Raw genomic sequence first — 72,089 nt, 5'->3', positions numbered from 1 at the left:
TGAAACTAGCAGACTGAGAATCAGTTCGATTTTTCTGGATTTGTATTCGGTTTCGATTTGTTTAACCACTCAATCCAAATGTTCTGTATATACTCTATGAAAATCTTCCGTCCGCCTCGTCGAAAAGCTCACCAGAAAAACCGATAAATCTCCAGAAAAAAGAACGAACTTTGCCAAAAAATCAATACTGTAATTCCAAGAACACTGACATGATTCTTAAGAAACACAAATGTAAAAAAGAAATTAAACTGAAATGCAGATGCAGAGAAAGAAGAAATATTTAATTTATTATCTGCTACAAGATCTTTATTTGACTGTTGTTGGATTATAGTTGGTTCTTGGGCTGCAAAGACGATGAAATAAGGGAACTGCGAAGACAATAGGCACCCGGAAGTGAGGTGGATGGAAAAGATGATGCAACCGTAAGGGAATATGTGAAAACAATTGTATTTTTGTCTCAAGTAGACGGTGGTTCTAGGTGGAGAAGATGGCGTCAATGATGTTATGGATGTACAACCGAGTTAGATGCTTCCAATTTTCCTTGTAATGAAGAACGAAAATCAATCCAATTCCAGTTGGACGGAAAAATGGCGTTGCAGCAAAAGCAGCAACAAAAATATGGAAAAAGTGATAGCGGTGGCATCGGCGGGGTACGACAAGGCAAAATCGGCGGCTGCGGTGGGAGCTAACACGGCCCTTGAAATGGAGGCAAAATAGCAGAAATAATAATTCCGGGAGCAGGGCTTCCGGGAAAAATAGCAACGATATCAAAGAGCAAGAAGATAAAATTATATTAAGTTTTGAACAGAGTGTAGCATATGTTTGCCAGAAAATTCATGTCCTTTACAATGATAATAAAGCTCACTATTTATAGTTGCACTTAGGGAACAAGATCCTAGGATCAAGCCCCTCTTTAATATCAATTATGAGGGCCATTGAAGAATGTGTAGTGACATGCAGTGAATGCCATATTTCTTGTACGGACAGTATACTTAATGTTGTAGAATATTCATCATTAAATGCTAACGGGTGGCGGGTATTTATTCCATCTTTATGAGTATCATTCTCTCTGGTAATAGAGGGGATCGTTGCCTTTGACTTCGGCTATCTTCTGTTTTTGGCTCCACGTGTCACTTCCTCATGTGATCTTTTAATATAACATATTTTACCCTATACATATAGTCTCCCTACTTTCCGGTGGCATACTTTTATGTCACCGGGAATTTGGTAGAAACATTCTTTTTTTGGCGGGAAATTTACTGACCTCTTTGAAAAGTTTTTGACGGTTGATTAGACGCATGTCTCTCCATATTTAATGCTCCGTACACGCACCATCCTACGATTTAGCATAAATTTTACCGGCTATCGAGGTAATTATGACCACGAGTTTAGCCGCCTAAACCTTTACTTATATGCATCAACCTCTTTCATTCTCACTTCATAATACTCTGAATTTTCTAAGACCTTCTTCACTCAACTCATACTTCGACTTTAACCTTTATTTAGCTTCCTTCTTTGAGAGAACAATCATCCCCTCCCCGATAAAAACTGGCCTCTTCTTCAAGAAAACCTAGTTCTTCAAAGAACAAAGGCAAAGTTGATGATGCTGCTCCCTCTACGGTGAGTACCATCGTCCCAAAGAACCTGATTACCTCCAAATATTTTGAAGAGAAGTACCCTTCTGCTCACCCTCTTACATGGGTTGTTAGTGTATACCCTTCTCCTATCCATCCTTCCAGTATCCCTTCTATAAAGGAAGACTGACATTTTTAAGAATTGAACATTATCTCCCGCGACCTGGCAGAGCGGATAACATTACCCAAGAAGGGTTATACATATATTTATACGTATCCCTTTACTTTGGGAGCATTTTCTTTGAGTGGAGAGTTGGACTGTATCATTGTGGAGTTCTGCCTCTGCTATCAGGTGTGTTTGGCATAGGTAAGTCCTTCCTTGTAGAGGACAATTTCTTGTCTACATCGCGTGTGCCAGGAGATGGGAGAAGAGCTATCCTTAGCTCGAGTGAAGAACCTCTATTCCCCTAAAACCTTTCGTGGGGGAATGATTAACTTCAGCAAGCGTGGCCATCATGCATTGCTATCCAGCATGGATGATGATGATAATGACTGTGGGTAGATAGAACAGTTCATTTCAGTCGCCACCGGTGACATCATCTCGGCCTCTACTCCTGCTTTCCCGAAATTATGGAACCTCACTCGTAAGTCTATCATTTGTTTCTTCTTCTGTTAAAGATCATTCCTTATCATTATTGACTCTTCTTCATTTACCCTTCTTAGCGACTCGGTGGGTTCCCCCTAGGGTTGAGGGCTTGAACCAATGGGTTCAGAAAATTTTGGGCGTTACTACGCCCGAAACCCGCACTTAGAAAGAGTTTTCCCTGAAATACGGTTGGGAGGCCAAAAATCATGGTAAGTTGAACTCATTTTGTTTTTACCTTTTCTCATAAGAAATTTGTTTGACTCTTCTCTCCTATTGAATATAGGTCTACCCTAGGGCTCAGTTGTCATCCCCAAGGAAGATATTTTGGCTAATCCTGCTGATGCGGCGAGGTTGCTGCAGAAGGCCTTTTCGCAGACAGGCATCTCCGGGCCTACTTCTGGTGCGAGTGCTTCTTCTCGGAGTCCCTGGCCGGAGAACAAGCAACCAAGTAGAAGGCGTTCCTCCACAGCCGGGGGGAAGAATAAGAGGGCAAAGAACGCCGCCCCTGAGTCATCTCCGAAAGTTATGGTGACGAGACCCCCACCCGAGCTGACCATAGATACCGTGATGATTGACGATCATGGGGAAGCCAGCAAGGAGGGGGCTTCTCTACACAGAAGACGACGACTTTCCTTAGCTCAATAGACTGATCAATCTGTTGAGTTAGTTACACCAACCGAGGACGATGCCTCAACGCTCTGGGGGGAGTTTGAGATGGTGGAAAATGCCAACTCCCATTTTCGTATCCCAGTCATTGTGCCCGGTACTATGAGGCTGAGTATCAGGTCCCTGTCGTCTTCGGTTGGCAAGCAACCAATACCCAGCACCGCGCTTGTCGCATCCACTTCTCATCCTTAAACGCCATCGGCTTCATCTCCTTCTTCACCGACTCTTCCACCAGCAACTGCTACATCATCTCCACCGGCCGCATCTATCCGAGAAGAGGATGTTCCTCTCCCCCAGTCCCTAGTTCATGGGAATTCGGGGCAAAATTATGCCGCCCCCTCAGAAGATCCACAAAGGAGGAGTGTTACTCTATCGGTCTCTACCAGGTGCAATCTATTGTCCCAGCCAGTGGAATTTGCTAATTATCTGAAGCCTTTGGCTTCAGAAAATGATTGGGAAAAGATACAAGCTCTCTTAGGAGAGTGCTTGTTCAACAATGTTATGCACAACACCGCAGTGGTATACTCTTCACTTCCTTCGTTATCTCTTCTATCTTTGATTTAGTAGTATTTTGAGTTTGCCTTTTTTGTTTCACATTCCAATTTTCTTGCTTCCGAGGGCCTCTAAAGGTTGATTCGGGATAAGGAAGAACTTACCTCCGAGCGGGATCAACTTTTGGTAGAGCGGGACCAAACTGTTGAGGATGTTGTGTTGGAGGCTCATTTGTAGCAAAGCAAGCAAGAAGTAGAGACCCTTAGCCAAGAGATTGCCCCGCTAAGGGTTCAATTTGAAGAGGCTAGGGCCAAATGGACTGAAGTCCATAGTGTCGTTCTTGTTGCATCTAATCCCGAGGCTCCCTCCGCCGAAAGATTAAATAATTTGGAGGCAGCTTTGAACTCCAAAATTGAAGAACTTGCTGTTGCCTAGGTGAAATATGCCCAATTGGAGAAGAAGTATAAGAGGACCATTGAGATAATAGACTTTTCAGCTCTATTGTCCGTGATCTCGATGTTATCCTCCGATCCATTAGATCTGCACGGGAAAATCTTTTTGTTGTGGTTGACCAACATAAAGAAGAACTCAAGCACCGAGCGACTCCCCTCATTGTTGAAAAAACATATGTTATGTACAGTAAGAGGAGAAAAACCTTGGAAGAGGCTAAAGCGGGTGTCATCGACTTTGATGCCAAAATGCTAAAGCCCGTGAGCTGGAGTCAATTGCTAAAAGGGGTATTTGGACCAAGCCTGATGCTTCTGGTTCTTGTGGTTCCGATTCTGAATCCTCGGGAACTGAAGAGGAACCGGAAGGCGAAAATTGAAATTGACTTAGTCTCTACTTGAGAAGAGAGACTTAGTCTAGGAAAACTTGGCTAACAAGAAATTGGGTCAATCGAGAGATTGTTCAACCCAATTAAAGGGTTCAGCCTAGATATAGTAATAACCCGACTTGAGCTCTTATCAACCATTTTGTGTGATACCTATTTGGACTTGAGATAGCCAAATTGAGAGTTGATAGCTATAATACACCCCGATCAATAAAATAAGCATTAAGGTTTATATCCCAGTAGACGAACACCTATGCGATGGTCATAACCCTAGGCGTTTTACAAACTTGAAAACAACAAAAATAATTATCTTAGTTTTATTTCTTAACTTTGCAATCTTAGTTTTAAAAATAGAAATAGAAACAAAACCAATTTGTGGAAGTGTAAATTAAGTTAGTTCAAACTCACGTACTGGAATATATACTCCTAACTCCTATATAAACTCCTTGTGGATTCGATCCCGACTCGTTGTTGGGTTACTATTATTGCAATCGACCATTTCATATCCTTGTTTTGAGGTGTGATTTGGACGAGACCAATTTTTGGCACCGTTGGCGAGGAGTTAAAAATGGTGTTAGCTATATATTTGAGTGTGTTTTGGGAATATCTTCTTTTCCTTCCATGTTACTAACGTATTGAGAAATTGCATGTGCAACCATGGAAAACAACGAGCTCGAAAATATTGCTTTGGGAGATGTGGACGTTGAGGATGATCAAATGGATGAGGTTCCTCTTGAAACTTAATCCAATAGATGAGGCCGAGTGCCACAAGAAAATGTGCCCGCTCCACACCCACCTCCACTAAGAGAGGCTCCACACTGGGTTTTGCCGAATAAAGGATATGCAAGTGCAATAGTCCCTCCCCGTATTAGGGCAGGTAACTTTCAAATCACCAATGTGATACTCACCTTGCTTGAGCAACGAGGGTTATTCACCAGTGCTCCAGGTCAAAATGCATACAAACATTTGAAGGGGTTCGTGGATACGTGTTGGGGGAGTAAACAAACAAATGTCTCCAAGGATGCTTTGAGACTAAGGCTTTTTCCCTTCTCTCTACCAGGGAAAGCGTTAGATTGGTTGGAACGTTTGCCAAACCATTCCATTCATACTTGGGATGAATTGGCGGAGAAATTTATTTCTAAATACTTCTCTCCTGGGCACATGGCTATACTTCGGGATGAAATTCTAGCATTCAAGAAAGAGAACAATGAACCACTACACGGGATATGGAAACGGTATAGAACAATGGTAAAAGAGTGTCCCAACAATGATATGACAGAAAACATGATTCAACAAATTTTATATAGGGGGATCAATACAACCAACCAATGTGTAGTGAATCAACTTGCCGGTTGGAACTTCATGACTACACCTTATGTGGAGGCATGTGATATTTTGGATGAGATGGCGGATACCTCTTTGGCGTGGAAATCTCGGGCTAATGTTCCATAATATGATCCCAATGTGATTCACCTTCACAAATAATTGCATGACCACGGGCAAGCCATAGCCAAATTGACCACCACCATGAACCAATTGGAAAAGGCTCAACTTCAACAAGTGTAAAACCCGAGGCAAGTAAATGCAATGGAGGGAGTAAACATGATGGTGAACAAACGGAGAACAAAGGGTCCACAAGTGCAACAAAGAGTGGATAATTTTGTGCAAGAAGATAGTGGGTTTGATCAAGATAACTCTTATAATGACCAAGAAGAAGAGTTCCAATATGTGAACAACTTTCAAGGGCAAAAAAACAACTTCCATGGCCCAAGACAACAACAATGAAGACCTCAAAACAATCAAGGAAATTGGAATTCTCACAACCATGGTAATTGGAATGGTGGAAACAATCAAAGCAATTGGAATAACAACAATAATCAAGGAAATTATAGTGGTGGCAATAATCAAGAGAATTGGCATAACAACAATAACCAAGGCAATTGGGGAGGTCACAACCAAGGGAATCGTGGGTCGGGCTTTCAAAGGCCCCCGATGTATCAACAACCAAGCAACCTGCCTCCTTATCCTTCCCATGGTCCTAGTTCTTCCAACAATGAAATGGGACATATTGAGAACATGTTCAAGCAAATAATGGAGAAGAATGTCGATTGTGATGCCCAACTTTCCTCACACAACACATCGATCCGCAACTTAGAAGTGCAAATAGGGCAAATCTCTCAAGCTCTAAATTCTCATCCTATGGGGGAACTACCAAGTGACACGGTGGTGAACCCAAAATGTGGGAACAATATGGGCCATGCCATGGTCGTTACTACAAGAAGTGGAAAAGGTGAAAATACACCCACCTCAAGTCAAAAGCAACTTATGGATGATGAGCAAGTAGTACTAGAAGAAGAGATCCCGAGCAATGTGATACAATCAAATGATGAAGTTCATATTGATATTGATGACAATGTGGAAGAGACTCAAGAGGAAGTGAACCCGTCTAGGGATCATGTTATTGACATACCGGAACCGGTAGTGCAAAAGGCTAAGGCACCAGTGCCTAAGCCTCCTCCTCCATATCCTCAAAGGCTTGCCAACCAAAATGGCAATAATCAATTCAAAAAGTTCATTGACATAATGAAGAGTCTCTCAATCAATGTGTCATTAGTTAAAGCCTTGGAACAAATGCCCGGTTATGCAAAGTTTATGAAGAATTTGGTGACAAAGAAGCGGTCGATGAATTTTGAAACTATCAAAGTCACTCATCAAGTAAGTGTAATTGTGCATTCAATGGCTCCTAAATTGGAAGATCCCGGTGCTTTCACAATCCCTTGTACCATTGGAAGTGCCGAGTTTACTAAAGCTCTTTGTGATCTTGGGGCAAGTATCAATTTGATGCCCTATTTGGTTTTTAAGACTTTGGGAATTGGGCAACCAAGACCCACATCTATGAGATTACAAATGGTCGATCGTACCATGAAGAGACCGTTGGAATTGATTGAAGATGTATTGGTTCGTGTTGATAAGTTCCTTCTTCCGGTGAATTTTGTCATTCTTTATCGTGAAGTGGACAATGAAGTGCCGATTATTCTTGGAAGACCTTTTCTTGCTACAGGGAAGGCTCTTGTTGATGTGGAAGCCGGAGAACTCACTTTCCGGGTGGGTGATGAAAAGGTAGTATTCCACGTGTGCAAATCTATGAGGCAACCATATAGCAATGAAGTGTGTTCTTCCATGGAATTGGTGACCGATGTGATTGTTGATGACACAAGTGCCACGATTAATGTGGGTGATATGTTGGAGGCCATCTTACTCAACTTTGATCTTGAAAATAGGAAAACTCCTCCTACAAATCCTCCAATTGAAGAGCCTCTTACCTTGGAGTTGAAGCCATTGCCTCCACATCTTTGGTATGAATTTCTTGGCCCTTGTTCTGCTTTACCGTTTATTTTTTCCTCTTGTTTGACTAACGTGTAGGTTGACTCTACATTGGCGGTGCTCCACAAGAGGAAGAAAGCTATTGGATGGACTTTGGTGGATATTCAGGGAATAAGCCCCGCATTTTGCATGCACAAGATTAACTTGGAGGAAGATGCCAAACTATCTTTTGAACATCAAAGGAGACCCAATGAGGCTATGCAAGACGTGGTCAAAATGCGGATTATCAAGTGGTTGGATGCCGGGCTTATCTACCTTATTTTATATAGTTCGTGGATTTCTACGGTGCAATGTGTCCCAAAGAAGGGGGGCATGACAGTGGTAACCAATGACAAGAATGAGTTGATTCCCACAAGAATGGTGATCGGGTGGAGAGTGTATATGGACTATCGCAAGCTAAACAAAGTCACAAGAAAGGATCACTTTTCACTTTCCTTCCTTGACCAAATGCTTGATAGGTTGGCTGGTCGTGCTTTCTATTGCTTTCTGGATGGATATTCGGGCTACAACCAAATCCTTATTGCTCTGGAGTATCAAGAGAAAACAACTTTTACATGTCCTTATGGTACTTTCGCCTTCAAGCGGATGCCATTTGGTGTATGTAATGTACCGACGACTTTTTAAATGTGTATGATGGCGATCTTCACGGACATGGTAGAGGACTACCTTGAAGTTTTCATGGATGACTTCTCGGTGGTTGAGGATTCCTTTGATTATTGCTTTAAAAATTTGGATAGAGTATTGGCAAGGTGTGAAAAAATGAACTTGGTGCTAAATTGGGAGAAATGTCATTTCATGGTCAAGGAAGACATTGTCCTTGTCCACAAGATCTCAAGGAATGACATAGAAGTCGACAAAGAAAAGATTGAGGTGATTTCTAAACTTCCAACTCCGACTTCGGTGAAAGGCGTGCGGAGTTTTTTAGATCACGCGGGGTTTTACCGGCGCTTCATCAAGGATATTTCTAAAGTGGTGAACCCGTTGTGCAAGATCTTAGAGAAAGATGCAAAGTTTCACTTCAATGATGATTGTATGAGAGCCTTTGAATTGCTAAAGTTAAAGTTGACAACCACTCCCATTATCACCGTACCTAATTGGAGTATCCCTTTTGAGCTCATGTGTGATGCTAGTGACGTAGTGATTGGGGCTATTTTGGGGCAACGTATCAACATGATTTTTCATCCATCTACTATGCTAGTAATACCATTAATGGTGCCCAAGTCAACTACACCGTTACGGAGAAAGAGCTCCTGGCCATTGTGTTTGTAATTGAGAAGTTCCGCCCGTACTTGATGGGTGCAAAGTTATTGTTCATACGGATCATGTGGCACTTCGCTATCTTATGAGCAAGAAAGATTCAAAATCTCGGTTGATGAGATGAGTGCTATTGTTGCAAGAGATTGATATTGACATCCAAGATAAAAAAGGGAGTGAAAATAAAGTGGCGGACCACTTGTCTCGTTTGGATGAGGAGGGGAGGCCGCATGATGGCCTTGAAATCAATGACTCCTTCCCCGATGAGCAACTCTTGGCTATCTCAATGAAGGAGATGCCATGGTCCGCGGATCTAGCAAACTTCCTTGTGTGTGGAATTATCCGGGATGAGTTCTCTTCAAATCAAAGAAAGAAGCTCAAACGGGATTGTCAAGATTATTATTGGGATGAGCCATACCTTTTCCGGATTTGCACGGATGGGATAATTAGAAGATGTGTACCGAAAAAAGAGTAAAGTGATATTCTTGAGGTTTGCCATTCTTCGCCTTATGGTAGTCACCGTGGCGGAGCAATAACGGCGGCCAAAAAGCTAACTTGCGGTTTCTATTGGCACACTCTTTATAAATATGCAAGTGATGTGGTGAAAAGATGTGATGAATGTCAACGGGCCGGTGGAATCTCGAAGAAGAATGAAATGCCTCTCACTACCATTTTGGAGATTGATATCTTTGATGTGTGGGGTATTGACTTCATGGGTCCTTTTGTGAGTTCTTGTGGAAACACCTACATCTTGGCCGTGGTTGATTATGTGTCTAAATGGGTTGAGGCCATTTCTCTATCCAACAATGAAGCGAGAAGTGTGGTGGCATTCTTGAAGAAGAATATTTTCACAAGATTTGGTACTCTGCGGGCTATCATAAGCGATGAGGGGTCGCATTTTTGCAACAAGGCTTTTGACACTTTGCTTAGCAAGTATGGTGTCATGCATAAAGTTACAACTCCCTATTATCCATAAGCTAGCGGTCAAGTGGAAGTATCCAACCGGGAGATAAAGAGTAACTTGTCTAAAACAGTGAATGCTAACAGGACGGATTGGTCGAAGAAGCTTGATGATGCATTATGAGCTTATCAAACTGCTTTCAAAACTCCTATCGGAATGTCTCCATACCGGTTGGTATTCGGCAAATCTTGTCATCTTCCGGTGGAACTTGAGCACAAAGCCATGCGGGCTCTAAAGAAGTTGAATCTCGATTGGTATGCAGCCGCTAACTTGAGGGTTGCACATTTGAATGAACTGGATGAGTTCCGGTACCATGCCTACGCAAATTTGTCCTTGTACAAAGAGAATATGAAGTACCTTCATGAAAAATACATTCGGAACAAGAAGTTCAAGGTGGGCGATCTTGTGTTGTTATTCTACTCACGGTTGAGGATGTTTTCCGGAAAGCTGAAATCTAAATGGAGTGGTCTCTTTGAAATTTTGGGTGTGACACATTTTGGTGTATTGGACTTGAAGAACAATAAGTATTCCGAGTCAATGGTCACCGGATGAAGCACTATTTGGGAAAGGTTGATGATGGCCACGTTGTGGCGGTGATTCATTTCAAATGATGGTAATTTGCGTCGTGCCGCTATGTCAAATCAGGCGCTTCTTGGGAGACAACCCATGTTTCTTTTTCTTTTCTTTTCTTCTTTTGTAGATATGTGTTATTTTTATGCTAATTGCATTTGAAGTGTGTTGCAGGGATGAGTGTACTTTATAAAATTGTACAAAAATTGGCTAAGTATGGAATGAATTGCGGACCGCAACTGTATTGTGCGGACCGCATAATTTTGGTTGTTGCAGCAAAAGATACTTTGCTGCCGCATAAATACATTGCGGACCACACAAGTTGAAGGTGGTAAATATCAACTTTTTGAATTTGGTACGTTAGAGAAACGGTCGATCTGCGGCCGCGATACGAATTCTACGGTCCGTAATAAAAGCTGCGGCCGCACAACTAATTCTGCAGACCGCAAAATGCTAGGGCAACTGGGCCCTCAGGTAACAGAGCGTGGACTGCAATGGGAAATGTGAGGCCGCACTCAAGCCCTCTTACTTTGCCAGACCATGTTCACTATAAATAGCAAAAGTTGGGGCACTATTTTATTTTTCCCTCTCTGAGCTCACAAAGTGCACAAATTTGAAATTTCGTGTTAAATTAGCTGCTCAAAAGCTTAGCAACTATGATCACTCATCTCTTGCACAAATTCTTATCTGGTATGCATCATCATCTTGATTAATTAGTGAAATTTTGGACGATTTGTCTGATTGAATCCGTTTGAACAACCATGTGGGGGTAAATATGTAGTGGGTAGAATGGTAAATGCTCTAAGGGGAATGGGTAAGTTGATTTTCATGTTTAGATGTTGTTTCCATGTCAAAATTGTGCAAACATTTGAAGCCCTAGGTGAAAAATGACTGTTTGTTCATAGTTGTTAGAATCTGCGGCCGCACAAGAAATTGTGCAGTCCGTAGAAATTAAGATTATGACACTATATTAAGGCATGGTTCTGCGGCCGCAATGCAAAATGTACAGACCGCAGAAATCCCATTGTGTCCGCAGAACAGCTTAATCCCTATGATCAGAGAGTTGTCAATTTGGTGACTCCCAAGTGCAGCCGCAAAGCAAATTGTGCGGACAACAGAAAACTGAGTGCGGCCACAAAATGACCAATTCTCTATCATCAAAGAGCTGGCATTTTGATGGCATCTCAAGTGCAGCCACAAAGCAAATTGTGCAGACCGAATCCCAGTTCAGCGGCCGCACTGGAAAATTTTACGGTCTGCAATGCCCATTCTGCGGCCGCAATAACAATTTTGCGGACCACACTTCTCTACCCTGCAAGCATGTTTCTACAATGTTTTTCACTGCAATCTCTGTTGTGTCCTTGTATTCTTTATGTGTCTTAAATTGAGTTACAACTAACAATCACCTTTCCTTGGTACAGACCATGATTCGATCTAGAGGACGAGGTGACACATCAAAAGGAAGGGGTGACCCTTCCCGGGGACGAGGGAAGAGACCCTTTCCAAGTGCCCAATAGCTTGAAGTTAGAAAGAAGACAACAGATGGTAGAGGGAGAGGTATAGACCTTTCCGAGACCATTTCTTATGCCCTATCTCGGGAAGCATCAAAGGGCAACTCAGCCTCTGTACATGAGCATCCAACCGTCCAATCAAGTACACCAGGGAGATATCAGCTCATGGATGAGCCATCTTCATCACATAGCACCTCCGAGGGTTCGAAGAGTGCCAGTCAGGCTTCAGAGCCTTCCACTACACCTGCCTCCCAGGAACCAGAGACTTCAGTTCCGGACATCCCAGATGCCGAGAGGGAGATACTACAATTGCCGACCTTGAGTGGTCGAAGAAGAAAGGGGTGTGGGAGTACATGTTCGTAAGTTTGGCTGCTTTCTCTAGATTCCATGGGTGGTGGCCGGTGAGGTCGCTCACTCTTGAGCGACAGTTCCAATTGAAAGATCTAGAAAAGTACAACCCTGCAATCTTCAGGCAGTTCCGAGAGCGCAAGTGATGGATATGGTTCACCCAGAGCATGGTGGATGCAAAGGAATACCTTGTCCGGGAATTCTACGCCAATGTAGCGCATATTAAGAAAGGGACAAAGGTAACTAAAGTGAGGAACCTCAAGGTGCGCACACATTGAACACCTACTTGGGGTTTGATGATGTTGGGCCTACAGAGTATTTGGAGAAGTTGTCACTTGGGGATGCAGCTCGCCCGTGGCAAGCTGAAATTCTAGCAGCTCATGGGGCACCACCACCATGGATCACAACAGGGGTGGCTATTCATAGAAATACTTTGAGTTTTGAGGCAAAGAGGTGGCAAACCTTTGTATGCAGCCTACTAGACCCGTGCCAGAATGAGACAAATCTTCCGATCCCTCGGGCAGTTCTAGTCGCCTCCATCATGGCCGGGTACCCGATCAATGTGGCTGCCATGATGTTGGCCAACATCTCTGTGGTCGCCAAGCAAGCTGACACATCCTATCTGTATCCCAACACCATTACTGAGTATCTTACGGATGCGACGGTGGAGCCGAGAGATTTTGATATGAAGGTGCAGGTGAAGAAGCCCTTCTCATGGAACTCGTTGATGGATGCACAAAACCCTAAGAAAAGGGGTCAGTCATCTGCCACCACAGACCATTCTAGTGAGCCATCGATGGTAGCTGCAGAGGCAATTGACATTCCATCCACTTCAGTCGAGCCTTCAGCTAGTGCAGCAACTATGCCTCCACCTCCAGCCTCAGTACCTTCAGTCCTTATTATAGGTTTCACCTCGGCTTTGAGGCCGGTGTCGATACCTATTGTCCCACTCTCTACGCTGCGAGTCTCTCAGATATTGGCAAGCCTTAACAACTGGATGCAGATAGCTTCTACAAAGCTATATGACTTATCCAGTACTGTTGCAGCACAGTCCTCCATTCTGGCACCTCAGATGCCCCCAACAGTGGAAAAAATATTGAAAAAGCTCATGGAGAACCTAAACACGATTATGGCTACATTGGTGCAGCATGGGTCAGTGATAGAAGAACTGGGCAAGGAAGTGAAAAAGATGAGAAAGTCCCAGGCATCCAAGAAGTCAGTGGAAAAGCTCCGGAGACAGGTTACCAAGCTTGCGGCAGTCGGAGATATTCCATTTGATATGCTGATTGACCCACACCATCCAGGCCCATATCCTATAGCACCTATAGCACCAGTTGGCCAGTATGAGGAGCCAGACTCTGTTGCTGACACTGCTGAGGCAGTGCGTCAGATGTTCACCAACACAGTCACTCCTAGAGTTGAGGACGAGAGATCCAGTTGGAGCTATAGGGAGATTTCTTCACTCTTACCCTTCCTTTACTTTCATTTTGTTAAGCATTGAGGACAATGCTTATTTTTATTCGGGGGGAGGGGGGAGGGTGGAGTTCATTTGATATGACTTGATGATTCTGAGATAATTGATTTTTTATAACTGGCAGTATTCTCTTCTTTTTCCTTATTATATATATATTCTCTCTTCTCTTCTCTCATTATGTATATGTCTTCTCTCATTCTGTATATTCGTATTGATTTCAATATTTTTTGTTTGTAGCTTCTTCATGTTTGGCTCTCTTATTAGTTAGTATTTAATTTAGTAGCTTCTTTTCGATTTAGTAGCTTCTTTTTATATTTTAGTGGATAATAAGCCTTTGGTTTATTTAATGCCACGGTTCTTTCCAAAGGTAATTTTTTGTGAACCAGGTCACTCTTCCCAACGATGGATGGCGTGACAACCTTCTTAAGGGACTAAGGTTGTTTATTTTTGGTGTTTAGGCAATAATAGTAGTAGTAATGAATAAAAAGACCTAATTAAGTCATGCTCGAAGAGTCAAACATGCTTTACTTGGTACCAACACACTTAACTACGTGCTTATGGTTAGAAACAAGGTTTTTGAAAGAAATAACTCTAGTTAGTGACTTTGTGACTCTTGTGTTGACTTAGCCAATCATCGAGTAGTTTAGTCGAACCATAGTAATTTTCAATCTTGAATATGATCATTGTGGGCCCTCAACTCTATCCTCTTTAACAATCCAGTTGCATAAGGGGTGAGATGTTTTTGTTGCTTGTCCAAGTACCTGTACGAATGGTCTAGAACTTACCCCGAATGTGTTTCAAAGCGAAATTTTAAGTTTTGCTTGGCTTGAGAAGTGATTGTAGGCTTTCCTTGACCCGCTCAAATTTTTCCATTGCCTACCAATGTTATTATCCCTAGTCAATCTATTTGATCCTCGAGCCTATCTCATTTGATAACCATGTTACAGGCCTTTACCCGTTTTGTTGTGACCTTCTCTTGGCACCCGAGCTTTCCTTAACACTCTTGTGAAATAATTAGCTAAAAATATAAGTTTGGGGGAAATACAAGGAACTTGAAAGAGGTATCAAGGCACAAAAAGAGAAAAAAAAATGATGAGAAGGAAAGGAAAGAAAAGGAAAGAACAAAAAAAGAAAAATACAAAAAGAAAGTGAATAAGTGGAAAAATTGAAGGGATTCAAAGAAACGTAATGATACAAAGTATGGAGAAATCAAGGAGGAAGAAAATGAATGTCATGATTAAGAAAGAGTAATGTTAAATCTCTCTAGTTCCCCAAGGAAAAGAAAGTGCTTCAAGGAATTGGCAAAGCATAAGCCGAGAATAAAAAAATGGAGTGCTTAAGGAAAGGTGAACCCGCTCAACCATAGTGTATCCAACCTTGGTCCCAAAGTCTTCATTACATCCCGAAAAAGCCCTACGTGATTTCAAGCCGAGTGAGCTTATATTAGTGGCGATCTACATGGGGAAAGCCTATGGTAATTAAATCCGTACTTGCGACATTATCTTGAGAGAGATGAGTGAACCGTTCACAAATCTTTGGATTGAGTGCTAAAATTCTTAGGTGAGCTAGGAAAATGGAGAGTAGAGGAAGAGGAGTTTGGTATCCATAATGACCTACATGAAAGAGCGAGCTTCCTTGATGAATAAAGTCAACTCTTGATGCTCAAGTGTCACATTAGAACTACATATGCATAAAAGTTTTACTGGTCTCCTTGTTGATAATACATAAGTAGTGTGGGTAATCGTTGGTCCCAATTGATGTGTGAATGGATCACTTTTGATTGGCTGGAATGACCCTTAACTTGTGGAGGTGGGAACTATTTTATTTGCTTGAGGACAAGCAAAAACTTAAGTTTGGGGGAGTTGATAAGTGGGGATTTTAACTACTTATTAGTGCCTTTTAACTTTTGTTTTAGTCTAAAAGCATTTAATTGTGTTCCCAAAATAGATGAATTGTGCAAAATTTGCAGGAATGTTATAGGAAGGTATGAAAGTCGAGTATTAGGGTAGTAGAATAGGTAGTGTAGAGTGGTCATAACAGTAGTACTGATGCATTTATAACTAACCGTTGTTTTCTTTTATTGTTGATCGCCATACTGTCTTGTTGTTTTTATTCTGCTTTTATAAGGCTTTTTGGTATTGTCCCTTCTTGTCTATATTTTCATTATTGTGGTGCTTATGCTTTCCTGAGCCGAGGATCTATTAGAAACAACCTATATATTCTCACAAGGTAGGGGTAAGGTCTGCGTACACACTACCCTCCCCAGACCCCATGGTGTGGGATAATACTGGGTATGTTGTTGTTGTAGTCTCCATTTCAAAGCTAAGTATTATATTTTTATTTAATTTATCTATTATTTCAGGATCAAATTAATTTACTAGTTTAGAAATAACGTATAAATTCAACTGTACCGTTTTACGGGTAAACATAAATAATGATGTTTTATTAGAAACAATTTTTGCATATCATGATCATTTGATTCTTACCTTTGTCTTCTACTAATACATGTAACTATATCTCGCACTGTTAATATTAACCATTAAATTGAAATCAGATACCCAACATGATGCGTTTGGACAAAATTGGAGTTAAAGTTGAAAAAGTATTTGAAAAAATAGTAGAAGTTGCAAACAGTCATTCGAAGTTGAAATCACCTTCAACCCACTAGTTTCAACTTAAAATACTAATTATTATTATTAAGAAAGTGGTTTAAAATTCCAAACTTGTGAAACAAATTTTAACTTGCAAATAAAGGGTACAAGATTAAATGATTAATAAGAAGTTTTAGATGTGACACTTCCAATCAACCATCGGATGTACTTATAAATTAGGTGAATACCAGCAGCTTTTTCCGACTCTATTATCCTAGTTTAACTTGCCATTGATATGTCGAGAGAGAAACAAAAATTAATAAGTAAGAAGTTAAACAAAACAAACAGATGGATGAAACAATAAACATTGTGAAGGAAAAAATACTAGTTTAACTTGGCATTGATATGTAGAGAGAGAAATATAAACTTATAGTAAGTAAGAAGTTAAACAAAACAAACAGACGAATAAAGTAATGAACAGTGTGAAGGAAGCAATTCTATTTTATGTACGGTTAGATAATGACAGGTACTTGAACACTATTACTATAGAAAAAACAATTTTTATTTTCAGAACTATTTTACACATCTGAAAAATGTAAAAAGTAGATAAAATTATGTAAAAATCAGAGAAATAAGTGGAGTGGGCGTGGGTTGAAGCAGCTGGGTCACATGCAGGTTTGGACCACAGAAGAAAAAGACGAGAGACCCGTGCAATTTGGGTCACGTGATCGGTCCAAATTTATTCTCAGCACTGACTGACATTGCTTTCTCTTCTTTCCATGGTTTGACATTTTACCACTAGCCAAAGCCTCACTAATATGAAATACAGTGGAAGTTTTCTAAAACAATAATATACTTATTTTTTATAACAGCACTACATTATAATAATCAAAATATTTCAGAACAAAAGATATTCGGTATATTTCGTCCATTTGATCTAGATGTTGATCTACATATATACTGTGAGTTCATGGTAACTAGTTTGTTTTTTACTAGGTTTTTGTTATTTATTTTGTAGCCCTCATTAATTCGAATTTAAGCCGCGTAAGGCCCGTTAAAGTGGTTCCTTATATGTTTTAGATACGTTTAAAATAGAGGAATTTTCAAAAAAAAAAACCACTATTGTTTAATGGCTATTAACTTCCTATAGCTACCATATACATAATTACTTCCTATAACTACTATTTAGTTGTTACGGTAGTACATTTGCTATATTCGCGCTACTGTATTCATGAATACAGTAGCGGAATTCGCCTAAAAAATAGGAGAGTGCAACTGTTTAATAACGGAAAGAGAATCAATTAGCGTGTACACTCCTAATTTAACTCAACAAAATCAATTCTACTCAAATTTCGCTGCTACACAACTGTATTCGATGTATTCGCGCTACTGTATTCATGAATACAATAATAGGGGAGTACAACTGTGTGACTGTATTCGTGCAACTGTATTCATAAATACAGTAGCGGAATTCGCCTAAAAAATAGGCGAGCCCGACTGTTTAATAACGTAAAGAGGATCAATTAGCGTGTATCACTTCTAATTTAACTCAACAAATTCAATTCTACATAAATTTCGCTGCTACTATGCTGTATTCCATGTATTCGCGCGACTATATTTATAAATACAGTGAGGTAATCAAGAAATAGGATGTATATCGTTCTATTTAATTCGTCTGTATACATTGTATTCAATTCATAGATATTCATTATTCACTATTATGCATTGTATTCAATTCACCGTATTCAAACAACAAAAATCACAAAATACAGTGATATTCAGCTATATTAAAAAATACAGACCTTTGGAATACATAAATACAAGTGAAAAAATAATGTATTTATTCAAAAATACAATGCATTTGAGTGTTTTTGTACATAATACAATGTATTTGTATCATTGTATGTGACTAATATAGCAAAGAAGAGAAAAAAGTTCGTCGGAGATAGCTTTTTTTGGCCAAGCAAAAAATTATATACATTGTATTAAAACTAAAAATGGAGATGAACAAAAACCTGACCCTCAAATCTAAGAGGATGATGACGCCAACGATCAAAATTGAGTGCTTAAGTGGGTATATCTCGTGTAACCCTCTTCGTGGTTGGTGAATCAGCCATTGAAGACGAAGTTTCTTCCTCAAAACCTAACAATGGCGAAAATTAAAAAAAAGAGTGAAGAGAAAAAGAAGAATGACAGAGTAATTTGACGTGAACCGGCCAAAAACTTTACCAATTACCACGAACTTTTGGAGTAAAAACGTTGAGGATCAATTATGAGAAATTTGTTCCTACAATCTTGTTGAGAGAGAGAGAGAGAGAGAGATCGTTGAGAGAGAAAGAAGAAAAATCTTATTGTGATTTGAGAAAGAACGTGTGTTAACTGAAAGAACGAGAGAAAAAATACATAAATAGAATATTTTACGCCTGCATGGTAGCGTATACAATAAATACTTATTTTACTATAAAATATAAAAGGTAGCTATAGATAATAAAAGTTTAAAATAGTTTTGATTTATAATAAATAGGATGTAATAGTTTGCTATAGGAGGTTAAATTTTCTTTAAAATAGTATTTCAAATGTACCTCTGAAATTTTTTCGTACTTTAAGTTTATTAAAGATGAAGATTTTTGGTCTGTGACAAATATGTTTTCGTTAAGTTCAAAAGATCACTAGCTAATAGAATGGTCGTTATTGCTTTTGACATCCCATGGTATATGTGTTACCTAGTCACAAATATACAAATGAAACATAACCTCTATCCGAAGGAAAGAAAATGCATAAAAAGAGGAGTTGGAACATGATATAGATGTACCAAACACCCGATGTTTAAATCAAATTATATATATATATATATATATATATTAAGTGAGAGGTCAATATACAAATATCATTAGTCTATTGACTTCAGTAAAATTAATTATCGAGTACGGATAAATTTTGTCGTCACAAATAATATCAATGAAAGAGCAACAATCATGCACTCAATATATGTTTTTAAGGGCTAAAAATATTCCTTAGTAGTAGTATGTTTCTTACTTTGAACTCCTTTGGGCCTTGGCCCTGAAGACATACAGCTATTTAGGAAACTCAAATATAAAATCGTCCATCAAAACTAAGTAAACATTGCACGTGCCATCCTATTTGGCCATCCCCATTTAATCTATATTCATTTTTTAATTTTTTTTTAAACTTATACCCACTTTTTAAATAATTTCGAGCCTCTTTCTCCTCCTCCTTCTACTCCTTCATTTTCTCATCCCCTTCCTCCTCCTCCTCCTCCTTCTTATTCTTCTTCTTCTTCGGGTGACAATGATTTTATATGGTGGTTGTGAACATATTTTAATGTTGTTTATAATATTTTACAATAGCGAGCTGTTATGACGCTTTATTTTTTTACTATTGCTTAGGGTTTCTTCTTTTTCTTTTTCTTAATTGTAAAATGGGTTCATTGGATTAATTAGTGTTTTGACAAATTGATGATTGGGGTTTGTTCCTGATGATATTTGGAGGTTATATTTCAAATTTGAGCTCATTTGGAGTAGATTTAGGTATTAAATAGTATATTGAATTGTTATAATTCGAAGAACAATTTTCTGTTTCAGGGCAATTTGCACTTCAGACCTATTTGACCTTAAGTGCATAAAAACGTTGGTTGCACTTAAGACCTTTTGGCCTTAAGTGCATCTGAAGTGCAATTTTTCACTTCAGACTTATTGGCCTTAAGTGTAGCAAAACGTTTGTTGCACTTCACACCTTTTGGCCTTAAGTGCATCTGAAGTGTAATTTTTCACATCAGACTTATTGGCCTTAAGTGTAGCAAAACGTTTGTTGCACTTCAGACCTTTGGCCTTAAGTGCATCTGAAGTGCAATTTTTCACTTCAGACTTATTGGCCTTAAGTGCATGAAACCATTGGTTACACTTCAGACCTATTTGGCCTTAAGTGCATATGAATTGCAAATTTTCACTTCAAACTTATTGGCCTTAAGTGAATGAAAACGTTTGTTGCACTTCACACTTTTTGGCCTTAAGTGCATGAAACCATTGGTTATACTTCGGACCCATTTGGCCTTAAGTGCATCTGAAGTGCAAATTTTCACTTCAGACTTATTGGCCTTAAGTGAATGAAAACGTTTGTTGCACTTCAAACTTTTTGGCCTTAAATGCATCTGAAGTGCAAATTTTCACTTCAGACTTATTGGCCTTAAGTGCATATGAAGTGCAACTTTTCACTTCAGACTTATTAGCGTTAAGTGCATGAAATCATTTGTTGCATTTCAGACCTATTTGGCCTTAAGTGTATTTGAAGTGTAATTTTTTCACTTAAGGCTAATTGTTTTTTAACTTCAGGCCCGATAAGTTTGAATTTGATTGTAAAGTGGGTACGCTTGCAAACTTTTTTGCAAAGTGGGTATAGGTTCAATTGCGACCCCAAAATCAGGTATAGATGCAAAAGCCCCCAAAACTAATTGCATTCGCTAGCTTTTATATATATATATATATATATATATAGCCTTTTATTACTTTTAAAAAAAATATACATTTCTCATTTCAAAAATAACAGTAAGCACTCCACGTGAGATATTTGTCCAATCTATCACTTCAAATTATCTAGAACAAAATTTGATCAATCCGCACTGATTATTTCATAAAAATGTCCGAAACCAAACTAGGAAAATGTCATAAAATTTTCCTTGCCATGAAATACCAACACACTTGTACCTGCTGAGACATAACATACATAAGTAACTAAAGTATGCTTTCTCCACCAACAACTTAAATTTACAAATGAAACGATCACGTATTTCAGCATAGTATCAAAGCAAGCAAGAGTTGATATTCCATGTTTTGGTCCACGAGAAAAAAATCAAGACGACATGTATGAGGGCGTTTTAAGATATAAAAATGGAACAACATGATGCACAAAGCATTTCGCATTCACACATAATCCAGAAAAAGGCCACACCCCAGGGGATGCGATGTAAGCAGTCTGCCTTAACACAAGCATTAGTGACTGTTTTCACAACTCAAACCCGTGATCTATAAAGATATAATAATATAATTAACTACTTAAACGTGTGATATCTGTAACAGTTTAAGATTTTAAATGAGATAATCGTATACTTTTAGCAGTACCTCATGGTGTTCATGTTAGGGAGTTGTTTCCATTCATCCAATACAGGATCATAAACCTCGGACATATAGACCAAATGTCAATACGAACATTGTACTTAAGCACTGAAGGAACAACTTCTATATCGATTTCTTGAACATAATCGTTAGTTTCAACCCCTTCAACATCCTTGTAACATTGTCGACCTCCAATTACATAAATTGACTCCTCAATAACAATCATCGCGAAACCCTTCAGCACATGATTCTCCAAAAGGCCTGGAATCGACGTGGCTCGACTCCATGAGTTTGTTGAAGGGTAGTAAAACGAAATCCAATTCGATAAGTTAACGTTAGGGGTTACAAATTTTGCCACAAAAAGAGACGTAAACGCGATAACAATTAGCATCATTTGTTTGGGATTGATGAGGATTTTGTGAATGAGAAGAAATGGAACTCATAATGTTGTTCTTGATTTGCTGTTAGTAAAGAAATATTGGACTAGTGGAGAGAGTGTGTCATGAATTGGAATATATAGGTAGGGAAATTAAATGGAGAGTACTAAGATTTTTTTGGGGGGATTATTTCTATGAGTTTCTTGTTACTATGGTTTGAATATTAAGTTTGTTTTTTGTTTGTTTCATTATACTCATAGTTCAAGATTTTTTTGGTGAATCACGAGGAAAGTTTACAATTGAACTTGGAGTTGGTTGGAAATGAAGTACGCTGCTTTGATCACAGTCGAAAAGCTAGTGTAGTTGCAAGGTTTTCAATTAGACCAATACCTTGAGAGTTTTCTTCTATTTGTTTCCAACCCGATAATTGGTATATACATTGGAGCCCTATCAATCGGATTCGCGCCAGGCAAAGCCCATTAAAAGGAAAGTATCTCCTCTAGAGAAATTTTTCCCATATAGGATTAAAACCCGAAACATCTGGTTAAAAGATGCATATATCCTATCCATCCTATTACAATTCTTGCTGGTAATAGTCGTTTCGTTACCAGGATGTGATAGATAAGGATAATTCATGAGTTGAGATATCTTATGGAATTAGTTATCCCAACTTCTATAAGAAATAGCTAATCCCACTAGTTTAGTACAAAATGGTTCCCGGACTAATTAATACTCATAACAAAATTAGGGATAAAATAATCCTGTATTTTATCTCAAGATTGGCATTCCTTATCCCGCCAACCAAACGACTAAGAGTTCACACACTGAAGGTACATTTTTTCGTGTCTGTTTCTGCATCACATTACTAGTTCAATGGAAAAAAGGGAGAAAAGAAAGAACCAAATTGTTTAATGAAATAATTTTGTGGTTGGATAAATCAGAACTGGGTTGCATAAAACTGCTGCCAAACCCATTCACAAGAATTGGGCTGTCCAGAAAAGAAGTCGACGTGACATTGTTTAAAAGCCCAAATGTAAACTCATTTCTCAACTTTGCTGCAACTCAAAACCTTATGTTTTCAGAATTATACAGTAAATTCAAAATTTAGTTAACAGGGAACAGTGCTAACTCTAATATTAATCGACTACTTCTTACTAATATGGAAATTAAATTTGGTGCTCATCAAACATAATGGTAATGGCAGGATGTACTTTTCATGATTATTTATCATTATTTAGGTAAAATCAAAACAAAAATATGTAAATTATAAGATACTCTTTTCATCTTGGAACACGGTTCAAAGCCTTTGACGCTACTCCATTTGTGTACGATTTTCACAAAATAAATTATTTAAACCGCTAGTCCTTACTCCTTAGTATTTCTTTCATTGCACTAATGTAATACATCAATTAATTGTTGACATAGTAAATGTTGTGCTCAATCTAATATAAAATAGAATTAAACGAGTTCTAGTTTGGGACTGCTAATGGAGTAGTATATATATATGTGTAATTGTATATTGATGATCTTTTTTCTGATAGAAATAACAGAGTCTATGACTGCTGGCCAGAGTTCCTTTGTTTCTACATATTACTTTGCACTTTTGTCATATTCCCTTGGACGGAGCTAGGGAGCGGAACGGGGGTTCAAAAAACACTAATTATGTATATGTTGTAAACTAATAGTCCACTAAACTGTATAGAGAACTCAATTCCCACAGAACACACACACATAACAGTAAGTAAATGACACATCAGAGTTTTACGTAGAAAACTTCAAGGTCACAGGATTAAAAACCACAACCTACAATCGTAGGATTTCAACTTCACTAACTGAGCAAACTTCATATTACAACCTATTATAATCTAGGAATTAACCTCTTAATCCCTCACCTATTTGTAATAGGATCTGGTCCTTCATTCTGTTTTTGCTTTGTTTTTCAAGCCTTGGAGCCATTTGAAAGTCGGCAACACACTTGAGAGAGAGACTTGATAATTTAGGTTTTTTAAGAGAGACTTGTGTTTTCCCTCGCCTCATCCGGTACAAGGCATGCTCCATAAAGTGACTGTTGCACTGTTGCGTGTGCAGAGATACAGTGCAGCGACTTTAACAGCTGTAGAGAGTTGACTTGTACTGTCACCGGAGGAACTGATAGCCATCTGTTCCCTCTGCCATTTCTTTGACTCAAGTTGTTGAAACTTGTGGCAGACATGAAACTTGTTGTTCTTGTACACTTTGAGGATGTGTAACAGGTTTCCAATCTGATTCTCATATGAAGTTTGTTAGATCATCAAAATACGGGGAAAGATTTCAAAATTTCCATGATTCAATTCTTTTAAGAGCTAGTAGAACTATAGAAGTGCTTTCTAATAGAAGCACAATAACTTCCTCTCGTTTTCCCATAAGGGACCTTTATTTCCTATTTATAAGGGTCGTGAGATCAAAACCCATTCACACCAAAAACCCAACATATATATTAGGTGGTGAATCCTTTAGCCCTTCGACAGTGCTTGCTCCCTTTAGTTCAACATCAAGGGGCATCCTTTTATCCTTAAAATCGAGAAGACGAAAAAGATTATTCCACCTGTGTGGTTGCACACCACATTATATAAAACCTTATCAAATATACTAGTATGAAAATTTTGGCTCTATAATGCTAGCTGTCTTAATCTATCTAAATCAAGAAAGTTGTTTGTTGGTAATAGTCGTAGTTTAATTTTCAAGTATCAATGATTGGATCTCCTGTGAAAAACGAGTTGCACGAAGCAAGAAAAAAACGTTCAAATTAAAGTTTTAAAGTAATAATTCTATTAAATTCATAAAAGAATTGGTAAGATATGTGTTAGCAAATTGTCCACGCTTTCGTATTTCTTGCATGGCTATAGGCTTTCTACGTGTAATATCTTCTTAAACATTAAGACAGTGTCGTCTTAATAATTCACTTGAACATTGACGTTTCCTTATGCTTGTTTATTTTTATTCTCTTCTAGTTATTCACTCTCTCTCTCTCTCTCTCTCTCTCCATATTTTTGTCATAAAGAATTTTGCACAATCATATCAAATAATAATTTAGTAAGAGGTAGGATTTGAAGTTTATGAATTTTGAATTTGTCATTGAAACCATAGTTCGTCTTAGTTATTGGGTTCACAATTAAATATTTATGTATATTTTATGAATTTTCTAATACAAGGTTTAAGCAAAAGTTATTGGCTTCATCTGAACCCGTAGCTAATGTTCTCCCTTCGCCCCTGCAAGTAAGAGTAATGGTAGAATGGTAAGTACTCCTTTATATTTAATCAGGGGCGGCTCAACACTATTGGAGGCCTAAAGCCAAACTAGCAGAAGAAGCCTTTAACCTTTTTTTCTTAAAAAAAAAAAAAACTTTCTTATATATAATTTATTTGAGATCTAATTTTCCAGTTTTTTGAGATGCAAAATTATAAATAATTATTTTATAATCAATTTCTTCTAATAATTATTTTTCAATTGATAATATAGATAATCCATTCAACCTCTCTTACGCCATGGTTGATTTTAAATAAGATTTTATTAATTTTAATTTTAAAAAAATTCTTTCAAATTTCTAGTTTGTGGTTGAGGGCGGGCAGAGGCAACTGTTACAGGAACTTTTATCATTATTCTATAAGCAATATAAGTATTTGAAAAAGAATCAAGTGTTTTTATGTGATTGAGTATGTCGATTAGAGTATTATCATCTCTTCTTTTTTGGGATTGTATCAAAGATTTAATTTTTTTTTCTTTAAGTTTTGAATAACCGGATTCATACTTTCTATTTGACATATTTTAATTTTAATAAATACTAAAAGGATAATATATGCATACGTATTGAAAATATTAGTAAAAACAAACGTTAGACGAAAACTATTACTAGTAAGTTGGAATAGAAAAACTTGATTCATTAATTTGATGTGAAAATAAATATTTGTTGCTTTCAATATACTTCTCGTATATAGACTTTAGTTGGATAGATGAAAAATACATAACAATAGAATCTCTTGGAGGTTCAAAGGAAAAATATAATAGTAGTAATGTTTGTTGCAACCGTGAAAGATCAAAAAAAGAAAATTGAATATTGTGGAAACTAAGAGAGGAAGTGGAAAGATTTACATAATATTTAATAAAAAAAAGACTAAAAAAAGGAACAATCAATTGATTCTTTTCATAAAATTTGTATTTACCCGTTAGGGACACATTTTTAAGGAATAGAGATATTTTTCCTTTTCGGTTTTTACCAAGATATGTAATAGGGGTAAAAATATTTAATTTAAAAAAATTATAGGGTAAAAAGTGGAGCCCCTAAAGTTGGGGCCTAAAGCTTGGGCTTTAGTGACTTTACCCAAAAGTCGGCCATGTATTTAACGACAGATTTCAGTTTCGAACCTTTAATATGAAGTTGTCTTTGTTAAATAGTGTTTTAACCCAATAGACTTCTCGTCATGAATTCGAATTTAGTCGAATCTCAAATACAATCACCAAGTGAGAAGCCCCCAAAAACAGTTGACAGCCAGCAGTAAAGAATTAAAGTATTTGAATCCATAATGTCTTTGTTTCAGTGCATTAAAATCTTATCAGCACTGCCATTCACCGCATGACTTTTTCATACTCGTATACAATGTACTGGTCCAACAGCTTTTAATTGTTCTGTCGCCTTCATATGGTTCAAGGACAAAATAAAAATATCATCTCTCTATTTGGATCAAGCTAGATTCAAGCCGGGGAAATCGTTAAATCGATAACGATTTGCATGTGGTGCCATTTGATCCTATTAATTTCTTGTTGTTAGTGATTGTTACTTTATTTTCACTGTTTTTTGAGCCGAGGGTCTATCCGAAATAACCTCTCTAGGGTGTCCCTATCTTGGATGATGTTCTCTTTGAGTAAGGACTCATTCTCCTTATCAATTATACAACCTTTTCAATCAGGAGATATTAAATACAGCAAGTTAAGCTTATCTCCTTCACGTGCATCACACATGCTCGAATCTGCCCGTTTTTATGAGCCCGAGGGATGGACCTGGTTCATTTCTGAGCTTCCTTTGTCAATCTTCAAAACTAACCTTCACTTGGGCCAACACATTCACTACAAATTATAGCAAGAGGTACAAACTTAGTATAGTCAATGTACAAGAAGTCCAAATTTATTCAACTGTATCTGTTAAGATAGCTAGTCTGGTAGGGTTTTTGTCTAAGATATCTAGTGACAGTGTTGTGTCTTACTATTTCGTTTTTCATAGTGTGAGGCCTATTTACTAGCTATCGCTTTTGTTTTGCATCTATCTTTTGGATTTCATGTTGTTTCTATTTTTCCTATGATTTTTGTGGTGGTACTGATATTGTTCCCTTTTGTCTTTTTATCTTCTTGAATCGGATATCTCGTGCGTGAAGGATTGCTCATGCTTTCCAAACGTCATGCATTTTTTAGGCCATTAGTCAACGATTCCATGGACAGCAAAATAAAGGTGTGGAAAACTCATTTTTATAGAATTCAAAATTTTGAGACCATTGAATTTAAATCATGAGTATATATAGATAACCATTTATAGGGTAAGTGATGGAAATTACAGCGCAGCAAGTGCCAGCTTTCTTTCACAATGAAAAGATGTCCAATTATATTGACTAGGGGTGGGCATAGTTTGGGCAAACTCGAATTTCAAACCGAAATCCAAATTTTTTGGATTTTTGATTTGGATTTTCGGATTACGGATTAAATTTTATACTTAATTTATAAAAGTTCTGGATTTCGGATTGGATGTTGGATATGGCACTTTGGATTTTTGGATATCTGAAAATCCAAAATGTTTATACTTTATATTTGGTCCATTATTCATATGTCAATAGTAATAAACCCAATACCTTACTCATTAGACATTATCTCATATATTCAATACCAATTACTAAGTTAATATCAGAATACTTTCTATTTGGATATGATTTTGCTATTTCTACTTCTTATCGGCCTTATTAACGTCTATGTTGATAGTACAAGAGGAGAAGGGGAGGGGATGAATTGTAACCGATTTTAAAACTTAGTTGACTAAGAGAGGAATTAGTCGACCAAACTTTACAGTAGGTTCGATTTCAGCAGAAGTAAATTATGCAGAATAAAAAAGTAAGGGAGGCAGATCAATTTGTGGTACCTACATCCAGTTCCCTTGGGTCACAAGGGTTCTCTTAGATCTTCAATAAGTCTTTACAACAGTAGTGGTTTTAGTACGTTCACCACCAACGATATTCAGCAACAATGTTTGTCTAACTTACACAACTCTTGTTTTATTTTCTAACTCTTCCTATCTTTTGTGATATTTGTAAACTCAAGAATACAGTGTTTGTACTAAGAAAGAGAAAGGTATAGAAACAGATGTTAAGTTGCGTAAGCTTCCTTGTCCTTCCACTTCTTCTTTAATAGTGCTCGATGAGGCTTTTGATTTCATTTTTCTGGGATTGCGAAAGATCACTGATTGAAGGTCTTTTCCTTGTGAGGCATAGTCTTCTAAGAGTAGGTGTTACAACCCATATTTTCGCACGTACGAGTACGTCGTGAGTCAATTGATGTAAGTTCAGAACTGAAATCATATTTGAAAAGTTTACAAAGTAAGCTAATCATATTACCTCGGAGGTTATAAATATTGAAGATCATGAACAACAAGTACAAAGATGGTTGGAAGGTTCAGAAGCAAAAGGAATTAAAAAAAATTAATATTTCGTCGAAAGTTGACAAATTGGGAATGTTATAACATGTACTTTTGGAGTGAGACCAGGGTGTTTAAATGATAAGGAGGTTATGTTATGAGTTATGTTAGTCGTATGATAGTCATGTGTTATTTTTGAAGTCAAGCGAGTGGTGGAACAAAAGTCTATAAAAGTCATCACAAGTTACGTTCATAAGTTTTATTGAAACTTTGTGTCAAATGTAACTGCCATTTTCTCCCAATATACGTAGAGTTATGGGGTGTTCCACCCATAGAATTAAAGATATATGAGTCTATTTTCCAACGCATTAAACCGTTTATCAATATGATATCGGAGTAGAGAGATATGGGTATTTTTCCGAGACTGCGCAGACTGTCACCTACTTGCTTAAACGAGAATCCAAAACTAGGCCTGTTCGGGTCGTCCAAAAATGGGCTTGTTCGGGTTGTTCAAAGTGGCCTTTTTAAAGGCTTATCTCCTTCATATATTAGGATGATAATAGGGTAAAATAACCAGACTTAATCTCTGCAAAACTCCTCCCAAAAATTTCTCCCAAACCCCAATTGATTTTCTCTCCCTTTCAAGTTCTAATTGGAGGTAAAGCCTAGAGTTTGAAGAACCAAGATAGGAGCCGAGTTATCCAACAAATAAGGTAAGTTTACTGCTCTCTTTCATCCATTTTTTTTTCTACTGTATATGCATAGTAAGTCGTTCTATATTTATAAGAACTCACGGGACGGTGATCGGAAGTCGTGAGTTTGAGCTATTCACTTGTAGCGGACTGTTTTGTGGATTGTTTTGTGGACTGTTTTGTGGTGCTGTTGGGCTGCATATTTTACTACTGTTTTGTGGAGTTTTGGAGGAGTAAGGGTGTGGAGAAACACCACATAAATGCAGGATGTTGGGCTGGTCGTTCGTCGTAACATTTTTGGGTTGTTGACACTACTACGGTGGTTGTTTTGTATATGAAGAGATTGGGGTGTGTTAGGTTATTTTATAGTATTATGTGGTATGCATAAGGTTAGAAAATAATGTATATATGTTGTTATTGTTATTTTTGGTGTTGCTGGTGTTATCTTGAATTTGGAGGAAGTAAGAATTATAGGGGAGATGCTGTCCGTTTTAATAAAAAATAAGCTTGTCGTTCGTTGTGCGTTAGTTGTACCTTTCGTAACTTAATGATAGTATTATTATCGTTGTTGTAGATTAAGGTGAGAAGAGGCGAGTTCAAGTTGGTGATTGAAAAGATTATGATAAGGTATGTTAAGGCTAAACCTTTCTTCATTTTGGCATAATCCCGTAACTACATGAGTTTGATAACGAGGCATAAAGAGAAGTTCGTATTTCTGAATTTATTCACATTATCCTAGTCTCAGAAGTTATAGTATTCTCCCTTATCGGGACTTCATATTCAGTTTAGTATTGTCTTCTTTCAGCCAAGAGAGCAGAGAGAGAGAGAGAGAGAGTGTGTGTGTGTGTGTGTGTGTGTGTATATATATATATATATACATATTTTATTGAGTATTTCCTTCTTCCATTCAAGAGAGTAGAGAGTTTATATATACAGTATTAAAGTATTTTCATTACCATCGAGCTATAATCGATGGGCAGGCCCCTATTGGGCAACCTCTGATTAGATGGTAAGTTATATACCGATCCTACTGTGGCCGAGTGCCTATGTGTGAGCCCAGTTGGTCGAGATACAGAGCCTAGTATGGCCGAGCGCCTATGAGCGAGCCTACTACGGTAGGGCAGTTACACATACCGAGCCTTATAAGGCCGGACAACTATTTTACATACTATATGGAGAGAGTTGAGTCAGTATCAACAGGTAAGCATATTTTCAGATTATTTTTGACTCCCAGTTATATTCAGTTATTATATCATCAGTTCAGTTTCAACTTTCAGTTATTTTGTTGTCCTACATACTCAGTATATTATTTGTACTGACGTCCTTTTGCTGGGACGTTGCATTTCATGCCTGCAGGTCCTGATAGACAGCTGGATAGACCTTCCCAGTAGATAGAGCCAAATATCAGCTTGGTTGGTAAGCTCCACTTCCCCGGAGTTACCAGGTCTAGACCTTGGAGTCCGTTTTATATATATATATATATATACAGGTTTGATGGGTAGGTCGAGGCTATATATATATATATATATATATATATATATATATATATATATATATATATATATATATATATATATATATATATATATATATATATATATATATATATATATATATATATATATATATATATATATATATATATATATATATATATATATATATATATATATATATATATATATATATATATATATATATATATATATATATATATATATATATATATATATATATATATATATATATATGATTCAGAATATGGCCTCATCAGCCTAGGTTTAGGTTTACCCCTCTAGAGTTCATAGTTACAGAGTGGTACGCTCGGGTCGAGTACGGCACCAGGTGCCTCCACGCCTCTTCAAGTTTGGGGCGTGACAAACTTGGTATCAAAGCAGTTCTATCCTAGGGAGTCTATAAGCCGTGTCTAGTATAGTCTTGTTTATGGGTGTGTTGTGCACCACACTTATAAGCAGGAGGCTACAAGGCATTTAGGAGTCTGTTACCCTTCGTTCAAATACAAATCATGCTATAAAGCTGAGTTGTAAGAGTTCGAGCCAAAGATTATGCTTGCTAATGATATAGCGATGCTTTCAATTAGAAAAATTATAGGTAGCTAAAGGGCTAATACAACAGCATGTAAAATTAGTAGAGAGAGAATTCTTGACTACGTGGCCCTGTTTGAGACCCTATTAGATCATGCTTACCATATGTACAAATTTTCCATTTACCCTAAGACGGGAATATCTAACATACCCCGTGAATAGCAGGCCATGGGAGTATTAGAAGGTAAAAGTATAAGTTTCAACAGATAACAGAAGCAAGGTGAATAAGGGTACGAGGTACCTAGTTAATGAAGACTGTCCGAATTTCCACGTCAGGCAGAGAAATAAAAGGATTCTAAGTTACCTTCAACAGAAATAGAGGTATGTACAATTGACCACACCCATCTCAGTTATGCCCTATGGGAGCTAACATATATAGTTTAAGAGAAGGATGGGATATCAAGATCCAGCTTGGGTTAGAGTAACCCGAAATGGTGGATTGAGCCAGGGGAACTAAAAGTGAAATAATTTTTTGTTGAAGTTTTCAGAATAATGCGATAAACAAAAGTATCAGCAGGAGAATAAGAAGAGAGTAAATAAAGTATTATGAGTAAGATGTGATAAATTGGTGATAACAGTAAATCAAAATATGATATGATGACAAAGTCTATAGTCAAGTGAAGGAAAAAACAAGAGGTGACAGGTCTTGAGACAATAAAAGAGTAAAAGCCAACAGTCATATCCTCATTTCGAGAAATGAGTTGGTGCGTCCAACGTGATTACCAAAACAAAAACATTTAGACTGCTGGAGTAATAGAAATCAGCATGGGCTAGTGAACAAGATAAACTGAACATCAATTAGGGATCGAATGTGGTGATGATAGTCGACATCAAGAGAATTTCAAAGATCGCATTCCAGTAATAATACAATCGACAACAGAAGAATAACCTTTAAAGGTCATTCAGGAAGATGCTTCCCTAAAGCAAGCAAGGTGAGTAAAGTAAAGCTTAAGGGACTATGTGTGCCAGTTACACTAAGTGTCACCCTCGCAAGTGAGGAATTTCGTTATCCTTGGTACAGAAGGATTACCGTGAGGAGAGTAAGGATCATCGATAATGTGAAAAGATGCCAAAGATGAAGAGGGTAAAACATCTATACGTAGATCATCATAGCACTAAATCTTAGTGCTCCCCTAAAGGGGGAATATGGTGCGACGTGGCATTAGGTCAGAATTAAGTGGTTCTAGTAACTATGGAAATTGTAAAGGAAGAATGTGATAAGAATGAAAAATTTACGAGAGTGCAGTGATTCAAAGCCTACAGATATGCTACGATTCCAGAACATTATGCAAACACGATGTCAAGGAAAGGAAGTAAGGGTCCCTGCCCAAAATGTTATTGATAGACGAGGAGTCAATGCGAGACGTAAGTTAAAAAAAAAAGGAAATAACCCAAGAAAGATTGTGCAGAATATTGATATGAGAATAGGCCAACGAGTAGTCAGTAGTTGATTCAAGAGAATCCTAGTTATGGCTACACAAGAAGATACAGACAAATCAACAGATCGTGCAAGATAAAAAAAATAGTGAACCCCAACATGAAGCATTCAGTCTCGCAGATATGATATTGTAACCTTGAGAAATACTCAGATAGGAGTCAGGGTAGTTAAAAGTATTGTATGTTGAGTATTACAGAAATAAAAGAGAATGCCGCTGGGAAGATAGTAAAAATATCAAGTTCAGAAGCAACCCTACAAGCACAAGAATGTGGAGATAAGTAACTACGGCCATTAAATAGGAAAGGAAGAACATCAAAAATTCCGTCAAGCATACAATGTAATAAGCTCATAGTTTTACAAGAGTCAGAGGATCCTCCCTAAGTACTACAACGAAAGACTAGCTGGGAAAATAAGGAAGAAGGCTTCAACATAAGCATAGTGACCTAAAGAAGAAATGATCTTGTAACAACAGTCTCACTATAATATTGTATACACTCTATAAGAAAGTGGCATCTATCGTGGCTAATGAACGGGAAGTAAAAATCAAAAATAATATTTGAGATCATATGAGTTGCACAAAATTTCAATAGGTGTGGGAACTAGGATAAGCCAAGTATTCATGCAATAAGTAGCAGAACGACCAGGAGAAGTAATTGCGCACTTTTAAAGAAAACTGAGAAGGCACAAAAAGAATTATTCAATCAATGACCCAGAGTTAGTTACATTATGACCGCACTTAACATTTCAGAGTATTATCCATGCAATATATATGTTGACATTCCTACAGCTATAGGAGACACCGGTATAAAGTTAAAAGAAAGAATTGAGCCCAGGTCATAGACAAAGGATTGAATTGTTAGAAGATGGTATGGATATTCCATAGCGTCCATGAAGGGATAAAGAAATAACTAATACCATGAGCCGCAAATCGGAAGATAGCTTAAGCCTATATAAAGTCTGATCAGAAGGAAGAGGAAACTAAAAAGTTACATCAACTAAGTAAATCAGTAGTCTGATTATTGGACCCAGAAAATTATAGAAATCATGATTGAGAACATAATGAAATCACTCTTAATATCGAGGTGCAAGAGAGATAGTACAACAACCATATACTATAACGGCTCTACGATAAAGCCATTTAGAAGAGTACCGGCCTCATAAACAGTCACTATGAAGCTCTCACCAGATTGTGTATGCACCTGAGGTGCAAGTGTTATAATAGAGCTTCAAGTCGTGGATGTGAATTATACCTGTGTTAAAGTGAGGTCATGAAAGAGATAGAAGATGTGATGCGAGATTTTAAGGTAAGTAAGGTAAAGGTGAACAACGTATGGGATACTCAAATGCAGAAGGTTGTGAATTGCCCATACTTCGGACAGAAAGCCAGAAATGCTGAGACTCAGTATCCAAGATTAATAACGGCATCATCAGTGGCATATTTTCCGACCTATGGTTTCTATGTATCAAGAGGTCTAATTAAAAGAATAAAGAAGAGTTAGAAACGATGTGATATCTTGCTTGATGTTCCAGGATGACATAAGGAAATCTACTATGCAAGTAAGTTGAAGGAAGGTTGCGAGTAATATAATAGATATGTGTAAGTCGCAAGCTAGATTATGGTAAAGCGACAAGGTTTTAGGAAGATAGGAGTAAGGATAAGAAAGGGAAAGTGAGAAGGTAACGAAAATGGATAAGTCCTCGGGATTAAGCCAGTGAAAACAAGAAAGATGATGGTTTCTCTAAGTTATAGAAAGCTCAGTATAGGCTGAATAAACTCAAAGGAGTCTAAGACTAGCAGCATTTAGAAAAGATGTAATGTTGCCCTGGTAGTAGAATGAGGGTGTGATTGTGACAGATAAAGGATGGCGTTTGGGCCTTCGATTGAGTAATGATTTGGTTTCATGAATTGTACCGGATTAAAATACCCCTCATAAGGTGAATCACATTGGGATGCTATGAAATACGGTTATGAAAGCATGGTATCGCCCTAGGTGGATCAGTCTGATCATCTCAGAAGTTCCCCGATGAGACGTGAGCCCTAGTGATTACATAAAAGGTCAAGTTATCAATGGTAAATTACAGATCAATATTGAGGTGAGTCAACAATGGATGGATAAAAGCTACAAAGTATGAGATGATATTAGGCCGTCATTCTTAAGATAAACAGTAATGAGAAAGAACTAAAGGACTTAGATTTATACATATAGGATAAGCAGCGAAAGGGTAACCTGGAGTTGGGTAGCAAACCTCGGTAATAATAAACTGAAGTAAGTGTGATGGTGTAGTATAACCTACCTAGATATAGTAAAGCCATAAGGATATATTTAGAAGGCTACGAAACAAGATATCGCAACAGTCATAAGTTTGACAAAGTAGCGAGCGAAGAACTTCACTACACCTATATACACCGGGAGGAACAACTTGTCATAGTTCTATATATGTTCCCAAAGTGAGGCATAGAGATTGGCTAAAAGTTGGAGGAAAAGGAACATAAGAGTCGCATAGGCACACATACAAGGACAAAGTCGTACATGCTGCATGACAGAAGGTCGCAATAATTACGAGGTTGGAAGGATTCAAACCAAAAGTCATGGTGTAAGAAAGAGGCCTAAAGGGGGGAATGCCCTGGTCTATAGATTTATTCATAGAACAGTTGCCTAGATGGAAAGGCCAGCAAAAAAGAAATTATAAGAGCTATAGTTTATGAGACTGATAAGTGCACCAGTCAACATTCGAGGACGAATGTTCCAAAGGGGGGAATGATGTTACAACCCATGTTTTCGTACGTACGAGTACATCGTAAGTCAATTGATGTAAGCTCAGAAATGAAATCATATTTGAAAAGTTTACAAAGTAAGTTAATCATATTACCTTGGAGGTTACAAATATTGAAGATCATGAACAACAAGTACAAACATGGTTGGAAGGTTCAGAAGCTAAAGGAATTGAAAAAAAATAATGTTTCGTCGAAAGTCGACAAATTGGGAATATTATAACATGTACTTTTGGAGTGAGACCAGGGTGTTTAAATTGATAAGGAGGTTATGTTATGAGTTATGTTAGTCGTATGATAGTCGTGTGTTATTTTTGAAGTCAAGCGAATGGTGGAACAAAAGTCTATAAAAGTCATCACAAGTTACGTTCATAAGTTTTACTGAAACTTTGTGTCAAATGTAACTGCCATTTTCTCCCAATATACGTAGATTTATGAGGTGTTCCACCCATTGAATTAAAGATCTATGAGTCTATTTTTCAACGCATTAAACTGTTTGTCAATACGATATCGGAGTAGAGAGATATGGGTATTTTTCCGAGACTGTGCAGATTGTCACCTACTTGCTTAAACGAGAATCCAAAACTGGGCCTGTTCGGGTCGTCCAAAAATGGGCCAGTTCGGGTCGTTCAAAGAGGCCTTTTTAAAGGCCTATCCCCTTCATATATTAGGATGATAATAGGGTAAAATAACCAGACTTAATCTCTGCAAAACTCCTCCCAAAAATTTCCCCTAAACCCCAATTGATTTTCTCTCCCTTTCAAGTTCTAATTGGAGGTAAAGCCTAGAGTTTGAAGAACCAAGATAGGAGCCGAGTTATCCAACAAATAAGGTAAGTTTACTGGTCTCTTTCATCCATTTTTTCTGCTGTAGATGCATAGTAAGTCATTCTATATTTGTAAGAACTCAATGGACGGTGATCGGAAGTCGTGAGTTCGAGTTATTCACTTGTAGCGGACTATTTTGTGGATTGTTTTGTGGACTGTTTTCTGGTGACGTTGGGCTGCTTGTTTTACTACTATTTTTTGGAGTTTTGGAGGAGGAAGGGTGTGGATAAACACCACATAAATGCAGGATGTTGAGCTGGTCATTTGTCATAACATTTTCGGGTTGTTGACACTACTACGGTGGTCGTTTTGTGTATGAAGAAATTGGGGTGTGTTGGGCTGTTTTGTAGTATTGTGTAGTGTGCATAAGGTTGGAAAATAATGTATATATGTTGTTATTATTGTTTTTGGTATTGTTGGTGTTATCTTGAATTTGGAGGAAGTAAGAATTATAGGGGAGATGCTGTCCGTTTTAATACAAAATAAGTTTGTCGTTCGTTGTGCGTTAGTTGTACCTTTCATAATTTAATGATAGTATTATTATCGTTGTTGTAGATTAAGGTGAGAAGAGGCGAGTTCATGTTGGTGATTGGAAAGATTGTGATAAGGTATGTTAAGGCTAAACCTTTCTTCATTTTGGCATGATCCCGTAACTACATGAGTTTGATAACGAGGCATAAAGAGAAGTTCGTATTCCTGAATTTATTCACATTATCCTAATCTCAGAAGTTACAGTATTCTCCCTTATCGGGACTTCATATTCGGTTTAGTATTATCTTCTTTCAGCCAAGAGAGCAGAGAGAGTGTGTGTGTGTGTGTGTGTGTGTATATATATATATATATATATATATATATATATATATATTACAGTATTTTCACCACCATCGAGCTATAATCGGTGGGCAGGCCCCTATTAGGCAACCTCTAATCAGATAGTAAGTTATATACCGAGCCTATTGTGGTTGAGCGCCTATGAGCGAGCCGAGAATGGCTGAGATACAGAGCCTAGTATGGCCGAGCGCCTATGAGCGAGCCTACTACAGCAGGGCAGTTACACATACCGAGCCTTATAGGGCCGGACAGCTATTTTACATACTATATGGAGAGAGTTGAGTCAGTATCAGCAGGTAAGCATATCTTCAGATTATTTTTGACTCTCAGTCACATTCAGTTATTATATCATCAGTTCAGTTTCAGCTTTCAGTTATTTTGTTGCCTTACATACTCAGTACATTATTTGTACTGACGTCCCTTTGCTGGGGACGCTGCATTTCATGCCTGCAAGTCCTGATAAACGGCTGGATAGACCTTCCAGTAGACAGAGCCAAATATCAGCTTGGTTGGTAAGCTCCACTTCCCCGGAGTTACCAGGTCTAGACCTTGGAGTCCGTTTTATATATATACAGGTTTGATGGGTAGGTCGAGGCCCTGTCCCGACCATGATACAGTTCAACTATCTCTAGAGGCTTGTAGACAAGTCCTGTATAGTTTGTATATCAGTAGATATTCATGGCGGCCTCGTCAGCCTGCACATTTATATATAGATATATATATTTAAATATATATGAGTTTTTGGGTATGTTTACCCCTCAGATGAGAGAGACGATATTTTCAGATGATTCAGAATATGGCCTCATCGGCCTAGGTTGAGGTTTACCCCTCTAGAGTTTACAATTATAGAGTGGTACGTTCGGGCCAAGTATGGTATCGGGTGCCGGCCATGCCCCTTCAGGTTTGGAGCGTGACAGTAGAACTCAAGGGTAGCCTCATGAATCTAGCTTGAGAGGTCTAGCCAGATTCATTCTCAGTTTGAATTTTGGCTCCTTCATCTTTCCAATTAACTTCTCTTAAGAACTTTTGCAGATTTCCCTTGATTGTCTCTCTTTCCTTCCTTGTATGCTCGAGAATCTTTTGCTTGTTTGATTGATTTTCTTTCCTTTCTTGTTGCTTGTTTGATTGATTTTCTTTCCTTCCTTGTTGCTTGTTTGATTGATTCTTTTTCCATCTTGGTATCCATGGAGTTTGAATAACATAGTCGTTCGCTCCATTTGATATGCTTAGATGATTTTCTTTTCTTTCTTGTATTCATCAGAGCCGTTGCGAATCGCACATAAAGTGGAATGGCATTAGTCAATGCGCTTTTGATTATTGATCATTATTAAAATCCTAAACCTAACAATCTCTCCCTTTTTTATGATGATAATAATCCAAAAGAGTTTTGACTAATTTAGAGGATACTTTGATAGCTAATAATAATAACAGTTAAAGCATGGATAATTATATACATCTAACAGTTATGTCAGGAAAAAATTGGCATAGTCGACTGTTTGCCCATCCAAACACAACGAAAAAAGAAGCTTTATCAAACAACACAAACAATAACAAAGAAAAAATTGTTTAAACAGCCCGGACAATCAATTTCTCCCCAGGAAATACTTCAAAGTGTTAATCCCTTTGGTGCAGAAACTATCATAGGGGGCATCAATCTCCTTGGTAACTTTGGTTGACTTCTCGGTGATATCCTGCATAGCCCTGATCCCCTGCCTCTTTGTGGCTTGAAGGGTGATCCTTAACCTGGCCACATCTGCTCCAGTTTCCTTGTTACTTCCCTAATCTTGTCCACATGTTCCTGCATATAATTTAGTAATTCCTTGATACCTACAATATTTTGTTGCATCAGTAGCAACTGATTTGAGGAAAAGGATTTGCTTGATTCAGATTTATCCCTCCAGTGCCCTATTGAGGAGTGGATTCTGATGCTTTGTCCTTCTTGAACCAAGTTCTCTCAACCAGAGTGAACCTCATCATAGCAAAGGCAGTCTTGTCATATGTGTTGGAGATGGTTTTAGGGATATAAGGAGACAAATCCACTTTCGTAACTTGAAAGATGTGAGAGATTACTAAACCATAAGGCAAGTTGTTAGCAGAAGAAGAGACATTTGTGATGCTTTCAAGCATGTACTGACGCACCCACGCAAACCAGTTAATAGCCTTTCCATTCACAAGACAGTACAGGACAAACTCAAATCTCTGATAGACAAGGTGCTAAGAGAACCAGTACGGGGTAATAGGGTGGTAGAAATAATATGGGCTAGTACACGGTGCTCAAATTTCAAATTTTTGGGACCAATATCAGGGAGGGGGGAGGGGGTTTCAAACAAAATACTTTTTGCTTCTTCAAATGAGACTTCAAAACTATCAGGCCAAGAATGTTTCACAAAGAAATTATACCCAACAAACTTAGTTTCAAAGATCTTTTCAAACTGATAAGAGTCAAGAATAATGCGAGTTCCCAAAACCATGGATTCTAAGTCATCTTTGCCATTCACAAAAGGATTAGCATAAAACATATGTACATGCTCTTTATAGACAGTGTCACCAACAATTGTAAATAGGGAGAGAAGTTTTTGAGTTTCAAACATAGATATAACATCACAGTGAGAGTTTTTCATAGATTTCAAACTTACAATGTGACCATAGGCAATCGACTTCTCTTTGTAGGCGACAAATTTTGTTTTCTCTTCGGGACCATAGAAGTTCATCTTGTCTTCAGGCCCAAATTCTATGCTCTCTATTTTTCCTCTCTTTTGAGATGACTGTTTGGGGATGGACTCCATTGGACGTTTTTCAGCCCTCTTTTGATCAATGAGGATTTCTTCCTGAGAATCACTGGACTCATCCACGAACTGTTGATGATGTGTACTCTCTGACGACTCAACATCCACCGAATCATCAGTTTGAGTGTTTTTCTTAAAGCGATGGCTTCTTCTAGGCATGAAGAAAGATGGAGAAGGTTTGGTTTTGGCCATGAGCAAGAGATAGCAGAGAGAATCTTTCTTTGTGATAGTGGGAGATATGAATGAGAATAGGGGTTAAAAAGAGGGTGAGTGATGATGAATGGACACCTCGATTCTGGAGAGGCATGTGAAAGGCAACTGAAAAGTTGCCTTCTGCAAGCTCACAATCAGTGAGATAATTAATGCACATTCAGAGTAATCAAACACACGTAGAGATATTTTAGGCAAAAATCACGAACAACACTTATAGAATATTTTTTAAAATAGGAAAACTTAGAGAAATTAAATGGGAATCAAGCAAATACCAATTTTGTCACGATGAAAACAAAATCTCCCTTCAAGTAGTGGTTTTGTAAAAATATCAGCCAACTGATTTTTGGTATTAATAAATTCTAACACAATATCACCTTTTGCAACATGACCACGGATAAAATGATGCTTAATCTCAATGTGCTTAGCCCTAGAATGATGCACATAATTTTTTAAAAAGAGAATAGCACTAGTATTGTCACACATAATTGGAACGCAATTAAGACGTAAATCATAGTCTAACAGTTGATGCATTTTCCATAGGACTTGTGTGCAGCAGTTGCATACAGCCAGATATTCTGCTTCAGTGGTAGATAAGGCAACACAACTTTGTTTCTTGTTGTGCCAAGATATAAGAGATTTTCCAAGTAATTGGCACGTTCTACTTGTGTTTTTCCTGTCAATTTTATCACCTGCAAAATCTGCATCTCAAAAACCTTTAAGATCAAAGACATTTAAGCTTCCGTACCATAGTCCATAGTCGACTGTCCCTATCAGATATTTGATAGTACGTTTAATAGCAGTCAAGTAGGATTCTTTGGGAGCTGACTGATATCTTGCACATTTGCAAATACTAAACATAATATCATGTCGACCAGTTGTAAGATAGAGTAGAGATCCAATCATACCTCGATATATTGTTTCATCAACACTTTTACCATCATTATCTTCATCAAGGGTGGTTGATGGACTCATATAAGTCCCTATGGCCTTAGCATTAGACAAGCCAAACTTCTTGATAAGCTCTTTTGTATACTTTGTCTAACTAATGAAAGTCCTTTTCTGTAATTGCTTGATTTGTAGCCCAAGGAAGAAAGTTAATTGTCTCATCATACTCATTTCAAATTCTCTTTTCATGATGTTTGAAAATTATTGCATAACACTGGGTTAGTACTTCCAAAAATAATATCATCCACATAGATTTGCACAACTAAATTACCTTCAACTGATCGCTTGATAAAGAGAGTAGTATCAATATTACCTCTATCAAACCCATGTTTGACTAGAAATGAACTTAGCCTTTTATACCAAGCTCTAGGAGCTTGCTTTAACCCATACAAGGCTTTGGATAACTTGTAGACATGATTTGGAAAGGATTCAATTACAAATCATGGGGGTTGCTTAACGAACACTTTCTCAGAGATGAAACCGTTTAAGAACGCGCTTTTCACGTCTATCTGGAACAGTCTAAAACATTTATGAGCAGCATAAGCTAATAAAATATGAATAGATTCTAACCTGCCAACAGGAGCGAAGATTTCCTCGTAGTCAATTCCTTCTTATTGTGAATAACCTTGAACAACCAGTCTAGTTTTATTTCATACCACCTGTCCAGATTCATTCAACTAATTTCTATAAACCCATTTTGTTCCAACAATGAGTGAATTCGGAGGTTTAGGGATGAGTTCCCATACTTTGTTCTTCTTAAATTATTTCTTATTCAACTTTTGTCCCCAAGGGCCGCATGGTTCGAACTGAGATGTGAGGGCTATATTTGATGTCTGCTTTACTGATCTTCTTGCTTTCATGCCTTCCCGAGGATTTCTAATGATGTACCTATGTGGATATCCTGGCTCATTTTTCCATTCATTTGGAACTACTGGTGCTGGCTTCAATCGACTGATCCTACTGATTAGTCACCTCATCACAAGTGTTCTCACCTGTATTTACAGACTTTGGAACTATGAAAATTTCCTCATCTTCAGGTAGTTTTTCATTCCTTAAGCGAGGGTTAGTGTCCACAAATAAAACATGTATGGATTCTTCAATAGATAAAGTACGTTTATTAAAAACTCTATATGCTCTACTTGAGGGAGAGTATCCAAGAAAAATACCTTTATCGCTTTTTGGGTCAAACTTACCAAGGTTGTCTTTTCTATTATTGTGGATAAAACATTTGCAGCCAAAATGATGGAAATAATTGATGATGGGTCTTTTACCTTTTCACAGTTCATATGGAGTCTTTTTTAGAATAGATCTTTTCAGGCATCTGTTAATAATGTGACATGCGGTGCTTAGAGCTTCTGCCCAGAAGTGGTGTGGGAGGAAATTTTTCATAATCATAGTTCTTGCCATATCTTGCAAAGTTCTATTTTAGCATTCTACCACTCTATTTTGTTGAGGTGATCTAGGGGACGAGAAATTGTGAGAAATCCCTTGATCATTGTAGAAATTTTTGAATGCTTTGCTTTCAAATTCTCCTCCATGATCACTTCTTATGGCAGAGATGTTGTATCCCTTTTCCCGCTGTACTTTTTTGCAGAAGACTTCAAAATTCCTCAATGCATCATCTTTACTCAGAAAAATAACCTAGATAAATCGAGAAAAATCATCTACTATAACAAAAGCATATTTTCTACCACCAATACTAGCAGTTCTAGTTGGACCAAAAAGGTCCATAAGCAAAAGTTGAAGAGGTTTTGTAGTAGAGACTATCTTTTTAACTTTAAAAAAGGACCTGGTTTGTTTTCCTAATTGATATACATCACAGATTTGATCTTTTGAAAAATCTAGTTTTGGAAGATCAATGACAAGATCACGTTTGGAAAGTTTTTGAATAGTATGCATGCTAGCATGACAAAGTTTTCTATGCCACACTCAGGGATCATCAATCATAGAAACTAGACAGATTTGATTTTCTAGACTGTCTATGCTACTGAGAGTGTAGACATTCCTATCTCTATTTTCAGATAGAATGATTTTACCTGATTCGTCTTCGATAAACAAACCATGCTTTTTAAAATGAAACTCATAGTCATTGTCACATAATTGACTGATACTGAGTAGATTATGCCCAAGTTCATCTACCAGGTATACCTCGTCTACATCACATGATGAGTTGAGAGGGACTCTTCCAACGCCAATTGCATTTCCTTTTGTTTTGTCTCCAAAAGTAACTGATCCACTATCTAGCTTAGTGACAGTTTTGAATAATTGTTTGTCACCTGTCATGTGTTTGGAACACGCGCTATCAAGATACCATTTCCCTTTTCGATTCTTCTTGTGGTGTTCCTGCAAAAACAAGTTACTTATTTTTAGGTACCCAAGCTTGCTTTGGTCTTGGAAGGTTAGTATTCTGAGTATTAGCCTGATAAAGGCCTTGGGTCGCCAAACCCATCCTCTGTTGTTCTTAAACCTGCAATGGTTAGATGTATGACCAGGTTTTCAACAATAAAAGCAAGAGGGGTTATTAGAACTGTTAGAGACTTTTTCTCTGCTATTTCTAAACTTGCAATGGTTAGAGTTGTGGCCATCTTTGCCACAATGAGTGCATGCAGAGTGATTTCTTGTCCTAGATGTGAAATTGCGAAAAGTTGACTGGTTTGATTTGACATAATTGTGACAGGTGGATTTACGCAATCCATTCAGTTGAAGTTGAAATTCACTAACTTCATCTTGAAACATGTCTCTTTCTATTGCACATACTTCTAATTTCAGTGCTCAGTCTTTCTTTTCTCTTTGGATCTTTCGAAGTTCATTTAAAACTTTTTCAATGTCTGTAAGAGCAATATCAATAAATTCTTGAAATTCATTACATTTAGGACATGTAGGTAAACGTATCTCACTTGTTACTTTGCTTGCCATGAGACCAAGCTCACCTGAATCTTCATCACTATCTTCTTTCATGGACATAAAGCACATGTTGGCAATTTCCTTATGACCGGATTCTTCTTCATCACTCCATGCTCCAAAAGATTTCTTTTTCTGGAAATTTATGCTTAGTTTTTTTTCCAGCTCAGGGCATTCAACTTGAATGTGTCCATGTTTTCCACATTCATAGCATCTTCCATCATTTTTTTCATTCTCATTACTCATTTTCCCCTTTCTGAAATTTGGTTTACCTCTTCTGTTGTTTCTATTTTTCCTCATCACGTTTGTTACAACTTTAGAGATCATAGCTATATCCTCATCTTGTTCTCCTCCTTTTTTTTCTTCTTCTTCATTTTCTGATTCAGCCACTATTGCTTTAAATACAATTGTCTTCTTTTTTTCTTGCTGTACTTGTATGTTTAAATGTGTTTTCTCAAAGGCAATTAGATCACCTTTGAGTTCATCATATGACATCTTGTCAAGATCCTGACATTCTAGAGAAATTGCTTTGGGTTGCCAAATAGTGGGAAAACTTCTTAGAATTTTTCTGACATGTTCTCCACTTTTAATGGTCTACCAAAGGATTTTAAGTCTCCAAGGATTTTTCTGAACCGGGAGAATATTTCTTCCACTGATTTTCCATCTTTCTTTTGAAATAATTCATATTCACGAACTAGAAGATTGATCCTTGTTTCTTTTACTTTGTATGTTCCTTCATATGTTACTTCTAACTTGTCCCACATTTCTTTTGCAGTTTCATAACTTGATATCTTTTCATGCTCTTCTCTGCTTATGGCATTATACTGGAGATATTTTGCCTTGGCATTCACTTGGATAACAACTGCTTGTTCTTCAGTGTACTCATCTAAGTCGAGAGGATCAGATGATACTATGATCTCACTGTCTTTGTCCTTCTTTGGCGGAATAAGAAAATTTCCCTTGTTGATCACATGCCACACTTTAATATCATATCACATAGTGTATGTTTCCATACGTACTTTTCAGTGGGAGAAGTGTTGTCCATTGAAGTAATGAGGTCGTACCTGAGAGGTTCCTTCTTTGAATAGTGCTCCAACGACTGTGTTTGATGCCATGATCTTTTCCTCACTTGCTGCTAGGCAATACTTGTGAGTCCTTGCTCTGATACCAATTAAAAGTACAAGAGTGGGGGTGAATTGTAACCGATTTTAAAACTTAGTTGACTAAGAGAGGAACTAGTCGACTAAACTTTACAGTAGGTTTGATTTCAGCAGAAGTAAATTATGCAGAATAAAGAAGGGAGGCACAGGAATTTTATACTGGTTCAGTACCGGTGTAGTACCTACATCCAGTTATCTTGGGTCATAAGCGTTCTCTTAGATCTTCAATAAGCCTTTATAAGAATAGTGGTTTTAGTACGTTCACCACCAACGATATTCAGCAACAATATTTGTCTAACTTTGACATAACTCTTGTTTTATTTTCTAACTCTTCCTATCTTTTGTGACACTTGTAAACTCAAGAATACAGTATTTGTACTAAAAACTAGAAAGGTATAGAAACAGATGTTAAATTGCATAAGCTTCCTTGTTCTTCCACTTCTTCTTTAAAGTGCTCGATGAGGCTTCTGATTTCTCTTTTCTGGGATTGCGAAAGATCATTGATTGGAGGTCTTTTCCTTGTGAGGCATAGTCTTCTAAGAGTAGGACCAAAGGGTAGCCTCATGAATATAGCTTGAGAGATATGGCCAGATTCATTCTCAGTTTTAAGTTTGGCTCCTTCATCTTTCCAATTAACTTCTCTTAAGAACTTCCGCAGATTTTCTTTGATTGGCTCTCTTTCCTTCCTTGTATGCTCGAGAATCGTTTGCTTGTTTGATTGATTGATTTTCTTCCTTGTTGCTTGTTTGATTGATTTTTTTTCCATCTTGGTATCCATGGAGTTTGAATAACATAGCTGTTGGCTGCCTCTGATATGCTTAGATGATTTTCTTTCCTTTCTTGCATCATTAGAGCAGGTACGTATCTGCACACAAAGTGGAATGGCTTAGTCAAGGCGCTTTTGATTATTGATCATTATTAAAATTCTAAACCTAACATATGTTGCATTTTCTTGAGATGATTTCATTACTTGAATATTTTATTTGGATGATTGCGGTGAGAATGAGGGACTTTTTAGGTAATTTAACAGGAACACTTCATTTAGATGTTTATTTTTGTAAGAAAAAAATATCTCAACTTATAGGCTCAAAACCGAAAATTTGAAATATCCAAATCGATTAATCCGAAACCGTACTTAAAAAATCTAATCCAATCCGAGCTTATTTTGATTGTCACTTCTTCCATCTGAAAATCAAAAATCCAAACCGAAATTTTCATATTGAATCCGAAGTGTCCGAACGCCCACTCCTAATATTGATATCTCTTGTTTTTCTCTTAATAACATATTCTTATTTGTAATAAAGCATCACATCGTACTCTGATGAAGTTGCAATAGTATACTTCTAATGATAGTTTTTTAATAAAGCACATATCTTACTCTAATCAAGTTGCAATATTATATTTCCAATGATAATTTTTAAAAAACAAAATATTGCTATATGTATCACGTTCAATACAAACATTTTTATAAACCATAGGCTGTACTATAAACCCTTTTAATGGTACAAACATTGAGAATTCTCAATAGAACTTGGTTGCTAGTACATCTAGGAGTTTTAAACTGGCTCAATGCTGCTCCATTTCCTATGAAATATTCCAAAATCTTCTTAAAAGTACCTCTCTCCACAATGCAAAGTTCCAATGGTCCAATTGAATTTGTTTTTCTTGATACAACATATCCATGATCCACAAAAGAAGCATCCATTTCCCTACAACATTCTCCTAAAACTTTTTCTTCAACTTCTCCTTTGATTTCCCAATAGATCACATAATGGCCTGGTCTTTTTGCTACATTTGCATGACTTGTGAAATCAACTAGCTCAGCTCTTGATTTACTTAGGATCTGTGAACCTCTCTCCACCACTAACTGGAGGTCTTTCTCGGTGTTCTTATCGATATTTACTGTCAGTATCAGCTTTCTCCTACATATGAAGTTGAGTCTAGGGGTCTTCCCGTGAAAACCGGCCACTTCTACTACATCCCCTAGTCTATACCGATAAAGACCTGCAAATAGCAGTTTAATTAGTTAAAAATAAAAAAAATTAATTTATATACACTAACAATTGAAATAAGTTATACAAAATCAGTGTATTTTAATATGTTGCAAAAAGTTGTCTGCCCTATTTTTTTTTTTTACTAATTTCATTTACCGTGAACGATTACATGTAATTAATCTTTTGATGACCCGATAAAAGTTCTTCCACTCTAGTAATCTATAGAAATTAAAAACTCAAAAGGTAAACACTTCAAGTAGACAAAAAAAGAAAAATAAAAACGAACTTCTAAGTTCTAACACAAAATATGCCACCTAACTAAGATATTTCATTGTAAAGTCTAAACTTAATTTGGGAGAGCATGACTCTTAATATGGATGCCATGGTCCCCAAGATATTTGGTATCCATTCTTGAGAAGAAAAAAAAAAGGAATTTCTCTTAGTAGAATTTACTTCCAATTTGTTTTTTCTTTTTTATAAAATAAAACGATTTTGCAGCGTGAAAAGGACTAGATAATCCCTTGTTCTTGGAATTGCAGACACTCCATGTTTATATTTAACTGGATGATAGGCTTGCTGTCGAAATTCAGTACAAATAATTGATGCATAGTGCTTGATGTAGTCTAGTATAGAGTCAATGACCAGCGTTATAAACGGAGGCGGAGACACAATTTGAAGTTTATGGGTTTACAATTAAATATTATATATATTTAATGATTTTTTTAACCCAACTACTGATTCTAAGCAAAAATTATTGGGTTCCTTCGAACCCGTAACTATGCCCTAGCTCCACCCTTGGTTATAAAAGATTTTTTGACTATTAGGTCCCTTGAAATATTATTACAGATAAATATCCTTGATAAGATTAATAAGTAACCTAGCTAGAAACTAAAGTAGATAGTAACCACTACAACATATTAGACTAAGTTAAAATATTTATGTTTTGTAACTTAAATCCTATATTATTAAAATAAAATTTAGTTTATATACACAGATGGTATAATAAGATTTACACTATCAAATCACTTTAAAAAAAAAAAAATCGATCCGCAATAAATTCCTAAGTGGGCACTTAACAAAAGGCAGGTAGACATAGAGATATTTACATGACATTGACATGGAAAAAGGAGCACTATAAAATTTGAGTTATTTTATTACCTGTAAAAGTGGTGAGGACAATCTCATATTCTTGTCCAATCTTGACTTGAGATAAGGGAACTGGCTCATCTTCTATAAAGTCATCAGTGGCTAGATTGGTATCTTGGCTATTATTGTAATTTTGTGACTTGGTTCTATGTAGTGGTATGAATTCAAAGTAAGCAAAAGTGGGTATTACTGCAAAAGTAACTTTCTCTGGTGGATATGAAGGTTCCACATTCACTCCAATCCAACTCTCTGTAGACCCATAATCAGCACTCACCAAAGGCAATTCTCCAGCATAATGCCTCAGTTTTGTTAAATATGGTTGCATTGAGCCAGTCATTATTGAGTAAACATACTTAGCATTTGGCCATAATCTTGGAATTATGCTAAGCCAATCTTCCCTTTCTACTTCCTCACAAATTGATTCAATTCTTGAAGCCAACTCTGGATTTGGCAAAGTAATACCTGTTGAAGACATAATCAAGTAATTAAAAACGTACTTTCTCTAACTTAAAATTTGGACGAGATGGTAATACACTTCAAAATGGTATCAGAACAGATAAAGGTATTAAGTTGAAATCTCACTGTCACTCATTTATTATAAAAAATTTCACATGCTAGGCCCAAGAAAAAATACTCAAGTTTGCACATGAAAAGACGTATTGAAGATATAATGAAGTAATTAAAAGTTGTGCTACTCGGATTATCCAAAGGTATAATGAAGTAATTAAAAGTTATTAAAAAAGTACTCTCTCTAACACCTTAAATTTTAGACAAGATGGCAACACACTTTAATATGGTATTAGAAGAGATAAAGGTATTGAGTTCACGTCTCATTGCCACATGTTTATTAAAAAGAATTTTTACGTTCTAGGCCCAAGAGAAAAGAGTCGGGCTTGTACGTGAGGAGATGTGCTGAAAACATAATGAAGTAATTAAAAGCTATGTTGCTCGGATCATCCAAAAACGTCTTCGCATGCATGTTGGAACTTTTGAAGGATCCGACACACATCCAATGACATTTTTGGAGGATCCGATATACACCGAATAATATTTTTGGAAGATTCGAACAACATAGATTAAAAGTGTACTCTTTCTAACAGCTTAAGCTTACCTAAGACGGCGTTTCGGACTTTAGTTATGTTGATTCTTGAACTAAGAGTGCCTTCCCTAATATCATGACATAATTCTTTCCACAGCTCTTCAAATGATCTGAATGCTTGAACAATGCTATATGCAAAAGTTGAGGTCACAAATTCCACTTCCTCAGAAAAATACAAGCCAAGAAGGAGGTGACAATATGTAGATTGTTTATAATCTCCACTTGAAATGACTTCCTCAGGGCTGCAAGTAAAAGACTTTGTGTCTTGCTGTTTAATCTTGAATTCCTTACTAGCATAATAATGAGTTGTAGCTGTTCCTGCTATTAGTCCCCCTTTTGTTTTATATTGTTTGCTGCTGTATATGAATTCAAGAACTTTTCCTCCTCCTCTTATTGAATAAATCCTGTTTATTACGCCACCATGCAAACAGAGGAAACTAGTAAGATTTACAGATTCTAATGAAAATACTCAAAAATAGACAAAGGCAGCCCGGTGTATGTTCACGTAGGGTTTGGAAAAGGGTCGCATCCCAAGGGGTGTAACATAGGCAGCCTACACGGATGCAAGTATCAGTGGCTTGATTTCACGGCTCAGACCCGTGACCTATAGGTCACACGGAAATAACTTAACCGTTGCTCCAAGACTCCCCTTATACACCAATATAGAGAAACTTTGAATACTTTCAAGATTTCAGCCATACCTTGATCTGTAAGCTGCTGCTAACTTGAAAATTTGGAGAGTAGTTTGGGAGCTATGGTGAGTAAAAGGCACAAACTTTTGTCTTCCCTCTGTGGTGCCAGAACTAAATGCAACAAAATAAGAAAACATTAGCAACAATAACTATACCTCAATTTTATACAAGTTAGGTCGAATGCATAAATTATCACTCACTATGTCGTTCCATTTAAGCTCATCTCAATCCAATAGTATTATATAGTAATTTGTCTCCCTTGTTTAAATCTACCATGAAATAAATATCTATAGCAAGTACTTTTGGTCAGCTTATTACACATACAACAGATTATATTTTCCATATAAACTATTTTATTGCCAAAAAGGTGCTTCTTAACTGCCACTTCAATAAGAAAGAAAGAGTAAAACAAATATTTAACTTCTATTCATTAAAAGAAAGCTTCAAGATTTAAACGTGACCTTAAAAATTCTTACTACTGAGCTCGCTGCACTTTCGAAATTATGAGTTAAAAACTTAACATTTGTAAAAATTTTGTATTTTTTCATGTGTAAATATATGCTCCGTGTCGAAGCATCAAATAAGTAACGGTACATCTGCCTCTGCATACACTGACAGTGCAAAAGAATCTCAGTGTCAAAATTAGAGAAAAATGTAGCTCAAGAATACAAAAACTTCACCTTAAGGACAGAGTTGTGATTGGTTCTTGAGTGATAAGAGGAGCTGTTTCACCATCAGCAATTCTCTGAATATAAGGCTCAAAATCTGCATGAGAAACAAGAGGGACCATAGTTGCAAAGAGTGATTCCAATGCATTTTCATTCATAATATCTTGAAGTCTAATATTTCCAAGCCATTTCTTGAGACATTCAACACCATGGTTGAGTTCAAGAATCCGGCGAAGCGTCTGCCGCTGAACAGCGGCGACGTTCTCGGTAGTTTCTTCGAACCAACTGATTATTTGGGTGTCACCATTGCCATTGTAAGTGGCCTCTGTTGGTTCCATTTGCTAAGGCTAAGAGTGTAGCCAGCAGCAAATATATAAAGGGTTGGATTAGTTGGTAAGGTGGCATTCATTTTGTTTTGTGAGGCTCAAGTTATTTAGGAGCCAACATAAGATTTAAATGATGAGTCTAGTAGGGTCCAATCAAATTGTTATAATATCAAGTTAAAGTCTTTATTTTATTCCATTTTATATTACACTTGTTCTTTTCTATGTACAACAATAACGACGATATATACCGTGTAATCCATAAGTAGGATCTGGCAAGAGTAATGCGTACGCAGAGTCGCAGACCTTACCATTACCTTATGAAAGTAGAGTGACTGTTTTCGATAGACTCTCGACACTTGTTCTTTGTTATGTATGTTTAGAGGGAGAAAAAAATGATACTTTGATATTTAGAATTTTTTTGTTAAAATCATTGATTTTATCTTAATGACATATTCTTATAGCCGTTGACAATGTCATGGCATATTTAATATTAAAAGTTTTAGGAATTTTAGATATATGTGTCAAATGTCTTTCTTTATTTTTTAAATATTTACTAGTAATTTTTACATACATATCCATATTTCGTGTCGAAATACAAAATTCAGTTGACCTATAAAGCTAATAATCTACATCTGCTACATCTACATTATAGGTTATGGATGCTCGAGCACCCATTACTTATGGAACCAAATACTATCATTATAAAAAATAGAAAATTTATGCAAATATATTAACCAATCTTAGTAGCAATTTTGAGATGAAAAATAGTTAAGCAACCATATTTAAAATATTTGGATCCGTCACTGTCCACTGCTGAACACGTTTTTATCATGGACGAGTTAGAAAGATAAAATATTTTTGGATTGAAGTTAACGTTAAAACTAAATTAGCCTATTTTTCTTTCTCCACCACTTAATTGAACGAGGAGAAATAGCCAGAAGCCCACTTGGATAATGAAATATCCATCTTTTTACAACTACAGAATTGTCATTTTATCACAATTCTGTTCAAGAAAGTGCTCTTTCACACGCTTAATATCACCCAAAGTTCAAAAAGAAATGTGTACAATGCTTTATACACCACACAATGTCTGTCATATATTAAGAGGAGAGACAGATAAGAAAAGAAAAAAATATCTTGTCTTGTTTTGGGAAATTGATGGAGATAAATAGGGTAGGGACCAAAAGCCATTACTTTGACAGGAACTATTCCTCTTTATTTCTATTTTCTAATGTAAATTTCCCGTTTGTGAATGAGTAAGAATGGTTAGAGGAAGTCATTATTCATGAAATATATTTTTGAAAAATATTTTAAGTGTTTGATTGGTGAATGAAACTTTTTCGAAAAATATCTATATATATATATATTTGAGATTAAAAACACAAGCAAATCGGAGATTCAGGGACGTGTTTTGACGAAATTTTTTAATACAAAAGACTAGTAATAATGTTTATTTGACTAAAGTAATATGAAGTTTAAAGATTAGACAGTTGCAAGGAAAACGACTTTCGCCCGTAATAACTGAAGTTATTTCCCTCCATTTAATGTCCGTCAATCAAACACCAAAAAAATGACTTTCTGCTGAAAAATATTTATATTTTTGAACACCACAGCCGATTCATTTGATGAATCGTCCATCATTATCCATAAATAAAACTTGAAACATTGCAGAATAAAAGTCATATTTATTTTTATCTATGTAAAATTCAACTACCATCCTGAGTTGAATTCATAATCTAGTGAGTGGATTGTACTTGCAGCTGATGAATCATATTGGACTTAAAACTGTTATGTTGTTCTAAATAATCAATTAACAATATCCTCTACATGTCTCTCCAACATAGGTTAGTGAGTGGAGAAGGAGCAACAACTGAATTCGATCGAACCCGTATTTGCAATTTTAGCTCCACTCATATTAGCGAGGGGAGATTATTCCTCATTTGTCGGCAAGCGGAGAATATTTACATCTAACTATAATAACTTATTATGATTATCTGATATATGAGAATGTCTTTTATTTAAGCATGTTTAACTGATAAAACTTAATATACAAATTTCATGTCATGTATTTATTAGAGTGCAAGCACCTATATGTGGGATAGCAACAAGACAGTATTCACATTAGGGACCATGCAATTACTCTTTGCTAAAGCACTGGTTTTAGGACCGCTCAACTGTAGCATTTACTAGCATACTCTATCACGCCCATGCCCCACTCCCCTCTGTTATAGGGCAGCCCGGGTGTGCACTCCCGCATTTACGCAGGTTCCAGGGAAGGGCCGCACCCCGAGGGATGTGATGTTGACAGCCTATCCTAAGGCAAGCATTAGTGGCTGCTTCCACGGCTCGAACCCGTGACCTATAGGTGGGTCGCATAAAACAATTCATGTCATTTTCCAGTAAATTCTCAAATATGCGACCCACCACATTTTTGTCACACACCCCGTCACCCTGTGCCAGTAGGAGCAAAGAGGGAGAAGAAGAAACAACTCCATAAAGATCTTCAAGTAGCTAATAAATTGTTCCAGAAAGTTTTGCAAGTGGCCTATAAATCAATTTCAGGAGGTCCAAAATCCAGAACAAATGCACATTTTAAGGCAGAGTAATCAACCAAACACTGTCCCATATCACAAAGAACCAAAGAGATAAGATAAGAGATACCAAAAAGTATACTAAAGGAAGGAATCTCCCCATATATTACAACAACAATAACTTACCCAGTGTGTTCCCACAAGTGAGGTTTGGAGAGGGTAGTATGTACGCAAACCTTACCCCCTACCTTGTGAAGGTAGAGAGGTTGTTTTCGGAAGACCCTCGGCTCAATAAAGCAAAATCACAACAGTTATGACAAAAAACTATGGAAAGCGAGATAGTAGCAACAACCGAAGGAAGCAAAGAAAACATCAGGTAATAATATCGATCTAAAAAGGGAAAAAATCTCCCCATATATTGTACATTATATTTGGAGGTAAGACTTCTAAATTATCGTGCAGCAAGATTTCAATGCCCCAGCAGAATCTAAAAAAGATATATGCCCTTTCAAGACATATGGTTTGGCTTCCTCCACTTTCGAAAATTCAGATACCATATCTTTCATTCTGTGATCCTAATACAAAGTTAAATTCACAAAGCCAATAAAAGATAGCATCTTCCTTGACAAAGATATGTATCTGCATAACAAATAAATACAGACCACGATCAGTGGCTACTCCATATTCCGATATAACACAAACTTTTACAGACACTTGACATGAACAGATTTTTCTTGACAACAAGGACTTTTAAGGCCATTAAACATATGAAATTTCTAAAGTTACGTAAAGATAGATAGCAGACCAGAACTCTTACGATTAGTACCTTCAAGATTGTCTTTGGGATCAAGGGATCAATCAATCAACTATCTCGCAAATTACCAAATAGTCTTTGACACATGCGTCAAAAAAGAAATTCCGCATGTTTTGGCTAGATGAATATGAATGGATAAGCAATACAGGCATGTGCCAACAAACATCACAGATAGTAGAACATGCAAATTGATCACATTATAGAGAATGCAGTTACTCACGTGTTTAATTGAAAAGCAGCTCCTAAGAGTGAGTAGCTCCAAGTGCGAATTTCTCTTTGATACTCATCTCATGTACTCAAACTTAACATACAGCAATTGGACAAGGACAGCATGGACACGTTCTTCTTTTCACTCCCACTGTCCTGCTGCTATGAATCACACAAGGAAATTTCAACCAAATACTAGCTATGCGATTCCTTTTCCCTAGTTTAGCTGCTTTTCCTTCTGCTTGCTGCTCAGCCTCAACTAACTGTCGTGGTTCGGCAGGAGCTGCAAAACCCACAGCCATAAGAATAGATCTTTCTCAAACTCCCTGTTGTTTATAATCTTCTTGTCTCACTTCACCAACAGCAGCAGCAGCAGAATTGCCTTCTGAAATAATCTCTTGTATACTACCAAGTGAAAATGAACATAATTGAAGTTGGGATATAACTATTGTCAAGCAAAACTTGATAGCTTCTTTCTCTTAGGATTTGGAAGGAGTTGCGATCCATCAGATGAGATCTTAAAAACAAAGAAAATATATACATAAATACAACTGTTACAAACACACATTTGTCAAAAACACCCTGTAATCACATTGCAAGAAATAACTACCTGGTCTAAGTGTTGTGATGCAGATGGCGTTTGCATACTAATGGATCCGCTTGCATTCCCCTCAGATATCACTACATCTTCATGCAAAAAAAAAAAAGAAAAAACAAATTAAATAATACTTACTAAATTTTGAAAATACTACAAAGCAACTTCACACTTGTCTGCGAGCCAACAGGTATAAAAAGATGTATTTCTGAGCTTGCCAATTTCTTTTTCAGCTGCCTGAAATCTTTCTGAATAATAATTAATTATGAAAAAAATGCAAAAAAGAAAATAAATTTCAAACTAAAAATAAAAACTTGGATCAAATGTAATAAGTTCGTGATGTGTAGGACACCTCGACGTTTGCTTTCCTCTGTGCTAGCCGGACTGCATACCTTTCTCTATCTCAGCAACTTCATTCAATGGTGCAGCATAGCCGGGGAGCTTTGGAGTATTTTGCAGAAGGATTTTTCAAGTCGAGCTTCATGCAACATCGTTGGGGTGTTTTTGACTCTTATCAATTGAAGCGCCATTGTTTTTTACTTCCACTGCATATTGATAGAGAAAAGAAATCAACGACTCAAAACTTACCGGTAATCAAATATAATAAGATAGAACACATTTATACCTGTAGTGACAACTTCTTGTGTGTTTCTACCTAAAATTCCTTGATAAACAGTTAATGCTTCCAAAAACAAATTGCAATACGAGTATAGACATCTGCATTCAGTGCATGTTTTTTAGTAACAACAGCTTCATTATCTGCATCTTTCTCAATTCCAACATTCTCGGTTAATAACTTTTCATCACATCCAACATTTTTGCTCAATCTATCAACACTAGAACCTTCCACTTGAACTTGCACTTTGCTTTTTAACCTCCCTCATTACCCTCTAGTATAAAAATAGAAACAATACAATAATTTCCGACTAAATAGGCATGTAGTTAAGTAAAGGCCAATGGCCTCGTGACCACTTAAACTTGTATCCGTTTGTAAAACCGATACATGAACTTACACATTTCCCATTTGAACACTCCAACTTGAAAAAATGGGTACTAATAAACACATCCAGCAGAGCGTGTATATCAATTGCGCTGACATGTACAACACGTCATATGCTAAATTATTTATTACTTGACATGTGTTATTTGTGGGTCCCATTTTTAAATACAAAATCAGCAAAAAAAAGTTACAAATACAAAAAAGAAAAAAAGGAAAAACACCTAAAACTTACTACACCAGTTTTAATCTGTACACAACCATCCCCCTTCTTCTTCGTCACCTCCTCCCTTCCTCTTCTTCTTTCTTCTCCTTTCTTTTTTCTTCATTATTCTTTCCTCTCTTATTTCTAAATCAAATTCACAACATCACTATGGCCATGATTAGACCATAACAAAAAAACTTAAATTTGGAATTTTAGAAAAAAAAAACAGAAATCCATGATTTTGAAAGTGGAGGTCGCCCAATACTATTACAAATCTGCCTTTTTTGCTACTACTTTGGTAAAGATGAATTCGATGATAGAACAACGACAAAGTTCAAGCTTTCTTCCGTCTACCGGTGGTTGAGGGAGGTTGGGACGAAAATGGTGGGTGGAGACTAGCAAATGAAAGAAAAGATGGAAGATGAAGGAAAAAGGAAATAGAGAAAGGGGAGGGGGAGAGAAATTAAGATAGAAAATGAAAAATATTACAGAATGGGGGTGGGAGATTTGCTGGGAAGACGAGAGAGTTGGGAGTAGAGGTGGGCATAAAACCCGAAAAAACGAATTCCGAACCGGACATTAGTTCGGTATTTCGGTATCAATTTTTTGGTTATTCAGTGTTTCGGTACGGTCCTCGGTATTGAAGTTTCGATATTTCGGTATATCGAAATGCCGAATTATTTGGCAGATGTTTGGTGGAGTCGTTGGACTCCTGACTGTTGTAGTTTACTAGTTTACTAGTTTAGCTGTGTCGTTGGCAGATGTAGTTTATTGGGAAGCATTCTTAGTTGCAGGGACTCAAATATTGTTGATTGAAGAGTAATTAAGTAAAAATCTTCTTAGTCGAAGGGAAGCATCTTCTAAGTTTTGTTTGGCAGATATTGTTGATTGAAGTGTTGAAGCTTTCTTAGTTAGACGTGCAAACTTTTGTATCTTTAACTTTTATTGAAGCCTTCTTACAGGCACATGTTAGTAAGTAAGGGCAGTAACATATGAAGTTATCCAGTGAAGTGTTGGTGTTGAGTCTGTTGACTGTTGAAAACGTTTTTAACAATTTAGTTTATTAATGCTTTATACTAATGCAAAATTAGTCTAGTTTGGTTGGCTACCGAAACCGTACCGAACCAAACAAGAAATATCGAATCGTACCGAATTACTTTGGTACGGTATTTGGTATGCATAATTGATTTACCGAACCATAGTTCTTAATAGCGTACCGAAGTACCGAACGCCCACCCCTAGGTGGAAGGGGAGGGGAAAGAGAAGGGGAAGGGAAAGGTCTTTTTTTCTTTCTTATTTATATTTTATTCTAAACTCTAATATTTTTTTAATAAAAACAATACTATCCATGCGCCTTGGCAGCGTGATTTGCACACAATTTAGCCATGTCAGCTGCATTGCTTCCACATAGGCATAGTCAATGGTCAAAGGTGGTTATTAGTACCCATTTTTTCAAGCTGGAGTGTTCAAATGGAAAAGGTGTAAGTTTATGTATCGGGTCTGCAAAGTGATACAAGTTTAAGTGATCACGAGGCCATTTGGCCTTAAGTAAATAAAGTACAAAACATGTTGTAGTTAAGCAAAACAACATGAAAAAATTCAGATTAAACAGGCATGTTAGCAAACACAATACATAACTTCAGCTCTAACAATACTGAAGTTCAGCAAATACAGAACAAAAACTTCAGGTTATGAAAGTTAAAGAAGCATGTAATTCAAACAATGTTGAACAAAAAACTTCACACTAAAAACAAAAATAAAAAACTTACATCACATATTGTGTTAACTAATTTATCATCAAACCCCATTGAAGAACGTTTCAAACGACTGTGGGTATGAGGTGATTCTCCAATTAAAGGAGTTGAGTTCATTTCTTTTGACCGACTTTGACTGCATGGTGATTCTCCAATTAAAGGTACTGGATTCATTCCCTTTGAACGACTGTATGGTAATTGTCCAATTAAAGGCATTGAATTCATTTCCTCTGTAGAATTTTGGAGGTATATGGGTAGAGCAGGCTTGGAGTAGCTGACTAGCTATTTAATATTATTTTCAGGACGAAGAGGATGCCAGATGAGTGGAGGTGAAGTACGATGATTCCGTTGTACAAGAACAAAGGTGATATCCAGAATTGTAACAACTATAAGGGTATCAAGTTACTGAGTCGTACCATGAAAGTTTGGGAGAGGGTGGTGGAAGGGAGGGTAAAGATCAGAGAATCAGTTTGGGTTCATGCCGGGTCGTTCTACTACGGAAGCTATCCACCTAATTAGGAGGTTGGTGGAACAGTACAAAGATAGGAAGAGGAACTTGCACATAGTGTTTATTGACCTAGAGAAGGCGTATGACAAGGTCCCTAGGGACGCTCTTTGGAGATGCCTGGAGGTGAAAGGTGTACCGGTAGTTTATATTAGGGCGATTAAAGATATGTATGGTGGAGCTAAGACTCGGGTTAGGACTGTGGGAGGTGACTCAGAGCCTTTTCCGGTGGTTATGGGGTTATACCAAGGATCTGCGTTCAGCCCGTACTTATTTGTCCTGGCGATAGACGCACTGACACACCATATTCAAGGGGAGGTGCCTTGGCGTATGCTGTTCGCGGATGATATAGTTTTGATTGATGAGACGCGATGTGGCGTTAACGAGAGACTGAAGGTATGGAGACAGGCCCTGGAGTCTAAAGGTTTCAAGTTGAGTAGGACCAAGACGGAATATTTGGAGTGTAAGTTCAGCGACGTGTCGGGGCGGATGTGGAAGTGAGGCTTGACTCACAAGTCATCCCTAAGAGAGAGAGTTTCAAGTACCTAGGGTCTATTATCCAGGGAGATGGGGAGATCGACGGGATGTCACGCACCGTATCGGGGTGGGTAAATGAAATGGAGGTTAGCGTCTGGAGTCCTGTGTGACAAGAATGTGCCACCTAAACTTAAAGGCAAGTTCTAGAGAGCGGTGGTTAGACCGGCCATGTTATATGGGGTCGAGTGTTGGCTAGTCAAGATTTCACATACCCAGGAAATGAAAGTAGCAGAAATGAGTATGTTGAGATGGATGTGCGGGCACACTAGGATGGATAAGATTAGGAATGAGGATATTCGGGAGAAAGTGGTCATGGCTCCCGTGGATGACAAGATGCGGGAAGCGAGGCTTAGATGGTTAGAGCCTAGATGCTTCGGTTAGGAGGTGTGAGCGGTTGGCTCTGGCAGGTACGAGAAGAGGTAAAGGACGGCCTAAGAAGTATTGGGGCGAGGTGATCAGGCAGGACATGGCGCGACTTCAAATTTCTGAGGACATGGCCCTTGATAGGAAGGTGTGGAGGTCGAGCATTAGGGTTGTAGGTTAGGAAGTAATCGAGCGTTTCTCCTCGCTGCGCCGGCTAGTGTTTTGTCTAGGACTGCTAGCGGTTTTTATTGTGTTTCACATTTTTTTCTGTCTTTCACATTTTGGCCTTTCTATTTATTTGCTGTATTTTCGATACTATTTTTCTGGTTTCTATTGTTGTTATGGATCTATTGTCTCTGAGCCGAGGGTCTCCCGGAAACAGCCTCTCTATCCCTTCGGGATAGGGGTAAGATCTGTGTACACTCTACCCTCCCAGACCCTACTAGTAGGATTCTACTGGGTTGTTTTTGAATTCATTTCCTCTTTGGTAGGGATTATCTCCAATACCCTAAATGTCAGATATTTATGTTTAATAGATGAAAAGTATATTAGCAAAAATAAAACTGATACCTCAACAAAACTACAGAGAAAAAAGAATATTAACTTACAGCACGATTACTGTTGCAAAACTCATATGCGCCTTATATTTAGGCTCTCCAAGATTGGATAACCTAACATTATGTGGATCTGAGGGACATGACTGTATTGGTCCTTTTTTAAATATCTGTCCCGAATATCAAGGAAGCGCTCATAGAACCAAACACACGGTGAATTTGGGAAATCCCCCTACATTGTACTCAGATGTATTACTTTTGTTGTCCAAAACATGTTTCATTGAAGTTATCAGTTTCTCATAAGACGCATTGCCCCAAGGATAATTAGCACAAGCATGTTCGTCTTTAACAATAGCTGCATACTCCTCAGACACAGTTGCTTCATGTTTTCTTCCAAACACAATAGACTCAACAATTAGATTTTCCATAAGCCTCACTGCATCTTTATCACTCTCACATACATGTTTGAAATTTACATAATCCTCATTCTTTAACAAGTAATCTCAAATATCCTTCAGTGTTGCACCCTTAAACTTTCCAAGATAGTGCTTCAAAATGAAATTCTTGTTTAATTGGTTTTTCAACAAGAGTTGTGATCCTCAAATCACTTATAATGTGAAAGTCTTCAAGGCTGAACGACACTTCACGACCAAAAATCTTGAAACTAATTGAATCTCGGTCATTGGTGTATACGCGAGAAAGGATCAAATAATGAACCAACTTTATATTAAATTTGTAATTCTCCATAGGTATGATATACCTAAATGTACCGTTACTCAGCTTCTCCCCTTGTGCAGGAGACAAGAAAGTTGTAATTAAACCTTTCAAATTATGGTTCCCCTTCTCGTAAGCAGGGGCATTAAACCAATCTCCAACCTCATAACACATCTCCCCTGGTTTTGTAGGTACTGCAACGGGGGCGATGAAGGAGCTTTACGTACTCTAGGAGCTTTAGGTACATTAGGTACTCTAGGAGTTGGGTACATTAGGTACTAAAGCTCCTAGAGTACGTAAAGCTCCTTCAACGCCCGTTGTAGTACCTACAAAACCAGGGGAGAGATATTGTGAGTTTGGATATTGGTTTAATGCCCCTGCTTACCGGAAAGGGAACCATGATTTAAAGGGTTTAATTACAACTTTCTCTACTCCTGCACAAAGGAGAAGCTAAGTAACAGTACATTTCGGTATATCATGGCTATGGAGAATTACAATTATAATATGAAGTTGGTTCACTATTTGATCATTTCTCGCGTATACACCAATTACCGAGATTCAATTAGTTTCAAGATTTTTGGTTGTGAAGTGCCTTGAAGACTTTCACATTATGAGTGGTTTGAGGATCACATCACATAATGTTGAAAAACCAATTATACAAGATTGTACAATTCTGAAGCGCTATCTTGGGAAGTCTAAGGGTCGTTAAAGGACATTTGAGATTACATGTTAAAGAATGAATATAAAGAGGATGATATGAATTTCAAACATGTATGTGAGAGTGATGAAGTTGCAGTGAGGCTTATGGAAATTCTAAATATTGAGTCCATTTTATTTTGAAGAAAACATGAAGCAACTGTGTCTGAGGAGTATGCAGCTATGTAGAAGACGGACATGCTTGTGCTAATTATCCTTGGGCAATGCATCTTATGAGAAGATGATAACTTCAATAAAACATGTTTTGGACAACAAGAACAAAAGTAATACATCTGAGTATAGTGTAAAGGTGTTTCCATATCCACTGTGTGATTGGTTCTATGAGCGCTTCCCAGATATTCAGGATAGATATTTAAAAGAGGACCAATACAGTCATGTCCCTCAGATCCCCAAGATGTTAGGTTATCCAATCTTGGGGGAGCCTAAATATAGGGAAAGTTTTACTTCAGTAATCATGCAGTAAGTTAATATTCCTTTTTTTCTTTTTTCTTTGTAGTTTTGTTAATATGTTGATGTACCAGTTTTATTTTTGCTAATATACTTTTCATCTATTAAACATAAATATCGGACATTTAGGGTATTGGAGAAAATCACTACCGAAGAGGAAATGAATTCAATGTCTTTAATTGAACAATTACCAAGCAGCCGCAGTCGTTAAGAGGGAATGAATACAGTGCCTTTAATTGGAGAATCACCACATAATTGGAGTCGGTCAAAGGAAATGGATTCAACTCCTTTCATTGGAGATTCACCTCATACCCACACTCGTTCGGAACGTTCTTCAACGGGGTTTGATGATGAATAAGTTCACACAATATGTGATGTAAGTTTTTTATTTTTATTTTTAGTCTGAAGTTCTTTGTTCAGCATTGTTTGAACTACATGTTAATTTTTATAACCTAAAGTTTTTGTTCTGTATTTGCTAAACTTCAATATTGTTATAGTTGAAGTTATGTACTGTGTTTGCTAAACTACAAGCATGTTTAGTGTGAAGTTTTTCATATTGTTTTGCTTAACTACAACATGTTTAGTTTGAAGTTTTGTATTGTATTTACTTAGCTACAGGCCTATTTAGTCTAAAATTGTTATATTGTTTCTATTTTATACTAGAGGGTAATGAGGGAGGTTAAAAAGCATGCACACGAAGAAAGGCGCTTGATCGCGAGAGATGTTGTTCAAGAGTTTGGAGAGAAAGAATGATATGTCGTTGTGGAAGATGTTGTAAGAAAAACCAAGGTAGGCTTATTTATAGAGAAGTATTTGTTGCTTAGGTAATGATATTGTTAGTATTCTTGTATAGGAATATTTGGATTCAAAGCTGGAAAAGTTATTTGAGATTGTTGACAAGTCGAAAAGGAAATATGTCGCTGAAGAAGATTCTGAATTTATGAACTATCGAGAATATGATAGAATGAATGAGGTCTTCAAGCCTCAGTCTGATGTAAATGCTGCTGATGATAGACTGCATAAAGCCCCAGATAAAAATGCTGGAAGTGAGCAAGTTAAGTGGAAGGTTCTAGTGTTGATAGATTGAGCAAAGATGTTGGATGTGATGAAAAGTTATTAACTGTTATTAACTGAGAATGTTAGAATTGAGAAAGATGCAGATGATGAAGCTGTTGGTACTAAAGAACATGTACTGAATGCAGATGTATGTACTCGTATTGCAACAGGCAATTTATTTGTGGGAGCGTTTGTTGTTTGTCAAGAAATTTTAGGTGGAGACACATAGGAAGTTGTCACTACAAGTATAGCTGTGTTATATCTTATTATATATGATTACCTGTAAGTTTTGAGTCATTGATTTCTTTTCTCAATCAATATGCAGTAGAAGTCGAAAACAGTGGCGCTTCAATTGATAAGAGTCAAAAATTGATGTTGCACTGCATGAAGCTAGAGTCGAAAAAATCCTTCTGCAAAATACTCCAAAGCTCCCGAGCGATGCTGCACCATTGAATGAAGCTGAAGCTGCTGAGATAGAGAAAGGTATGCAGTCCAATGATAGCACAGAGGAAGGCAAACATCAAGGTATTCTACACATCACGAACGTATTACATTTGATCCAAGTTGTTATTTTCAGTTTGAAATTTTACATACTTCTTTTCTTTTTTGCCTTTTTTCATGATTATTCAGAAAGACTTTAGGCAGCCGAAAAATAAATTCGTGAGCTCATTCGGCTATATATGAAAAAGATTAAATGCATATTTTTACACTTGTTGGCTCATAGAAATGTGTGAAGTTGCTTTGTAGTATTTTCAAAATTTAGTCACTATTATTTAATACTTTTTTCCTTTTTTTTTTTGCAAGAAGATGTAGTGATATATGAGGGTAATGCAAGCGGATCTACTGGCTTATGCAGGTTTTATACCGTTGGTCAGTGATATTATTGTCATAATATTACTTATTTTTTACTAATTGGCTACCAGTTCATTAATTTGTAAAAATAGGGTACATGTTAAAAGGTGGTACAAATATAGAGTATGGCTGCAAATTCCCCAATATTACCTCTTTTTATGATAATACAAGATAAGTTGCCTGAGGGTGCCATATTTTAGTTGATGGCAAGAACTGCTGAATCAACAATCGAAAGCATAAGTGTAAGCACAAAGCATATGAGAAGAATCAATGACGGATAGTAACTAATATGAGTGATAATCCCATCCAACAATTTTAGGTGTCTCGGAGTTATCTTAAAAATAAGTTGACACTTCCAAATAATCTTCCACGATAAAGTTTTTTAAAGCAACAGAAGGGGTCAGCATCTTTAAGTATATCTCAGGCTTAATCAGAATGGGGGAAAAGGTCAGACTTCAGAGTTTGTGACTTGAGTGTCACTATCACACCACCCTATATCGTACTTCCAGTTTCAACAAAAAGAAGATAGAGCTAACGCAAGCAAGATGATTTGTCAGATTCTCTTATTAAACAAAAAAATCAATTAACTTTACCTCTTTATTTGCTTGTTAGAACTCCATAAAGTGGCAGATATGCATAGCTTAGCCAAATGGCATGTTCATTGCTTATTTGATCACATCATTGATTTTGTTTTACATTAACCAAACAGGAACGTAATAACCATCATTGCATCACCAACACGCTCCCTGCATGTGTCAAAACTAGTTAAGAGAACCTTAGAAAACAAACTTTGTTTTAATATTGGAGCTAAGTTCTATTTTGAGATTACTCATCTAAAAGAAAATTTTATTGTAAGACTATTAATTGGTTTAAATATTGTGCTAGTGTTATAAGGAATCTCAAAAAAGCAAAATGCATCTAAAGGATCCAAGAAGGAAAACGCACTAGATCAGTATGGAAAACACAGAGTAGATACAAGCACTCCTTTTCCACTTTGTTTGTCACATTTCGATTGGGTAAAAAAGAGTAGAGTATATAATTGACTTGAAGTACTTCATAAACAGGCGGGGTAAAAACTCTTCTTCCAAAAAAGAGACAGAACAAAGATGACAGAGGAAGGTATTCGGTTTTATTTTATATTTTGATAGTTGGGCAGAGTATATACTTTTTTTGGCAAAAGAGTAATTAAAAAAAACATAATTTTAAAGAGTATAACTCATAGCTTTAAGGATTATAAAACTGCAGCTCTTTTAATTAGTTAAGACATAATCTGAGAAAAGCACCAAATCAGCCCAAACTGTACACTGTTAGGCACACACAAAACCCCAGAATAAGCAAAATAACAAGACTCGGATCACCACCAATCTCCATCCAATCAAGTACAGAAGTGTACCTAGGATTACTTTCCTACAAATTTGAAGCTTTATAAAAATAGTTGTGGATCCCAAATAGATTTTAAGTCTATTTCAGCTAAAGGTAATGAGTAGTAAGAGAGTTATTTGCCACGTAGGAATCACTATCAGATAGGCATGTTTGAAGAACTTCAAATAATTAAGAAAATGTCAGAGGGACTAACTAAGTGTAAATTTCACGACTAACACAAAAGGCCGACGAAAAAAAATGAAAGGTTGAAGGAAAAGTAGCAATGCATGTATATTAACTTTCTATATAAATTCTGCAAACTCACTTTCTAATTTTGTAACCAACCATGATAGTAGCACAATAACATTCTTGAATGTCCCAATAGTAACCCCGCTATCCAGCTTTAGCCTCAGCTTTCCACCAGTACTCGGAACTTTACTCTCCTTTTGATACTACCCTGCCTGTCGTATCCAATGCCAATCTTACTATGCATCAGCTTCAGTGCCATATCAGCATTCCCTGTCTTTCTCAAGGCATTAATCAAGACAGTGCGAACTTTTCCAGGAATTTCTCGACCTCTATCCACAATCCCATCAGCTAATTTGCAAGCCTGTTTTATACGACCTACCTTGCACAGAACATTAATCATATCTTCAAAAGCTGTCTCAAGGATAACACCCATTGGTGCCAGCTCATCCAATATCTTACACGCTCTTGCCACCTTTCCAGAAAGACAAAGCCCAGTTGAAAGGGCTCGAAAAGAAGCGGCATTTGGAGTTATACCCTTATCAATCATCATATGCCACAATTTCAATGCCTCTTCATTTTGATGCTCTTTAAACAAGCCACTGATCAATATGGTATATGTATAAACTGTTTGATCACAACCTTCATCTTCCATTCTCTTAAAAAGAACCAAAGCTTCATCAATTTTCCCAGTTTTGGCCAAGGCATCGATAAGTGCATTATAACAATAAGAGTCACGCGTACATCCCTTCTCGGCCATCTCCTCAAAGAGTTCTCTGGCCTCGTCAACTCTCCCTGCCTTTCCTAGACCATCAATAAGACTTGAATAAAACATGGCGTTGATAGCTACATTGTTATTTTGACAGTACTCGAGCCACTGCATTGCCTCGTCCAACCTCCCACTCTTGCATAAACCATTTACAATAACCCCAAATGTTACCTCATCTGGTTCAAATCCTTCATTCTTCATTCTGTCGAAAAGCCTCATCGCCTCATCCAAGTTTCCAAGTTTCATGTATGAATCAATCAAAGAAGTATAAATCGACAGATTAGGTTTAAAACCCTTCTTGATCATATTCTCGAAAACAGTAAACCCTTCCAAAACCTTCCCAGTTTTACAAAACCCTCCAATCACTAATGTATAAGCGTGTGGTGGAATATCCAAGTCCTTTTCCTCCATTTCGTGATAAAGTCCCAAACAAGAATCAAAATCTTCCTCTGAGTAACACGCTTGCATCAGAGTCATGTACGTAATCTTGTCAGCTTCCACTTTTCTAACCTCCATATCTCTAAATTTCTCCATTGCCTTTTGAAGCTTCCCTGATCTACAATACCCTTTAATCATAGTATTATACGTAACAATATCCGGATTAACTTTCCCGCCTTCCATAACCTCAAAAACGGGTTCAGCCGATTCAATAAACATGGAATTAACCAATCCATTCATCAAAAAGTTATAGGTATACAAACTAGGCTCAATACCACTTTCTTTCATTTGACGCCACACAAATAACAATTCTTCAACCATCCCAAGTTCTCCGAAACTCCTAATCAACAAATTAACTGACCCCACATTCATCAACAAACCACTACCTTTATGCTTAAATTCACTAAACACGTGCTTAATTCTATCCAATTCGCGCGAAGCAGATAAAATCTGAATTAAAAACGCATAGCATTCAACATTATGAGCATACCCTTTTTGCTTACCAGCCCAATAAAAGAAACGAAACACGATATCAGGCTTACCAGCAAGGTCACCTGACTTCAACACATATGCAACAAAACTAGGAGATAATTTGATCAAAAATTTACAACAATAAGCATCTAAATTCTGCTCCATTGAGTATGAATTGTCCAAAAGATTCAAAATTTGTGGGACCCATGGTGATATTTTGAGATCTTTAGGGTCTGTAACTAAATCAGAAACGTCAATGAATGGATTTACCCATTCTGGAGGTGGGATGTTAAAAGTAGAAAATAACCTTTTGGGTTTTGAAGTGAAATTTGAGTAAAGATTTGATTTTTTTGATTTGGGTACCTGGGAAAGTGGAAAATTTGAATAAAATGGGTCTGAATGACATCGACTTGTTTGGAACTGGGACGTATTTGATTGAGGGATTGGTAGTTTGAAGAAGAAAAATTGGTTTGTGCCATTGGTGAGGGTACTGTTGTTGGATTTGGAAGTTGCAGAAATGGAACAAAGGGGTTTTTTCAGGGTTTTTCTCATCTGGGGTTTTTAGTTCACTGGGTTGAAGTTGAAGATGCAGCAGCTTTTAACAATTTTCGAGGTGGTTCAGTTCAAATGTGTCTTCAGGCTTTTGGCACTTTTGGCTCTTGTAATGATGCAAAACTTCTGTTTAACCAGTGTTTAAGTTTGCCACTCATATGTTATAAATAGAAATCTTGCAAAATGATAGCAAAACGGTTCTATGGTCTAGCGGTTAGGACATTGGACTCTGAATCCAGTAACCCGAGTTCAATTCTCGGTAGAACCTCTTTGCCTTTTTGTTTTTTTCAGAAAATTCTATTGCACTATGGAAATAAATGTATATAAATATTCGAAGAGTTAATGAGTTTTTTTAGTGTGATATTTTTATATGTTTTGAATATATTGAATTGTTAATCTTTGCCTTTTTGTTTTTTTCAGAAAATTCTATTGCACTATGGAAATAAATGTACATAAATATTCGAAGAGTTAATGAGTTTTTTTAGTGTGATATTTTTATATGTTTTTTAATATATTGAATTGTTAATTGTTATGACTTATAATACTTTTATATAGATTTTAAATTGTAAATTTTGTTTTTTTAAAATTGAAAATTATATGTCTTTGCAATAAATTTTCAAGATATGAAAAATAAACTGCAATCACAAAATAAGAGATTTTTACTAATCAATTGTGGGTACAATTCGACAAGAGGGGTGGGGAAGGGTTGCTGTGATGGTAAGCAACCTCCACTTCCAACCAAGAGGTTATGAGTTCGAGTCACCCCAAGAGCAAGGTGGGGAGTTCTTGGAGGGAAGGATGCCGAGGGTCTATTGGAAACAGCCTCTCTACCTCATGGTAGGGGTAAGGTCTGCGTACACACTACCCTCCCCAGACCCCACTAGTGGGATTATACTGGGTTGTTGTTGTTGTTGTTGTATATTTCTCCAACGCTTAGGTTAGGTATTCTTCTCTCCTAACTATCTCCATGATTCGAGGGTTGAAGCAACTATTTCTCGAATATATGATGATGCAAATCTCCTAGGGATGTATTTGATCTCCAACTTCTTGAACTATTTGATTGTCAAGAAGTATCCGGCCACAAGGGTATACTAACCTCCAAGCAACTCTAATAGACTCCTATGAATTCAAGAGTCTTGTAGTATCTTGAATTTAGGATTTTGCTTGATCCGTAAAAATTTCGGTGTCTACAAATGCCCCTTACTTCAAGGTTTGTCAGGGTGTAGGCTTGCCGAAACTTGAAGACGAGACTTGAAGTACTCGACCATCACAACAAATGATTTTGAAACTTGGAGTTTTCGATTTACATGTGGAAGAAATGAAGGGCAAAATTGGTCCCACTGGGCGTGCCAAAATTTTAAACAATAAATTTGCGTCAAGAAAATATAATCGAGACCGAAAAGTATTGCAACAATCGTAATATTTTATTTCAAATAGTTTGAGTGTTACAATCTCTATGAATCCTCTGATTCTTCTTTCTAGTAGTAAATAAATTCAAGGGCCTTTGAGCTTGATCTTGAATCAGCATTTGTTGCCACGAACGATGGTCTTGAATTCAATTAGCACGAACTTTGATTTGAACTTGTACCCCTTGAATCTTGATTTGTTCTTCGTTCTTGAGCTTGAACTTGATTTCTTGAACTTGAACTTGATTGCTTGAAGCTTGTAAAGAAATTTGCAGTGTTTGATCCACGAGTTCTCTCTTGCTTCTTGTTATAATCTCTGATCCCTTTTCTGAGTTATGAAGACTCATATTTATAGTTGTGGTAGGGAAGAGTTATGATAAGAATAAATTCTTTTCGACCAATCAGATTGAAGCGTGACAGAGCCGTATTTGATTGGCTGGAATATGTCACTTGCACATGTAGTGCGATTGCATTGGCTTTTTAATTTGACTTGGCATGCTTGTCATTTTGACATGTGGCATGATCATATTAGCTCTTCTGTTTGACTTGGTGTGCCATGTCATTTGAAGCGTGGCACTGGCCTCTAGGAAGATGACATCTTGGGCCTAATGAAGTGGGTTCATCACTTGTAGCCCAATTAAATGGGCTAACCCAGTGGATTTGGACTTATTTATTTAATCCATATATATTTGACTTATATAACTAATTCAATTATATTAGTCCAATAAATTTATTTGGACAAAAATATCTTGAATTTAAAATATAGCCCAAATTATTTTATCGATTGAGATTCGATAAAATTTAAATGCTTACATATTTGTAAACACCGAAATTTTAATAGATCAAGCTAAATCATAAATTCAATATACTACAAGACTCTTGAAATCCTATGAGTCTATTAGGGTTGCTTGGAGGTTAGTCTACCCTAAACCCTAACTCACACATCTATAAAGGGATACATATTCCCTTAAAGAGGCGTCTCAAAAATCTTATAAACTCTTGGGATATTCACAAAGAGATCAAAGTATGGTCGGATACGTCTTGACAATCAAATAGTTCAAGAAGCTGGAGATCAAATACATCCCAGGAGATCTACATCATCCTATATTCGAGAAATATGTTGCTTCAACCCTCGAATCACAGAGATAATTAGAAGAGAAGAATCAAGGAAGAAACATAATTGTACTCACAATTGATTAGTAAAAATCTCTTATTTTATGATTGTAGTTTACTTTTAATATCTTAAAAATTTATTGCAAACAAATTGGCACGCCAAGTGGGACAATCTCTACCTCTCATCTTAACTTTTCATTCACCAAAGTTCAAGAACATCGAAATGGCTTCAAAGAAAATCAACTCCAGATCAACTTCCACTAAAGCTCCTAATTCTATGTTGATATGGAAAATATCATAAATATTACCTTTGGAAGCGTTGGGCCAGTTACAAAGAGCAAAGTATGCTCTTTAGGATAACAAACACTTTAAGTGACGTCCGCATCAAATCCTATTTTCGGATCTTCATCCTCAAAAGAAACAAGATCCTCTACCAGCATGACCCAAAAAGGGAACAATGTCACTGAAAGGATCGACGAGGTACTTGCTCAACTTAGTTTATCTAAGTCTAAGACACCTTTCGTGCAAGCCGGTGATGATGAATTGAGCGTTGGATCTCCTCTGGTCTCCATTAATGCGACATCTAAGCTCTATTCCAACAATGATCCATATTATTATTCCTCCTCTATGGCGATCATGCAAGCAATGGTTATTGAAGCTTCTATTGTAGAAGAACAACTTGCAAATTTGACGAAAGCAGTTGGAAGCTTATCAAAGCACGTGCAAGATCAAGATGCTAAAATTTCAAAGTTAACAAATACATTGGATAGCATAGTAAAGGGAGAATCGACACAAACATCTTTAAATCTTCAAAGATCGCAAGAGAAAGAAGACACCTCTGAAAAGCAAAAAATGACAACTAAGGAGATTCAAGTCTCCGCTGAAGGTCTCATTCCCGTTGAGAAATTAAAAGACTTCATCATGGAGGCTATCAAAGTAAACCTGAGTCGTCCAAATTATCTCTCACATATGCAAAGCCGTATATGCAAAGAATTGATAACTTGAAGATGCATATTGGTTATCAACCTCCTAAGTTGCAACAATTCGACGGCAAGGGAAATCCGAGATAACATGTAGCACACTTTGTTGAAACTTGCAACAATGTTGGAATGTATGGCGATTATCTTGTCAAATAGTTTGTTCGGTCTCTCAAAGGTAATGCATTCGATTGGTACATAAATCTCGAATATGGTTCCATCAATAGCTGGGAGCAGTTGAAGAAAGAGTTTCTCAATCATTTCTATAGCACAAGACGCATCGTAAGCATGATCAAACGTACAAACTCTTATCAACGAAAGGATGAGCCAATTATTGACTTCATCAACCGCTGGAGGAGCTTAAGCCTCAACTACAAAGATCGCCTTAGTGAAACTTCTAGCATCGAAATGTGCATTCAAGGCATGTGTTGGGGGTCCACTCTATATACTACAAGGAATAAAGCCTAAAACATTTGAAGAACTAGCAACTCGTACTCATGATATGGAGCTAAGTATGGTTACAAGTGGAGACCAAAGGCTACATATCTTTGAGCCTTACGACGACGAAGAAGAAAAATAAGAAGACGAGGATGGGGACAAGTTTTCATCCAAAAATGAAAACGAAGAATCTATTCATGTTACAACGCTCCTTAACACACTAGCCTAAATTCCATGTTGCAATGCTCCTCAACGCACGAGCCTAAACTGCAAGTTATAATGCTCCTCAACGCACAGGCCTAAACTGCAAGTTATAATACTCATCAACGCACGAGCCTAAACTACAAGTTATAATACTCCTCAACGCACGAGCCTAAACTGCAAGTTATAATGATCCTTAATGCGCGAGCTTAA

The 72,089-nt window shown here is 37.1% G+C and overlaps 2 protein-coding genes and 1 non-coding gene across 10 annotated transcripts; 1 reads left to right on the top strand and 2 right to left on the bottom strand.

Annotated features, from left to right (window-relative positions):
- Window positions 1-46,544: 46,544 nt before the first annotated feature.
- Window positions 46,545-51,150, bottom strand: LOC107794774 (indole-3-acetic acid-amido synthetase GH3.10). Its single transcript, XM_016617303.2, has 5 exons — window positions 50,742-51,150; window positions 50,071-50,172; window positions 49,382-49,773; window positions 48,283-48,732; window positions 46,545-47,134 (listed from the first exon to the last, which is right to left on the bottom strand). Exons 1-5 carry the CDS (start codon window positions 51,065-51,067, stop codon window positions 46,596-46,598), a joined length of 1,809 nt encoding a protein of 602 aa, XP_016472789.1. The 5' UTR covers window positions 51,068-51,150; the 3' UTR covers window positions 46,545-46,595.
- Window positions 51,151-53,812: 2,662 nt separating this feature from the next.
- On the bottom strand, window positions 53,813-67,847 carry LOC107794773 (pentatricopeptide repeat-containing protein At1g03560, mitochondrial). 8 transcript variants are annotated; one of them, XM_016617298.2, is made up of 7 exons: window positions 65,591-67,847; window positions 64,497-64,649; window positions 63,332-63,519; window positions 55,555-55,747; window positions 55,218-55,294; window positions 54,621-55,124; window positions 53,813-54,225 (listed from the first exon to the last, which is right to left on the bottom strand). In XM_016617298.2, exon 1 carries the CDS (start codon window positions 67,739-67,741, stop codon window positions 65,675-65,677), a length of 2,067 nt encoding a protein of 688 aa, XP_016472784.1. In that variant the 5' UTR covers window positions 67,742-67,847; the 3' UTR covers window positions 53,813-54,225; window positions 54,621-55,124; window positions 55,218-55,294; window positions 55,555-55,747; window positions 63,332-63,519; window positions 64,497-64,649; window positions 65,591-65,674. The 8 variants fall into 8 exon arrangements, with proteins under 8 accessions (XP_016472784.1, XP_016472785.1, XP_016472783.1 ...); XM_016617299.2 differs by having other exon boundaries at window positions 63,332-63,516; XM_016617297.2 differs by having other exon boundaries at window positions 63,332-63,492.
- A 90-nt stretch (window positions 67,848-67,937) lies between these two features.
- On the top strand, window positions 67,938-68,009 carry TRNAQ-CUG (transfer RNA glutamine (anticodon CUG)). The gene has a single exon. It is a non-coding gene; the product is annotated as a tRNA-Gln (tRNA).
- The last annotated feature ends 4,080 nt before the right edge of the window (window positions 68,010-72,089 follow it).

Source organism: Nicotiana tabacum, chromosome 23, assembly GCF_000715075.1.
Source record: "Nicotiana tabacum cultivar K326 chromosome 23, ASM71507v2, whole genome shotgun sequence".
In the NCBI taxonomy this organism is placed as follows: domain Eukaryota; kingdom Viridiplantae; phylum Streptophyta; class Magnoliopsida; order Solanales; family Solanaceae; genus Nicotiana; species Nicotiana tabacum.
This window is presented reverse-complemented; position numbering and strand designations above follow the sequence as displayed.

Excerpts from the sequence above, each read along its gene's own strand:
- LOC107794774 (XM_016617303.2), bottom strand. The coding sequence starts at position 51,067 with ATGGAACCAACAGAGGCCACTTACAATGGCAATGGTGACACCCAAATA. Across the intron at positions 48,733-49,381 it reads AGTCCGAAACGCCGTCTTAG|GTATTACTTTGCCAAATCCA; the intron begins GTAAGCTTAAGC and ends TGTCTTCAACAG. Across the intron at positions 47,135-48,282 it reads TGTCCTCACCACTTTTACAG|GTCTTTATCGGTATAGACTA; the intron begins GTAATAAAATAA and ends TGCTATTTGCAG.
- LOC107794773 (XM_016617298.2), bottom strand. The coding sequence starts at position 67,741 with ATGAGAAAAACCCTGAAAAAACCCCTTTGTTCCATTTCTGCAACTTCC.